This window comes from Saccostrea cucullata, unplaced genomic scaffold (genome assembly GCF_032062105.1).
Source record: "Saccostrea cucullata isolate Sc308-1 unplaced genomic scaffold, CSIRO_AGI_Scuc_v1 ctg43, whole genome shotgun sequence".
Taxonomy (NCBI): Eukaryota; Metazoa; Mollusca; class Bivalvia; order Ostreida; family Ostreidae; genus Saccostrea; species Saccostrea cuccullata.
In genome coordinates, this window is record NW_026934231.1 from 848,977 (window position 1) to 909,924 (window position 60,948).

Below are 60,948 nucleotides of genomic sequence, written 5' to 3' on the forward strand. Positions count from 1 at the left end.
TATTTAGTAAACAGCAATGAACATTTTCTGGCGAAAGATACAGTCTGGAAGAAGAAAAGAAGGCTAGACATCTTAAACAATGAAGACAGAAGGTAAATTTATGTATATACTGAGCATTACAAAAATATCAAGATTAACAAATGCATATTTTCTTAATTTTATTTGCCTTACAATACACAATTGTTTTACCGGTAGTGGTCAGTGGTCCTTATCAAATTAAGCGAGCTATACCTTTTGACAGTTTGACTTTCTGACCAATGAATTAATTATTTTTATTAATAAAAATGAATTTGAAGCATATAAACATCATTTTCTGATACAGCTGAACCCCCCCCCCCCCCCGAAATATAAATGTCTGTATAGAGATTGTATAAAATCTGTGCCATTCAGTAGGTTTACTTTTTATGATGTGCTGAGAGAGACTTTTAAGTGAGCATTATTTATCTTTATAATATAAATTTCCTCTTCTGTCAGTTTTCATTCATTGTTTATCCTATTATTTCAATTCTTTATTGGCATTAGGCACATATTTTACAGAATTGTGTTGTTAAAATATTTAACTACAGCAAGTTTGTTTCTATAAAAAAAAGTGCATCAAACGTTTATAATGTGTGAGCACAAGCATAAAGTAGCTAAGTTTTTTAAATAGTATTCTATATATCAGCAAAATGTGGTCATGGTTCATAAGCAGAAAATAGGAAAACAGCATGTTTGTTTTGATGTCATTGTTTTATTTAATAGCTTCTATCTTTTAAACTTTAAATTTATTAGCTCACCTGAGCTGAAAGCTCAAGTGAGCTTTTCTGATCACATTTTGTCCGGCGTCCGTCTGTCTGTCCGTCTGTCTGTCTGTCTGTAAACTTTTCACATTTTCGACTTCTTCTCAAGAACCGCTGGGCCAATTTCAAGCAAACTTGCCACAAAGTATCGTTGGGTGAAGGGGATTCAAGTTTGTTCAAATGAAGGGCCACGCCCTCATTCAAGGGGAGATAATTGGGAATAAATGAAAATTTGGTGGCATATTTTAAAAATCTTCTTCTCAAGAACCACTGTGCCAGGAAAGATTAAACTTATGGAGAAACATCCTCAGGTAGTGTAGATTCAAGTTTGTTCAAATCATGACCCCCGGGGGTAAGGCGGGGCCAAAATGGCCGACCAAAGTTTTACATAGAAATATATAGGAAAATTCTTTGAAAATCTTCTTCTCAAGAATGACAAAGCCATAATTCATCATATTTATATGGAAGCATGCTCAGGTAGTGTAGATTCAAGTTTGTTCAAATCATGACCCCCCGGGGTAGGGCGGGGCCAAAATGGCCGACCAAAGTTTTACATAGAAATATATAGGAAAATTCTTTAAAAATCTTCTTCTCAAGAATGACAAAGCCATAATTCATCATATATATATGGAAGCATGCTCAGGTAGTGTAGATTCAAGTTTGTTCAAATCATGACCCCGGGGGGTAGGGCGGGGCCAAAATGGCCGACCAAAGTTTTACATAGAAATATATAGGAAAATTCTTTAAAAATCTTCTTCTCAAGAATGACAAAACCATAATTCATCATATTTATATGGAAGCATGCTCAGGTAGTGTAGATTCAAATTTGTTCAAATCACGTCCCCCGGGGCTAGGGCGGGGCCAAAATGGCCGACCAAAGTTTTCAAAGATCATATATAGGAAAATTCTTTAAAAATCATTTTCTAAAAAATAGCAAATCCATGATTGGTCATGGGACTACTTTTGGATTTAAACTTTACAATAAAAAACCATTTTCTACTTTTTCCTACCCTTAGTGCTCAGGTGAGCGATGTGGCCCATGGGCCTCTTGTTATATATCTATCCAAAACTGTACTATATGTATTGACAAAATAGATCTAGGTTAAGAATGCACTGGAAATATTGAGTTATTTTTGTTTATATAGACTCTTATTGGCCTGTGAAGTACCAGTACTGTATAATCTATAGTTCAATTTTGTGTGAATAATAATAATCTTTTCAAATAGCGAACAGTAAAAAATATATATGTACACTTTATATATATGTATTAGTGTTAAAACAAAATTTAACTAGAGGTACTGTTAGCAATGGGCTCACTAAATGATACCCCCTGCCTCCCATATGGTTATAACTGATGACAAATCCATGTTTTACTGTGGCCGGGAAACCCAAAATATGTGTCGAATCAAAAAGTAAAATAGGAGGTGCACAATGGCAATATGTAATAAAGATTCTGTGAAAGGTTCATTAAATTTCACTCATTGCAATGGTATAAGAGGAGTTGCGGATAATAAGAGATGGGTACCCTAAAGCGTAACAGACAGACAGCCGTACAGACAGATGGACGTACAGCTAGACGGACATACCGATTACAGTATACCCTTCCACTTTTCAAGCGGAGGGTATAATAAAACTATATACATGTACATGTAGAATATTCACCTCTGATTTATAATGATATTTGTTTTATACATGTACACACTGACCATGTTTTATAATATTCTAAACAAATTATTTGATACTCAGGCAAATATTCACTACTGGTAAGATGATCACACACATGAACATGTCTGTGTATGAATGAAATGAATTTTCCTTTTGATCATGTTCCTAAGAAAATAATTATTTTCATCATTTTTTCATCAAAGGATTTATCATATAAGATGAATAAAGGAAAAGTAAGACCAGTAAACCAAAACAGGACCAAATAGGCCATGACTGAAGTTCAAGTGCAATCTGCAAGAAAGTAGACAGCCTAGATTTTGTTCTTTTCAAGGTAACCATTCTTAAAATATGAACGTAAATTAAGGACAGATGATACAAACAAAAAATGGATGCCTGGATTGGTATATATTTTTTGGCATAATTTAATTGCAAATTAATGATGCTATTAATAAATTTCTAGAATATTAAGAAATTGTAAACCTTCTGTGATGTTCAAAAGTCTGCCCTCTTGAAACTATCCTTATTAAATTATTTTTTATTCAATTTCCATTTTTATGCAAATATGAATTAAAAATTAAAAAGTACTTGAAGAAAGTTATTAATTTTACTGATTTAAACATGACCCCAGTTGTTACTTTCAAATTCTTTGACAAAAGTTTGTTTGTATCATCTGTCCTTAAATTGTTAAAAAATATTTCAGTTTTATATCTAACTCTAAACCTTGCTTATTTCTTTTTTTTTAGACAAACTTTAATACCTGTCCAGTAACAGAAGAATTATTATACTAGAATAAAGAAAACAACTTTCTAAAGGATTACATACACATTTAATTAGCTTGAAATCAGTGTATATTGCAAAGTGCAGGAATTAAAGTAAGTACCGGGTAAATTATTTATTATAGTGACATGTGTATTGTTACAGTAATGCAATATATTTTACAACAATAAGTTTAGTTTATTAATTAATTAATTAAATTAATTATTTACCATTGCAGGTTGAGAAGGGATGCCATATTTTAGGTTTGAAACCAGGCAAGTGAAAGCTGAATTCCAACCTACTTCAACATACTTGTACCCACTGTCTTCAAGATATCAGTGTTTGAGATGTCAAAGTTCAAATATAATAGGAACATGTTTATCATATTTATGTGATGGCGCTGTATAACAATATGTTTTAGAACTTATCAAGCTTTTTCCTGTACCTTGCCAAAAAAACTCAACTCAGCATAATTCTCATTAACTAATCATCAGTGTTAATTGCGTATGTCAATGTAGGTCATTACTGGTACATGCCTGACCAACAAAAACTCTAAAATTGAAAAATCAGAGACAAGATTTTCAGAGCAGCAGAAACAGTAGAATTTGTCACGTAAATCTAATGATATGTACCGTAGTTGAGAATAAATGTACTCTAAATGTTGCATACATAAAAAATAAAAAAAGCGAAAAGTTCTCTTGTTTTCAGAATTTATATTTACATGTGAAAAAAAGAAAAGGAGATTGATATAGTTGGTGTGATGAAATGTTGGCAGGAACCTAGTAAAATGAAAGGAAGAACTTCCTTAAAATGATACTTGTGAGGGACAGCGTCTCATGGGGGGGGGGGGGGGGGGGGGCATTCTTTCAACTGACTTTACAGAATACAAAAGATCCATTGCAAACCTAATTATTAATTATATGCCAAACACTATGTTTAAAGTTTTCCATTGTTGGATATTTATGTTTAAATCCAAGATAACTTACCCAAGAGGATGTGATTTTTTTTAAACCAATGTAATTTTTCTCAAGTTTAAAGCTGTGTTTAAGTTTTAAAAGAAAGAATCAGAAGGGGGGGGGGTAAATTTTTGACTTCATCCAAAGTATCTGTGGTTTGCAGTTGCCCATCAATTTAATAAATAATTATACAAAGTAACAAGTTGAATTGAGTAAAATATTATGAATGTCCTGCTTGTTTTAGTTTCATTTCAGAATTTTTCAAGTTTGACCAAATCTTGAAAAAGTAAAAGCCACAAGGTTTTGCAATTATTTGACATAGCATTACAAAATGCATTATATTTTTGCAACATCATAAAGATGCAAATTTAAGATGCCAAAAAAAAAAGTTCACATTCACATTTAACTCAGTACACAGGTTTTATAAAAGAGTAAATAAGTGTAGTTTTGGGAATATTGTAACGTTAAACGCAGCCATTTTGGTTAAAAATCTGGTAGTCCTGTCTCCATGATAACAAATCTTGCATTCCTGTTTCCATAGTAATAGAGAATGGATAGGGAAAATTTTATTTCATATTAGTTTCAATCTAAGGGGATAGTTTCAGGAAACTTGAAACATGCCCTGGTTAGTCTACATGTACTTCAAAATTGTCAATTTTACGAAAGGGGGGGGGGGGGGGGGGCATTTTGTGCAGGTGTTCACAGTTCTCCTGTCTAAGAACATATTTACAGGTATTAATGCTCTTGTAAATGGGATGTGAATATTTTTACATGACACTTTTCCTAGATATGGACTAATTTTACTATAAATGACATCAAAAGAGGTAGAAAGGAACATTTCTTTTCTATATGAACTTAATGAAATGTGCATATGTTCCTTGAAATACGGAAATTTTGCAGATTTTGGGTACTTTTTCATCAGCTTTTAAAAAAAAATGTTTAAGTGTCCCATAAATATTTTAATGTGTTTAAACTAACTTATGTACCATCTATACAATGCACTGTTTCCTGAATTTCAAATCAGTGTGCAAAGTATTAAAAAATCGCTTTGAAAAAGGGTCTAAAATGGTAATTTTCTCAATTTGGCAAAATGCCAAAATCCCCAAAGCTAAGCGTTGTTAAGCCATTATGTAGAATTACAGTTTTTAAAAAATTATGTTGTTATATTAGAGAGGAATAATGGTAGTTTTGAAACAAAAAAGTAGATTTTCCCATTCTCTTGTTTCTTTTAAGCTCATTTTTATTCAGTAAAACCTACAAAATCAAGTTTTTTGGTCAAATTTTAGGAAGAATGGGGAAACAATAGGTGCCGTTACCATGGCAACGAGACATTTTTTGAAATAAAAAAAATATAAAACCATTAATGATGTGGCAATGTGAGTACACACAAAAAGTTTCATAGAAATTGAAAATGTAGCGTGGCCAAGCATTATTGATATTGTTTGATAATTGCAGAGAATTGATATTAAAACTTAAAACTTATAATTTAGAAAATTCAGTGTAGAAATGTGAGAAAGCAAAACCAAATCAACTCACCAGTATTGTCAGTCCGTGCTCAGTGATGTTTGCAGACTCAAACAAAATGAAAAACCAGGGAAACATAAACTGTTTTGTAGACAGGGCTCGAGGTCTGTTATTGTTAATTTTTTCCTTTTCATCAGTCTGAGATCGAACTCTGATAATGTTAATGTTTACTTTTTACCAGGTGTGTTCAAATTAATTTGTTCTGTAAGGGCAATCATTGTCGGGTATAAAATCTTTGGTGCATATTAGAATACTCATCTCAGTCTCATATTATATTTTCAATTGCTCATTCAAAACTTTGGAAAAGTTAAGACACTTTATAAGGACATGGATATAAAGTGGAAGTTAAAATTTGCTCAAATTTTCTGTATAATATCAGGGGTCAAGCATCCAAAGTAAGTCTGGTAATTTCCATCCCTAAATCATGCACAGGCGCTTGTTTAATACATTACGCTAGTTTTTTACCATATTATAGTAGAAAACTAGCGTACTGTATGAAACAAGCGCCTGTGCCCTAAATACATCATCAATATGCATGCTTTAAAATAAGGTTCAATTATGACTAAAATTCACTTATCTGGAAAATATAGGTCAGATCTAGCATCCGAAGCAGGTTTGGTACTCATTCCTAAATACATCATCTATTCTTAGGAATGGACCTGCTCCAAAAACTTAAAACTGGTCAATTATCCGGAAAATGGAGGTTGGATCAAGCATTTGAAGCAAGTCTTGTAGTGTCCATCTCTAGATGCACTATCCATGCAAGTTTGGTATAAGTGGGACTTAAAGTTACTTAGTAATAGACCTGCTCCTAAAACTTTAACCTGGACGACAGTGGACGCCGACAGAAATACATTGCTTAAGAGAAACTTGGGCCGTACATGTACTGTGTTTCATCATATTTTGGAAATGGTGCAAATCAGATATGGATTTTCAAAACTCTAATGAACTTTCAGAATATTTAAAATCGCCAAATTTTTCAAAAGTCGGTAACATAAAAACGATTTTTCTAGACTTTATAGAACCATTACATTCGATTAATCAAACAAAGCTTTTTGATATCATAGACAACTGCTTCTTCAATAAAAATGGTTGTGATTGCATGGTCATCAAAATGACTTTTTTAGATATCAATCTGATTCTTCACATATCATTCTGGTTATATACACAGATACTCTTGAGTTGACAGTGAAAGAAAGCTTGAGTTCCTCATTGCCAACATTTATGCAGTGTTCAGAGACAAGGTTTTCCAACTTTTAGAATTCCAATGGACACTAATTATGCTCCTTCATTAGCTGAACTGTTTCTATATTCATATGAAGCAGGATTTGAAAAGAAGAATATACTTACTGCGGTCTTCATTTTGACTTTCAGATACATGTACGAGTACATGTATCGACGATGCACTATTAATTAACAATGGTTATTTTCATGCATATGTCAATTCGATATATCCCAGGGAATTTAAAAGAAAAGATTAAACACAGAGTTTCTCAGGTCCGTTTCATATTACACGCATTCTCAATTTATAGTACCAATTCGATCTTGGGAAAAGTCAAAAAATTTAGTGGACTGAAATTAACACTTTTATACGTCATTTGAAACATGAAAGTGTATAGTTATTAAAAATCGCAATTTGATTTACATACTTCATGCTGTGTTTTGCTGGCCTCCTTCGAAATAAAAGCGGTTGGAGGGCTAATTTTACACCAAGATATTTACGTGATGTTGAAAAGCCATATTTGGAAACGAGAGATTTTTTTTTTAAATACAAAATCAATATAATACACATCAAATTTTGTTAACTATAACATTTATGAAACCGTTTAAGCACATTTGTAAAAGGGGTGTAGAATCTTTGATTCAATTATTAGTAATTGTATCATGGCTGCGGTGTTTTTCCTTTGAAGTCAAGTGTACAATAACTGGAGATACACCGATGGGCGTATCCAGAAAAAAACTGTGCCGTGTATATGGGCGGAGCCAGCAAAAACTGTGCCGTGTAAATAAATTATTGAACACCAAGGCGATTTCATCATTTTAAATTACATGTATATTGAATCTGAATTACAGAATGAATGGGCATTGTAATACACAAATGCAAAATTTCTGCAAGTGAAATAAAAGTCTTTCACATAAATTACAGTACGTATATATCCCAAACTACGAAATGATTTTACGGAGCTCTTCAAATATTCAATCCACAGCAACGAGAGATCAATTTCTTGACATGAATTCCACACAGAAATATATTAAAATATCCCACCTATTGTAATATAGGGCATACTCTGTACTGCATCCACAGATGAAGAGTAATTGACCCTGACACAGCGTTTTCGTGAATACAACAGCTCGAATATGTCAAATGATCAACGGGTATCTTTTTTCTTGATTTTGAATTTACCTTCTTCAACTTTTTTTTCTTCTTTGATATCCAAAGGTTTTCTTGTGAATTTCATTAACAATTCAGGGACGGATCCAGCAATTTTTGAAAGGGGGGGACGCTCCAGGTCTGTGTCCCCAGCACTCATGCACAGAATCACACCTCGGCCACTTTAAGTCCGTAGCTACATTTAAAAGAAAGGGGGCCTCCAAGAACAGTTGACAAGGAAAAAAACCCCTTGCACCACACTCTAAAATCCAGGAGGGGGGTTGGGGGTTGGGAAATAAAACGGATATAATTTTCATTTAAATGACATTATTTTCTTTTTATTTTAACAAGTTTTATCACATCCCATGATAAGCTTAATGATGACAATATTCCCTAAAATACTACATTTGTTGATTCTTTATTAATCTGCTTAGAGAAACGCACATTATTTAGAATATAAGAAGGTTAAATATTTCGCCATTACCTGATTACGAAGTGTTTGTTAAATATCACGTAAATATCGCACATAGATATCATACAAAAATAAAAGTATATTCGAGGAAAACTGATTATATCATTTCAAATTATTGAATTTTATGATTTTCTTATCTATATATACGCTCTTTACAAAGGATTGAATTGAAAATTCAAGTTATGATTTATCTACAGAGGACTCATGTAATTCATATCCCCCCTTCCACCATTTAATCTGTTGACTATTTCAAAGGCAGCCACGTAGCATCGTTTTTAAAGTGGAAGGGGGGGGAGCCAGAAATTTTTTTTTACTTACCTGAAAAGTTGACAAGGTAAAAAAAAAAGGGGGGTGAGAAAACTTGCACAAAGTCGAAAATCCTAGAAGGGGGGGGGGAGGCGAACTTTTTTCAATGCCAACTACTTTCAGTACCAATTATTACACTACATTTTCCGTACATCACTATTAGTGGGGGTGGAGGGGGGGGGGGGCAATTATACTTTCACTGAACATTTACTATAGTTTAATAGTTGAAGTATAAGGTTGGAGAAAAAAGTGGGGGGGCAGGGGGGGGGTGCTCCCCCCCCCCCCCCCCCCCCCCTCTGTTGCTACATGTCTGAAATGTTTGTTTGTGAAAACTTTATCGTCAAATCTCAAAAATTAAACAAAGATCGCCCACCACCCTTAAAAGGTTTGTCAATAGTTAAGTTGCATATTACATGTGCTCTCTAGACCAATATACATTCTATGTTCATATAACGTAAATTGAATAAAGCATAGACGCAAACGTTATATGTCTAAGCAACAATTCAAATGGGAAAATTAGGTGCACAATTTTATACATGTAAATATTAGTATTTCTTGCAAAGCAACAAAAATGGAAATGGATTCAATTTCAACCAGTTTCTTGACACCCAACACCCTTTTTTTTTAACCCGATGTAGAACCCCCCCCCCCCCCCCCCCCCCCCCCCCTTGGTATACAATTCAGGTGTATATAACCATTTGTTTTAATTTGACGATACACTATCATTTCAAACAAAAAGAAAAATACAGACTTGAAGGAAGTTTTGTTTCAGATTTATGTCCGAATGATAACGTGCATTACACTTGAAACTATGCAATATTATCCAATTGCTCAAAATGGAAAGATTCAATCATTAAACCACAATTCTACTTGTGAATAATATTATGTCAGTTCAATTTTCAAATCACACGGATGCACAAGATATTGAGTGAAAAATGTTCACCTTTGCATGTGCACTTCAATTTGCATTTCTGCACTCTTGTTACAGAAAAAAATGACAATTTAAGAAACAATGTATATTTCGTCATGTTCTTAGTATTTACATCTTAAAGATTTTCTCGCAAATCTGTTCAAACAGCTTTCGAAATTAATACTTATTTACTTTAAAACAAGGTAACGTAAATATGGGTAACGTAAATATCGGTAACGTAAATATCTTTCTGAGATTTATCGTAACTTTTAATGCCGTTGTTCAATTATTCCACTGTTAATTAAAGGCATATTCTAGTGCTTGAGTGTAAGGCAATTTGACCCATAGGGAACAGTGTAGTTCTCTTACTTAATTTGTGAATAAATACTAACACGTAAATATCGTTGAATTTTTTAACCAATGGACTTATAAGAAAAGGGGGGGGGGCTGTTTTTTATAAATACAGATAAACGGTGTCTTTTTACCATTCCATGCAATAGAAAAGGTGTTCATGATGTTAAAAAGTTACAACTTAATCCTATTGAGTAAGTTTAGTAATCCTTCAAGTCCTTTTGAATTTCCAAATAGAAAAGTAATAATTTTGCGGTGACATCAAAATTTGATAAATTTATCAAAAATTTTAAAAATTTGTGACAAGCATATGCGTGAAGGGTGTGATATTCAGAAAATATAACTAAAATGTAGACAATCTTACTAAGAAAAAGATATGTAAATGATTTAAAACTTGTTTTTGGTTTAAAATAAAAACTACACGATGATCGGCGACAGTAACGTAAATATCGATTTCTGCTATAAAATGTGATTTTCTCCTAAGACAATCTTTCAAACTACAACAAACAATTGTTGCATTTTAATCAACAACCAACAATGGTTCATATGAGTGGCAGAAAATAAAAATTATTTGAAATATTATATTACTTAAAACGCAGTACATTATTTAAAGCGAATTGAGACTATAAATTGAGAATGCGTGATTAAGAGATATTTTACTGATTACATGTATAGACAATGAGAGCCAACTAACAACTAAATTGTATAACAGACGTGATGACTTCCATCAACAACTTTCCTTATCTATGTAGCAATATCCCGCTATCACCTGCATTGGTGTTTACATCCCTAAACTTATTCGATATTCAAGAGCGATCAATTTTAGATAAGAGGCAGGCTACCAGTAGATAAGCCGTGCAAATTGTTAGGCCTTTTTGTTTATACTGAATTTGACTATGGAATGATAGCTGTCCTTCTACCTGATCAATACACAGGGCTAAAGGCGGATGTTGTCGGTCGAAAGGGGATGTTTACTCTTCCTAGGCACCTGATCCCACCTATGGAATATCCAGGTATCCCAGAGTACCCAAAACTCCGTGTAGTGCAATAGGGCAAATTATTACAAAATATACTAGTAATTTTGGCCGTATTTAATTAACATGATATGTTAAGAGTTAAACCTTTGACAGAGACTTCATAAATATTGCTTACATGTGAAAATGAGCCTGTTGACGCACCTGTCGGAGATATCAGTTGCTTACTGATTTTGCATAAAATTTGATAGACACAATAAATTAGTGTAATAGTAACTTTTTTTGGATTCTTTAACTCGACTGTTATTATGTATCGGAAATCGATTGTAGATTTTCAGCTTGCAAAAATAATCGCATTCCTTAAAGGTGCATGGGCACAGTTTCAGCTTATAATTTTCATTTTTTTTCCCCCATTTTCACAGATATTTAAGAAAGGTCTTTCTAATGATCATCATAATTTGAACTTCAGATACAAGAGAGATTTATAGCTCCAAACAATTTTTATGTAAACAGGGTCCGTTTCATGTTTTTGTTTACATAGGTTAATATAATACTAATATAATCATGTTCATTCACAGCAGATAATTTCAATGAAGAAGTTAATTCTAAACACGATTAAACAGTTTCTCGTGATTCACTGAATTTCATTATGTTATAAATATGATATTTTCAATATGTAAAAAAAAAAACAAGGCACAAGCCTAGTTTACATAATGAAGAACTTTAAGTACTGTATCTCGTATGTTAATCAACAAATGATGTTCAATTTTTTTGTTGATCATTAGATAATACTTCAGTTAGGAATTGTAAACATTAAAATTGGTTTTAAAAAATCAGTTGAAACTGTGTCCATGCCCCTTTAAAACAATACAAATCTGTTAAGAGGGCGTAATTGAAATTTCAGAGGTGGGATCAGGTGCCTAGTATGAGTAAGCATCCCCTGTTGACGTGTCACTCCCGGCGTGGGTCCTACATATTGGTCAGGTAGACGGAACGTTTGTAGTCAAATTCAGTAGCTATATGAACTCTACAGATCATGTGCAAAATACTACCTTTTGTCAAACAGTGACAGCCAATAGGGCCAGGTATTCGTAAATGTAACGCATGTTATCATAAACAGTTAGTAGTACATGTAGCTTTGAGGTAAATTATCACAACATATTTTTCTTGCATTTTTATTAGCACTTAAATTCAGAAATATAAAACATTGTCAAAAAATTTGTAAATATGAACATAATTTTGGGAAAACAATGTCTCAAAAACTCTAGATCCCAATAATTAAGTTAACATTCAAAAAATATCTCAACCACAGACAAAGTCATATAGATATAGAAACGAAAACATAAAAAAAATATCCAGTAGTGAATGAAACTGGTTTGTGAACAGGACCAGCGTACATTTCTATAAATGGTCATCGCAGGTGGTAATCTCGTCAGGGAAAGACGTCATTCGTGTTTCTCACAAATACACTGCAAAAGAAATAGAAGAAATCAAATAATTTCCTATAGGAGCCTGGAAACAGTTGCACATTTTACATTTTAACTTTCTTTTAATTTTTTAAAGAAGATAACCAGTTTAAAAAACTGAACCTTTTTGAATATTCGTAGAATTCAATAACAAGGACTGACTAATTTCAACATGTCAAAAACGTCTCAATTTGCTATCTCAATGCACATTTAAAAAAAAATCTTCTTTTATCAGATCTTCAATCATGTCAAAAATGTAGATTTTACATGTATTCTGAGGATACTGAGCATTGCCTTATATTATCAAATGTCTATTTATTAATTTATATATTGTTGATAGAAAATTATTCAAGAAAAAAAATCATATTTAAGTAATTATTTATATATCTGTACCTTGACCTGTTAAACAAGGAGAGGATGTGCATAGGCTTTGTCTGTTGCCCAATCCTTATTGGATTATTCAACAAAATATGTTTAAAGGTTAAACACCTTCAGTGTGTATTTGATACAGCTATCATGAATTGTTTATTTGAAACTGAGCTAACGCTTATTTATGAAAATGAGGTTAAGGTCAGATAGAAGGTCGAGGTTAAAAAATGTTCTGCGCAGTTAAATAGCTTACTTCAGTATGTATCAGCATGTGTAGCTTGATTACACTAACTCAGTTTTTTTCTGTAAAACTGAGCTAAATATTAATTTAAGAAAAGTGAGGTCAAAGTCAAATGATAGGTCGAGGTCAGTGAATGTTGATGCAGTTGCATAGCGCTTATCGATGTGCATCAACATATGAAATTTGATAAAAAATATCTTGGAACAGTTTCTTGGAAACTGATCTTCGCACTGAACTAAACAGAAACGCCAAAAGCGACGGAAGGACAGACAGAAGAACGGAAGACGGACAGGACAAACTCTATATGCCCCCGCCATATTCATAGCGGGACATTAAAATGGAATTTGTTCAGTATTAAAGCAATAAATACTAGTACATAAATCAATATACTTACCATACAGCACCAAATAAATATCCAGAAGGGGAAGAAAAGAGTTATGAGGAGATTCAACGCAATCTTATCAGCAAATCTGCAAATGAAAAAAAAAATTGTACATCTAAATTTTATTGTGACACGATAGCGGTGTTTTTCTTTGAAGTTTACTGTTCTATACAGAACGGGACTGTGGTGGGCGGAGCTACTTTCCGTTCTGCATTAGCCTTGTTTACAGTATTGCATTTGCCAACTATTCTGTATTTAAAATACAGCACGGTCTAAAAACAAATCTGATTCAATTTAGCAAAGCTAGCACGTACACATAATAAATACTGATGTTTTCCTATTATTAATTTTTAAGAAATACCCGGTATTTTCCTGAGAATGTAGAATGTCAAAATTTCTAAATCACTTTTTAAAAACTTATTCCACACAGAATCTACACGTAATTTCGATCGAAAGTAAAAAGAAAAATCACAATAACGGAAAACATCCTCTGTACCTAATTTTGAACAATCCACACGAAACGGAAAATTCGCTATCACGGAAAAAATCCTTCTCGCTGACGACAGCCACACGTCTCTTTCACTTCGTTTTAATGTCGCAATTCAATTTGAAAATAAAAATCCGTGACATCAAAGTCCATCGAAGAATTTTCTGTAAATCCTGTTTTTGTAAATCTAGTTAAACCGGGATTTTAAGACCCCTGAAATAAATTATGATAAATCTCCATCTACAATTATAACAATAGATCCCAACAATTACGGTTAAATCCTCCAATTTATCCATTAAGACTGACTATCACTCGATTACGTCTACCCCGTTAAATTGTCAAAACAAATCTGACCGAATTTTACGTTTTCCGTGGAAATATATATACTGCGGATGCGTACTCCCCGTCGGGGCCTCATCTACAGAACTCTGGCGGAAGTTTGCAAAGTTATAAAGTGGGCGGAGCTATTTTTGATTGATCGTGTCACAAATCATTTAGAGAACTCGACAGGTTCTGTATCGTAGATACAAATTTGGGGGCGGAGACTCGTGCTTTCGCACTCGTCTGCCCCCAAATTTGTAACTACGATACAGAACCTGTCGAGTTCTCTTAATAATACTTGATGGTACAATGTACTAAGTATGTAAAAGAGCTAATCATTGTTAACTTACTTAATATCATATACATATATGTATGTAGAATAAACTAGCAAACAAATTCGGTAAAAAAAAAATGCTTAAAAAAAACAAAATTTCAAATTTTTAGATCGCGGATGGTTCTTCTTAAATGAAAGTGTACGATATCGGATAGATAAGGTTTTTAATTCCCAGTTTTTATCTATCTAATTTCTTTACATGGACTGAAATTCATTTTATTAGTTTACACTATGTGTAAACCATTTTCAGGTACGCTCTATACGATGGTGTGTTTAGATTTTTAATTAGATGGAAAATTAAAAAGAATTTTTATTTTTATATTTTTAGCCCTATCATGGCGACGTCATTGACAGGCCGTTATTTTGGAAATAATGCGAGAAAAATAATCATTCATTACATACTCGTGTGGGAATAGTGAAATTCCACCTCGGGGCCAAGATTCACGGTCTAGGACTCGGCAAAGCCTCGTCCTAGATCGTGAATCTTGTCCCCTCGGTGGAATTTCACTATCCCACACTCGTAGTAATGAATGATTCTATTAATCCACTGGGTGTGAGTGTGATAGCTCTTTTATCAAACCCGCGACAGGGAATTATTCCCCGAGGGCTTGCCCGAGGGGAATAGTCCCTGTCAAGGGTTTGATAAAAGAGCTATCACACTCACAACTAGTGGATAAGCGTTTTATTATACTGATGTATAATATAATTTCTGAGGTTTTAATTTTTTGGAGTAAGATAATACTGCAAGAATATCCAAGAATATCTGAAATCCTTATGACGTCACAATGCTACTGAAGTCATTATGACTTCATTAGTCAATAGAAATAACCGCTGGAAATCAAAATTGGTGGCAAAAATTGCATGAAAATTATCCGAGGGTGGATAGCAAAAACTATACCCCGGGATATAGCTTTGCTATGCGGGAACTATAAAAGATAGTTATTTTACCTTCTGAACTTTATATAGGAAACATTTTAACAGAAGTATAATAAAAATACATATACATGTTTCGGATATAGCATAGGCATCGAATCCAGGCGAAAGGCAAATGGGAGAGGGTTTAGCTCCCCCCCCCCCCACACTTTTTTGCAAAGATATACATCATATAAACATTGAAGATATGGCTTACCATTAGGGGAGGGAGGGGGGTTATTACTTTACTCCCGTTTAATTTGTAACCATTGCCTATGTATTTGAAAGATAAAAAGTTGGGCTGAGAGACCTTCTACCCGTCTTCTCTTCTCGACAGGGGTAAATCAATTCAAAAATTCAAATACATGTAGTTTTTCGAAAGGTAAATAACAAATCAATGCATTCCACTACTAAAATTAAGTCCAGAATTTTTGCTTTATACATATTTTTTTTTTTCAAAGTGCTTTAAGTGTCTCAATGGTGAAATATGTAAATGTAAACTCTTAACGCACTTAACAGAAAATTCCAAGTGCGTTTAGTTGGTCCAAAATTTAATGCACTTTGAAATTTTTGTTACACATGGTTCCTCTTCATCATTGCCTACATTTTGTATAAATATTTATACCCCGGCTTGAAAAGTGGGAGGGTATACTGTAATCGGTATGTCCGTCCGTCCGAGGCGGGGGGGGGGGGGATATCATTTAGTTAACTCTTTGCTCACAGTACCTCTAGTTTAGATATTGTATTGATTTTACCAAGCTATGTTTCTCATTCAAATCTGGCCGTTATGAATTCGAACAATTCTATCAGGTTGAATTAAAAGCTGAACTTTTTTGTAGAGAAAGGGTCAGTTGAATCACAACTATCTAAACCACCTGAAGAACGACGAATGGGAACATAATTTATTTCCTAAGCACATTTTCACAGTGTATTCATTATTCAAGTGAAAAATTCTCGTGTTAAACAATACACAAACATGTTCAAGTACACCACTTGTTAATTGACAAAAAATGAATTAAAATCCGTTTTCCACTTCTTCTCCCCCCCCCCCCTCCCCCTCTCTCGATGCCTGTTCTTTCATTTAAAAGAAAATTATTTAGCGAAGAAAAAACTCTGTGGACAAACCTTTCTTTTTTCACTTGTTGAATGACCACAGGGGGTGTTGGATTGGCCATGACAACAGTGGTCGTATTCGTGTGATGTGTATTCATGGTTGTTTTCCTTTATTTTTATTCCTGAAATTAGAGAGAAGTATGGAGAATTTGCTTTTCATTATATTTTTTAAAAGTTTCTTTATATTTTATTTTTTAAAGTTTGCTCTAGTTTCGTAATAAGTTTTCTCTGGTATAGATTTACTTATCCTAGGACAAAATTAAACTTTGATATGACTTTCTTTTTAAAACACTTTTTTCAGTTTTACATGTAATTGTCAAAGGATTTTTCCGTTACTTCCCAATCATGACAAAAAGCATGCATACGGTGGGTGTTACCGGTCAGTGGGGGATGCTCACTCCTCCATGGCACTTGATCCCACTTCTTTTTGTTCAAACAAAACTTTGTACTAGACATCGAAAGCCCCCCCCCCCCCCCCCCACTTCTTAGTAAAGTCGTATAAGGGTCATGTTGTATGTTGGAGTACAAAAATCAGGTCCAGCACAATCTCTTGATTTAGCTATATAGCTTTAAATAACTATATAGCTTTATACTAAATCACCCCAGACCTTAATTATATTATAGTGTTTTTATATCTTTTAACTGTGAATATTTAGTGTTTTTCTAAACTTTTTATCTTCACTAATAACTTAATACTGTTCCCTCTTCACCGCATTGAAATTTACTTTTCTCTACTTTTTTATATCTTTTAATCAGCTGCGCACCCTACTCAGAGTACTCAAAATTTGATGGCGAGTAGTATCGAGAGATAGATAAAGCTATTCAAAATAGCTTTATTCTGCTATTTATATACAGTTTTTCACTAAAATGTTTTTTTGCTAGAAACAAACAAAAAGTCGCATGTATTTGACATGTTTTAACTCTTTACATGTATATATGTACTATGGGCTATCAAAACAACAACCAAAATCAAAGATAGTTCTAACAATTGCAGCTTTTGAATACTTTAACAGGTCCAGTCCAAAGACTATTTCTACCTACGTAGGTATTAATAGCTACGTAGGTATTTAAAGCTACCCAAAGTAGCTATTTTTACCTATTTTCTGCTTTACTTGCATTTTGTAGCCAAATGCAGGAACGGCGCAACATGGTGAGCACACAATTTCTTGATACAGTCACACTGATGATGAATATGACAAAAATTTGGCCAAAAAATGAAAACTTCGTATATTATCAATTTTGCATAGAAACTAATGTAAAATTGCCGATTCAGGAAGTAATCATTTTTTGGCAAAATTTTTGTCGTATTCATCATAAGTGTGACCATATCAAAAAATATGGTATTTACCATGTTGCGCCGTTTGGTTTTTTGGTCGCAAAATGCAGAAATTATATAAAGTAGGTAAAAATAGCTACTTTTGGTAGCTTTAAATACCTAGGTAGCTATTAATAGCTACGTAGGTAGAAATAGTCTTTGGACTGGACCTGTTTAAGCAAAAAGAGAATTTATATCATTAGAGTAACTGTCCACTACCCAGAGTGGCAGTGAGTGTGTTGAGGCATGGATAAGTATGATTTTAATTTTGTAACATTGCATTGTTTTTTATCAATCATCGTGGAAGCGATCAAGTGGGAACGGGCGGGAATATAAAAGAAAAAAAAACTAAATATTCTTAAAATAAAGAATTTTATTTGCGATTTTACAGAGAGGAAATCGTATGAAACGATTTTGTTTTGTTTAAAGAATGATCATGAGCAAAAACGGCGTGATCCACGAAAGAACTAGAAGATCAAAAGAATTTTTAACACAATCATCAGATACTACACATTTTAATGTTTGTCAACAAACTTAGTAGAAGATAGCATACTAAGTACTCACCGTTTGCTCTGACTAATTTGGTGGTCCGTTTGTGTTCTTTTCTTCCCAGTCCAGCAAATCGCTTGATTGACTCTGAAAAGAATCCCGTGAATCCTAATGCTGTTTAGATTTTACGATTAACAACTGAAAATCATACGCATACATAAGTTTTCTTACATTTTCACCCGTAAAAGCTGCTGAACATCTCACCTTTTTCAGTTCACAAAACTTCTAGCGTTGGCTTTGCTCTGTATTCTAATTTAATGACACAAGAATCACGTGACTTCTGAGTTTTGTTCACCAGAGAGAAGAAAGTGGCGGATCCTATCAATGATTTACATACGCAGAATTGTTTATCTTATTGTGGATATTTCCATAAATGAGCTGTTTGTATGTATTAAACATTGGTTCTGTTTTCTAATGTAATCAAATGGTGTACATGTAACCTAACGCGGGATCCTTATCTTAAATAAAAACCTAGGATAATTTCGAATTTCCAAAATTTAGAAAAACTACTCTGCATTATTAGTGGTTTTGTCTTCTCTTTCTGACGATATGCTAGCTTTATCAATTTATTAATTTTTCAGTTGAGTCTTGTTGGATACACTGATTTCAATTTCATTGACTTTGAAGTTAATCACTGGTTTCTGCATGCCCGGGGATTTTAGTCGCTTTAACAGTTAAGGTCATATACGCAACGTCTTTGAAATTTTAATTGATGCCAAGACTTTTCATCAAAACAGCCACGTAGCATCGTTTTTAGCCGGGCTTATTGCTCAAAGAGCAATTGCCGGCTTATGTGATCCTGTTCAAGGCAGGATGTTGACCCCATAGTCGCCATTTTAAAGTTACGTGCAAAAATATAGTTCTTACTCTCAACCGCTTTTGAGATAATACAAACGCTAAATAAAGCAACAAAAATAAAACGAAGTTTTATCTATATAAAATAAACATTAGTAGTAATGACTTTGAAAACTTCATAAGTCAAAGAACATAGTTCATTAGCGTACGGATTTTTGATAATCAGTGTTACCGTAGTTCTCTACACATACGAGGTAAAGCAGGAGAGGGAACCAGACTGGCCTGTTTGTTTACATTCAGCCGCGGTACCAGATTAAATTCTGATTTTGACAAAATCGGACCGTGGTATTAGGATTGAAAAATTCACTGTCAGTGTCTTATCATTTATATTGATAGTTTTAAAATAATTTTTAATCAGAATATAAATGTGATTCATGTAAGAAATCCATTCTACTCTGTAAATGAGCCCGGCTCTCTGTACTTCTGAGTAATTTGATTGAAAGTGGGGGCCAGCCAGAGAAAAAAAAATTACTTACCTGAAAAAGTTGACAAGCAAAAAAAAAAAAGGAAATTGCCGAAACTCGAAAATCCTATTTCGTGGGGGGGGGGGGGGGGGGGGAAGAATATTTCTTTCGTATTTTCTCTAATTTAATTAACGTACGTTCGGTCGGTTTTCAAAATTTCTCAGACCTGATTCTGTTAATGAATTATAAAGTGAAATTCGTCAGCGGTTTCATTTGAAATATAGGTAATCTTCGTGTAATTCAATAATATTGCACCAAAAAAAAGTATAGAAAATTATTTTGAATTAGTTAATATGAGCATCGTTGATTTGTGTCGCTTTTCAAAATGGTGGTTTCAAACTCTCTCAAAACTGACTCATTTATCGCCTACATAAAACAATAATTATCATAATTTAGTGAAAAACATTTGAGATAGATAATCTGTGTGTAGTTCAATGATTCTAGACCAAAATAAGTATAGAAAATCATTATTTTGCATTAGTTATGAGCATCAGTGATTTCGGCCGCTCTGCAAAATGGCGGTTTCATATTTTCTCAGAATTGACTTATTCACCGGGTGTATATCATATCCAAAATGTGTTTCAACTACGAAAAAAATTAAATATTGATCTTTGGAACAATAATGGTTTTTCAAATTTGTTTCCCTCGGGCTCGGCTATGTTAATGAAGCCTCCAACATTCAAAATCCTAACTTTTAATTTCTTTACATGCATTCAGATTGCAGGTTTGCACGGAACTCAAGTACAATTTATTTTATACATCTCATAGGCGTCGGAACCGGGGGGGGGGGGGGGTAGGGGAGCCCCCCCATTTTTTGGCAAAAATAGACATAATATAGGCATTGAAAATTGGGGGTTACCTTTTTTGCTGGTTTAGTTGCTTCCGACGACTATGCATCTAAAGTATAGAGCTACTATACTATAAGTATATATTACATAACTAAAGTACTAGCATGAATACCATTTCTTGTAAATACAGCAGTTCATGCAATTCTTACATAAATTTTTTTTACAAGTATTAGCAAATTAGAGCTGACCATTTCTTGTGAGCACCACGACCTCTTGGGAATCCATGGAAGCGATCTCTTTGTTGCGATCACTCTGCAGGACTGGGCAATTGTGTAAGCAATATAGTAGTATTATGTAGTGGAAACAGCTGACGTTAGGACTCTTTCATTGATATTTCGAACATTGGAAGTCCCCAAGAGTATGACAGATGGTGGAATTTACTCTTTATCAGACAAACTGGTTCCTCCTGTTTTACCGTGAATTGTATCTTGCAGTAGATTCCGACAAAGTACCACTTTTTATGTGGATGAGTTCATATTGGACCTCTAAAAGTTTGCATTTTAGTTCTACTATTAAATTTTGTCTGAATTTGCTTGAACAACTCAAGTTGTGGGAGATGGTACGAATTAACTCGTCATACGTGCATCTGATAACATGTTTTTTAAAAAGATTTTAAATGGATCTGATACTGTTCAAACTTCAGGATAAAGTTTACTTTTCCTTGGTGTAAATGCGATTACACCAACATATTCTTCTTGTAATGAATCTGTGTTTGTTGGTTTTTTTTATTTCTTTTTTCCCTTTCTTTCTTCTTTTTTTCTTTTCTTTTCTGTTCTTTTTTTTTTTTGTTTTTTTTTTTTGCATATTTTTTGAAATAGCATCAATAATGGATGAGGTCTGGTTTTCAATACCACTGTACCACTCTAGGGAGTAGTCCTCAGGTGAGGGGAATAGTCTTTTCTCACGGAAATACATAGAAGTACAGTTTTATGGTATCAATTTTGAATATAGTGTATGAAATAACAGTAAAGATATAGGTCCCTATATACAGTATATAAGGTTTAATATTTTCCGGCTAATTTTACTTTTAAAATTATGCACCCTCCCAGTCACAGTAACTGAAAGTAATAATAATCTAACTGTGTCTCAGGACCAAGGGACAATATCTTTTTAACGATTAACATCTGGATTTTCAATCGGAAATAAGCAATTTTGCTTTCATGGGTTATCCTTAGGTTTATTAATTAATGTCATGATATCACGATGATTATAATGCATATATTTTTATTCAATTTAAAATTTATAAATGTCATAAATTGCTTTATATTTTAAACATTCGGAAAAGGACACCTGTATTTAGAAGTTTATATTTATTTTTGAAATTTTATTACTGTGATTAGGTTTTTCATTTTATGCATTATTCATATTTGTACCACCCTGTATCATACATTGATTTTTTTACCTGAATAAATCTACAACTACTGTTGTTGTGGTTTATGCGATATCGGGATCGACATTCAAATTATTTCAATCAAAGATGTCTGCGCCCTTGAGAAAAATCACACGAATTTGGAGAAAATCATGTTTTATGCGAAAATGGATGCGTTCGAATAGAAGTGGAATAGAGTGGCTGCAGATATATTCAAATAATTATCAAATTTTTCCTTTTACAAAATCATATTGCACAAATCCTGGTCCACAACCTGGTGCAAACGAGAAGGTGTACATAACAACACCTATCTTTTATGTTAACGCTGGTATATTACATAGTGTTTACGTTATGAAATATATGCCAAATATAATTTAAATCAGATGATTTTACCTGATTTAATTGATAATGCAATTTCAAACATATGTATATAAACACAGGCCCCTGAATTTCTATCAATAACAGGCTGATCAATCATAATGGCTTATTGATAGAAATTCACGGACCTGTGATATAAACTATACTAAATATGATTTTTTTTCTTGCTTCAGCACCCCACATAGGACACCTTTATACAGCGCTGCTAGCAGATGCAATGGCCAGGTTTCACAGACTTCATGAAAAGGAAGTTATATTTTCAACTGGAACTGATGAACATGGACTGAAGGTTCGACTGTTCAGTTTAAGATATGTCTTATTAGAATTTTATTTATGGGGTATTTATGTTTTTTTTATTTTACATACCTGTTATAAATTTAACATAATATATATTGTATTTTATGATTTCAGATTCAGACTTCTGCAGATAAACACAATAAAACTCCAAGGTTGTATTGTGATGAAATATCTGGCAAATTCAAGGTATAAATTTCAGCAAGCAACAAGTACAAGAACATGCAATCTTTATTTTTTGCATCTTATAGGAGTAACCTTATGAATATTGACAACAGATATGTCTATGGTGATAAGATGCATGTAATATTGAGATTCTAAGTGTGGAAGCTTAAAATAATGTCAGAGTTGTCATATGTAGACTAAAAAATGAAAAAAAAATTATTGAACTCTTCAAATATATAAGTGTACATGTATAGGCTAATTCAGTACATAAACAAGGCAAAATATGCCACCTTGAAAATGTTGATCTGCATATATTTACACTGTACTTTTGGTAAATTGAAAGCAAAGTTGAAGGTAAATAGATTTTAAAAACAGCTGGAAACTTTTTTTATATTGTATTCCAGGCATTGTTTGACAGGGCAGGTGTATCATACAGTCATTTCATAAGAACAACAGATGAAACACACCAAAAAGCTGTTGAAAATTTATGGGTAAGCATCCCATGGTCAAGCAAAATTTTTATGTTGTTAATAAAGTAACTGAAATGACATTAATCATGTTATTATATGAAAGGAGAGAAAAGGTAATAAGCAATTTGGATAAAGTTTTATTTATTTTTTATATTTTTTAGCCTTGTAATTGAAAATTTGGGGCATACAGTTTTTACCCTGTCCTTTTGTCTGTCTGTTTGTCCGCAAAAGCTTTAACAAAGCCCATTACTTTTGAGTGGTTCAAGCTATGGCTCTCAGATTTCATGTGTTTTCCTAGCGACAAGGCCTTTCTATTGATACCAACATATTTCTTTGTGAAATTTTTTCAATTCAGTGCAAAGAAATATATGTATATTTATATCATTTATATATCAGACATATATCTCTCAGTTTTAAAAGATATAATACACACACTGTTTGATATTCTATATACATGTATACTGTATAAAATAGTTTGAAGAGAGAGTGATAAGTTTGAAGCTAGTCATGATTTGCACTTTTGTTTATTTTATGTAAAGGTTCCATTTCCCACCTACATGTTTAGATAATGAAATAAAGCAGAATGAACACTAATACACATGAAGTTACGAAATAAACGTATTCAGTTTAATGCAAGAAACAAGTTTTAATCCTTATATTTTCAAAAAAAATATCAAAGAATCAAAAAGTTTTATTACCAGTTTTACAAAATAGGAGCACTTGCTACTGGATCATTGTAAAATATTTATGTTCACCAAATACTTTGTAAATGAAGATAGAAGAATGGCTATTTTGTAGACAACACTAGTAAAGAAAGGCTTCATCTATAAAGGGAAGTATGAAGGCTGGTACTCGATATCAGACGAGGAATTCCTAAGTGAAGAGGAGGTCTGTGATCAGAAAATGGAGTCCGGGGAAAACCAGAAGGTACAGAAACAAGATTGGCATAAATATGTACATGCATCAGTAAGGATTGGAATATATAGGTAAAATTGAGGATAATTCATTGAATGTGTATATCAAAACACTTATCACAATGCTACATTCAGCTTGGATTCAGATTTCTTGAATTACATGCAGGATTTTTTTTCCCCAAGAATTCTTTACCACTGCCCTGAAATTTTATTGGCATGCAATGCACAGGTTTTGGTGCACAATGTTTTGTACGGATCCATTATTTTTCACTTTTCCCCTTATACTGATTCCTGTTTGAAAGTGTGATATTTGATTGACCCATTTTCACAAAAGATATCATCCATACATTTGAAATCAGTATTTTTTTTGTACTTTTGGGATTTTTGGCTTCTATACAAGTCTATTTTTATATTGTTGGCTTTCAGTTTCCTTTTTACTGTGAGAAAGTTATTCCATTGGAAAATTATTTTTAAGAATCTAATTATTTCTAAATGACAGGTGTCGGTCATCAGTGGGCATCCAGTGGTGTGGATGTCCGAGGAAAACTACATGTTTAGACTGACCGACTTCAAGAAACAGCTGATTGACTGGCTCAACACTGGAGGTACCCACATTAACTTGTGTAATTAGTAAAGAACATAGCCTTGTAGCTCGATGAACTATAATAGTATGAGATAGAATAAATTGAAATACAGTCAAACTTTGACATCTCAAACAATGATATCTCAAATCTCAAGACTATAACAAAGTGAATTGAAGGTGCCACATTTTGTAGGTCACCTGATTCACTCAGTGTTAGGCCTTTTGTTCTTATGTAATTTAATCTTAATATCTTCATTCCTCAGTAAATCTCAAAGTTTTAAACTACGTACCATTGAATTGAATAAATAACAAGGTTTGACTGTATATAATGATAAACATGATTGACATGATCCTTGTGTGCTATGTTTCTCTGTAGTGATATACCCAGAAGAGAAGAGATCCCAGGTAGACTTAGCTCTGAGGAATCTATACGATTTGTCTGTGTCTCGGAGCAGCTCCAGGTTATCCTGGGGAATTCCTGTCCCTGGGGACTCCTCTCAAACCGTAAGTTGTTCTTAGAAATTACAGTTAATGTGCTGGTTGCTCTCCCTAAAGACTTAATTCAGGCAGTAGAAATAATGTCTACCTTGAAATTTCCTTCTGTTAAGGTCTCTGATCATGAAATTGCATGACAAATTGACTTACATTTGTGTATTTTTTTACCAGGAGAATTTTTTTTTATCTTGTTATTCATTTTCTTCCAATATCATTTGCTCTTCTTAGAATTTGGATCTAGATGTTAAACACTGCATGTATTCATCAAGAAATGTGAATTTTATTGCATTTTTCTTTGAAAAGTTAATGCTTGTAAAGTGATTAGAAGAAAAGACATTGTATTGAAGAGTAAAGATTTCACAAGAAGTCATACTTGCACAAGAAATTTACCATTATGCAAATGAAACATACTGAAAATGTGCTCTTTCTAACAATATATATTTCCTGTGGATTGTTTCTGTCAATTCTGGTTTATTTTTAGATTTATGTGTGGTTGGATGCCCTGATGAACTACCTGACAGTAGTGGGATACCCTGGTTCCCTGCAGAGCTGGCCACCAGACTACCAGATAGTGGGCCAGGATATACTCAAGTAGGGATTTCTGTATTGTACTACAGTGTATTCTGTTATGTTTTACTATAGCTAGTGTATTTAGTAGGATTTGATGTGTTCCAGTTTGTTGTGAATTTGTCTTTTATTCTCAAAACACCATACATTTTATGAACAATCATAAATATTTTTATTTCATGAACACAATTGTTGCTCACCTTAAAGAAGTTGGGGAGTTTATGGAATACCCTCAGTGTCAGTGTCCCAGGTTAAAGTTCAGACCTTGGCTTGTTTAAATACAAGATTCACTGAGTTGAGCAATATACCGTATATTAAACTCACCTATAAGTCGGTTGTATTTTTGAAGCTTATATTAGAAAGATTGACCTTCTAAAATACAAATCTTTTTACATCTCGCCTATAAGTTGGACATAGAGTTTTGGACCAAATTTTAACTCCCACTATAAGTCTGACTTATAGGTGAGTTTATACGGTAATCTTTGATTACCTATGATTGTGTACAGTTCATAATGCCATACATATATTTTTTTTGACTTTCAGGTTCCATGCTATTTATTGGCCAGCTTTCTTGTTAGCTGCAGATTTAGAGTTACCCAAACAGATTGTTTGTCATGCCCACTGGACTGTTGATGGGTACAAGGTATATAGAATCATCAGCAGATATTTAAAGAGTAAACAATCAAATCTATCCATATTGGTATTTACAGTTTGAAATTTTTGTAGTATATGTAGATACTTTGAAGAGTAATATATCAAACCCATTCACCCTTTCCAGTTTTTCAGTAAATTAGGATGAAATTCAAAAATTTAAATTGAAAGGCCTAAAAAAGTTTTAAATACATTAGCATTGAGATACATATGTGTGACTTATCTAAAATATATTTCTACATTAAGAGAGATAAGTTCAATATGTTTGTTCCATGATTTCTACTTTCACACTTGTATAGTCTTTTGAAATACATGAATGTATTTTCCATACCATTCCATTGCAAGTCATTGCTATACATGTAATTATTTTAAAAATACACCAAAACAGTATAATGATAATTCATGGTACTCTTATTCAAAACATCTTGTTCAGATGTCAAAAAGCAGGGGCAATGTGGTGGATCCAGAGGAGCGTATGGACAGATTGACTGAGGCAGGATTCCGATACTTCCTGCTCAGAACTGGGACAGTGTTTACTAATTGTAGTAAGTGTAATTAATGTAACATCTTGTGTCAATCAGTTGCAAAATTTTACAATTTTATGACATTGTAATGTTGCAATTATGGAGATGAACAATGTTGATTGTAACATTACCCTTGCAGTCATCAATTCATTACTATTGAACAATGGCACCTGAGTATCTCATGAGTAGATACATTTAGCTCTTTGAAGACGAAAGATTCAGAATCTTAAGGTTATAAATATTTATTACTCTTTTTTATAGGCAATTGATATTAATTTTGTTGTAGACTGTAATGATATTGTTTTTGTTGTAGATTATAATGATGATGTTGCAAAAGACATTATAAATGCTGAGATTGTGAACACATATCTAAATCTCCTGTCCAGAACTTCGTCAACATCTATAAACAAACAGACTATCTTCCCCTCCTTTAATGAAGAGGCTTTCCTGACATACTTCACAGAAGAAGAAAGAAACATGTTTAATAGCTTACCAAATTTAATAGGTATTTAAACTTTGCTTTTTCTTTTTCTTTGCACTTCAGATTTTCAACATTAAAGTATGTTTTAGTTTAATTATATTCAGTGATTTATGAAGAAGGTCCAATATGAGAAAAAAAATTGAAGGGGCATTTTCAAAAGTTCCTTATCTAGATGATAGTGGTTTTTTTCTTGTACTTTGTTTTCATATATGTATGAATTTTTGTTTGTTTCAGAGATTTGTAATTATCATTACAAGGGCTTATTGTGTCACAAAGTATCGGAAGCCATTTTTGAATACCTCCGATGGAGTAATAAACTGTTTAATGACCACGAGCCATGGCGACTGTGTAAGGACCCAGATAGTGAGAGCCATGTACGCTGTGTGCTACATCTGAACATGGAGACAATGCGAGTGTGCTCAATTCTGTTACAACCGCTGATTCCAGATATAGCCAATCAAGTGTTGGACAGATTGGGGATCAGTGAGGGACACAGACTGATCAGACATTGTAAGGAGAGGAGACAAGGTCACAGAGAGAGGGACCACCCTCTTAGTCTACAGAAAACTCATATCATGCAGAGAATTAAATAACAAATAGAGCACCGATTAAACACTGTAAAATCAAATTTGTGTTACTCTTTTATTACACGCATATTGCAAACAGAGTGCTGAAAAGAAAATGTCAGCTTATTTAAAGGGTATGAACACTGAATTGTTATTAATAATTTTGGTTTATTAAGAAGTTCGAATTTAGAGACATTCCAGAATATGCAGAGCAGATTTATCGGTATATTTACAACCTAACAAGCTACTTATATTGATTTTATTTCATTAGCATATAATATGTATAAATCTAACTAAATATGCTGTGAAAAATTTAACTGACAAGGAGATGGGTGAACTTAGCGTGCAAAAAACCCACAAGCTTCAGACATATAAAAAATCATATTCAAATTTTGGATTTAGTATATAAAGTTCTCATCATTGATTTTTATGAAATCACGAGAAACAAAAAGTTCTGAGGAAAATTCTTCGTTAACATTTATTCTTTTATATAAAAAATGCATAATCAACAGACCTTTCCGCAGAACAAATATACATTAATGAATGCAAAACCAACGACCATCTTTGCAGTACAAACGTACATAAAAACACGACAAACGAAAAAAACTTAACCAACGTGCACGCGGTAAATCTAGTCTTCCCGACTCCCGGCTCCCGACGGTCCCGTTTTTTTTCTTGCCGATTTCTTTTTTGTCGGCGCACAGAAAGTCTTCACACTTCTCAGGCAAATTTCTAGGTTTAAAAAAATTCTTTAAAATATAAAAACTTTAACAAATTTGCGTATTTATTACTGAATCAGCAGTATCATCTGCCAAAAGCGGTAAATCTAGTACTCAGCTATAAATGCGAAAACCACTGAAAAAGGGACACAAATATTTTCGTAAAAATCGCGATTAAAAACAACAAACTGAGGTACAGTTTATATTTTTTAATAAATGAAAACCCTCATTTACATGCTAGATAATTTTTATGCATAGAAATTCCCCCACACATTTTTTTTGTATAGAACTCTTTGCCACATTATGTTTATGTTCCCAGGCTATACAACATGGACGTGGTTCTACCTCGGATCCCCCTTAAATTTTATACTTTTTTTGGGGGGGGGGGGTGTTAATTCATCTTAAAAATTTAAAATGAAAGAAAAGAATTTACATAAAATGTAGAAAGATATCTCATTCTCCTGATGGCCGTTTCGTCAATTTTTGTTGTTCTTGTTACATAAGTTGGTTTTCCCCAATTCTTTAAATATTACAAGAATCTATTATGATAACTTTACATTACAGTGGCATATCATATGACAGGTACGTAGCAACAATTCCCAATTTTAAGAGTAAGGTCAAAAAAGGGTTATGTAGTACATGTATATAAGGAAAAAAATTGGCACTGAAAGAAGTTGAACCTAACACCCCCCCTCCCCCCCCCCCCCCACACACACACGCGAGATTTTCGAGTTTGGGCTATATCATTTAAATTTCCTTTTTGTTATTGCTTGTTAAGTTTTAAAAATCTTTTTTTCAGCTAGATTGAATTTTTTTCTTTGGTTACCCCCTCCTTTTAAAAACATGCTACGTCAATGTATAATAATGCAGTACTTTCATTTTGCATTATTTTACCATAAGTACAATGTTAGATTTAGCTATCTTTATGAAGAATTTGATAAAAATCTTTTTTGAAATCAAATCATTTTGATGTTATGAATTTTTATAGAATTTAATCGTTCATTTTTTTATTAACACCACCAATTTTCACTGAAATACTAATTCAATCTTTTTGAGAAGAAATATCTTCTCAGTATCAATATAAAAGATACATGGACACAGATTTGAAGTTAATTTATTTCGTCTTAAAGTTATTGAAACAAGATTGCCACTTTTCCTAAGTATGAAGAATAAAATTAAAATTTGTGAGAGTGCAAGGATGTGTCAATCAAACCCGTCTAAAAATTTGAAGTTTTAATAACTTTTAGATGAAATAAGATTTTTAATATATTTTTTGTGTGAAATGCTATTAAAATATACATGTCGTAATATTATACAGAAAATATTAACTTCAAATCTGTGCCCATGCACCTTTACTATCTACGACACTTACGTCTCTCTGTATCGATGTCCGTTTTTGGTTTTCATAATTAGAACGGAGTACTACATTTACCGCTTTTTGAAGGTGATACTGCTGATTCAGTAATAAATACGCAAATTTGTTTAAGTTTTTACATATTATTGAATTCATTTAAAAAGAAAATGTGCCTGAGAAGTTTGAAGAGTTTCTGTGCACCGACAAAAAAGAAATTTAAAAAAAATCCGATACCGTCGGGAGCCGGGAGTCGGGAAGACTAGATTTACCGCGTGCACGTTGGTTAAGTTTTTTTCGTTTGTCGTGTATAAATGTACGTTTGTACTGCAAAGATGATCGTTGGTTTTGCATTCATGTATGTTTGTTACGTACTTGTTCGTTTGTTATCCTTTAATGTATACTTGTTCTGCGAAAAGGTCTGTTGATTATGCATTGTATATCATTTGTTAAGTTTTTATGATCATTGAAATTAAAATAATTGTTTGTTTTCTCATTATGGTAATTTTTGCCCTTTCCGCTGCCCATACTATGACACAGATTTGAAGTTAATATTTTCTGCATAATATCATGAATTATATATTTTGATAGCATTTCACACAAAAATTAATTAAAAATCTTATTTCATTTAAGTTATTAAACCCGCCAAAAAATTTAAAATTTTAACTTTTAAATGAAGTAAGATTTTTAATTAATTTTTGTGTGAAATGCTATTAAAATAATTATATAAGTCGTAATATTATAGAGAAAAATCTGTGTCCAAGTACCTTTAAGGGACTTCAAGTATCTCTCGAAAAGATACGAAAGTTATGTCATAAACTTATATTTTTAAGGTATAATGGGTCATTGTTCCATAATTTTGGAAACCAAAATATGTATGTTTTTATGCAAAGTTTGAGGATTACCTTTCAAAAAAATGGAGAGGAGACCCACTCATCACGAAAAATAGTGTGATAGTGTGAAAAAATGACTCGTTTTGTCCTCTTTCGTGTGTGTATAATATTTCATAGGCAAATAACTTCAATTTTCATGAGATTTGTGCAAGTTGTAGAGATTTTACATAAAGTATACTTTAATTTTAGATGAACTATTAAGGAAAATTTTGATAAAATTGAGATTTAATTTCTCACCTTCATGCTTGTCGCGCTACGGGCTTATCTCTCGTCATGTTCACCCATCTCCAAATTTAAATGAAAAATCCAAATAATTCAAAAAAGTTAATTATACATTTATATCTCTTCTGTTTTTGAACTGGAATTTTAAAAAAAAAGTTATTTCAGAAGAACTGACCTTAATCAGTGAATAATAACTTTTTTTTTTGATTGGGAAACCATTTGTTGCATAAAAGAAAGAAGCAAAATAAATACTGGAATATTCACTGTGTCATAATTAAGATCATGAAATAATTCATAAATGATTGCTATCACTTGGTGTGAGATTTCAATGCACGATGCATTTTATCTTTAATGACAATACGTTACCGAAATGTAGTATTTTCCCATTGAATTGTTTATTCCGTAGGTGCTAAATATAATCTTTAAAGGAGTGACGATTCGGACTGTTTTGTTGAAATTTGAGACGCGAAGAATGCGGAAGTAGTCGGGTTTATTGTTGTTGTAGACCACAAAGTTCAGTAATTAACATACTAGGTTTGATTTTACGTTAACGCTTATTTTGCGAAATTTTTGAGTAACAAGGCTTAAGGTTTTTTTTTATATTTAGCGAAGTAATGCTCACAATTTGTTTTCATACCGCTTTATCATCCGTAGAAATGGCACATTAACAAACCTGATATGTTTTAAACAGACATAACCTATAACAAAACATGTAATCTCAATAATAAGATTTGGCTTACTACTAGGAACCAGTCTTCCATGAAGCGCCAATTTGGTATTTACTGCCAAAAAGTGATATCACCTATTCAGTTTTTGTTTTGGTGATGTCACTTATTCAAATGAGTGATATCACCTATTCGAATAGGTGATATCACTTTTTGGCAGTTAATACCGAATCAGCGCCTCCAAGTTTTCCATCATTACATGTACGTCATTCTTGTATATCAATTATAAACTTGGACCATTTGGAACGAAAACGTAGTGAATTCCTAAAATAAAATTTGCTAAGAATTTTACAATAAATATTACAAAGTCTTGCCCTAATTCATTTTAAACATGTACAGTTCTATATATGTATAATAGTCATATCTATAGTCTATAGGGAATTCACGATAGATTGTATTGTGGTGTATAATTATCACACATGTCTTTAAAAGTATGTTCACGTAATATACCCCTAGAACCGTGAACAATAAAGCATTTAAAATGCCCACTGCGGAGTTGTTTCTGTAGTTGTAGACTATTAATGAAACGTATTTGTCTCGGATTACAAGATTACAAATTGGATTAATTACTTCCTCTTTAATGTATTTGGATACCTGTCTTTTTATTGATTAATAATCTGGATTCTTTGAATGAATTTTGGAATACCGAATGCAATGTTTGGAAATTGAATTTCATTGATTAGTTTTCTGTATTCTTTGAACGAATTTTGAACTGAATGCGATGTTTTTAAATGCTTTAATATTCAAATGTTGACATAAAATGGGTGATAAATATGCCCTAAGAGAAATCCTTGGGAGTCACTCCTTGGATAATACTTTTGCTGGAAGGAATAACTCGCCAGTGTACCCGCGTGGAACTGAAAGGCCAGCTTACAATAATGAAAGTTATCACTTCCGGGACTTAGATGGACGAGACAGGACTGATATCCGGCGCAACTCGTCTTTCCTGGCCAGGGTTCTAGACGGAACAATAGCATTGGAGGCAAGACGATGGCTGGTAGGATCTTGAGTACTAGTCTGTCTTTCGGAAATAGTTTATCTTGGAATTTTACTTAAAGATCTCATTCATGGCGCAATTTCGAAACATGTTCTGACCTTATTTATTAATGCGTTGAGTTTACCGTCAGTGTATGCAACAGAACTGTAGCAAATAGTTAATTAGCTGTAAGATGAAAGAATAGTGAGAAAAAAATGTCAAGTTTTGAGCATTTCATAAAAATAATTCTTGGAATTTTAAGTTTCAGAGAACAAACTACTCTTCAACCAACATACCCTAAGTAGTGTTAAAGTTTAATGAAAAGCATAACTGTGAAAAAATCTACATTTTGATGGTCTGAATACCAAAAAGACTTAAAAGCTTGGAATTTTTTTAGATCAATACTTCTTTAACTTGTGAAGTATGAAACGCCTACAGCGCGTTCAAAAGCCATGCCAACTTGAAGTTTGTTAAATTTTTGCATAAAGAAGTTAAAATGCAAGGTCAAACTCAAGTATAGTGTTTTAAACGTTTATTTGTGTGCTTTAATATTCAGAAAGTCTGTTCAGCTATTGCTGCCGAACAAATGCTTGACTGGACATCTTAATATTCAAATGAGCCGTTTACGTGATTCCTGCAGATTAAACGCCGCCAAATTCTAGTATACCCATCTCCTTTGAAATATTTATTTGATGAAATTTAAATACCTTATTTTTTTTATGCAGGGACATCAGCTTAGAGCGAAATATCCCGACGGAACATCAAGTAATTCACCTCCCCCGAAACCTAACCATGACCAAAGCCTTCTGAAAAGTAAAGAATGCCATACTCTTGGATTCATCATACTTGGCGTTTTACTGGTTGCTGTCGCTGGCGGGAGTGTGATGGTCTATGTTGGTCTACTATCACCATTTACAGACGGTAAAAGAATGTTCTCTGTTCGCTAGTAAGAACCTAAACTAAAAGCTCAGCTTTAAACACAATAATATACAAGTATCTAGATGCATTACATATCAGGCTTGTTAAAGTTGAATCCTTTCAGGACAGAATGAGGCCAAAAAGGGTGACAAAGTCTTACATAAGAATTAATGGAGGAAATTCATTAATATTAACTGGAAAACAACAGAGCCACATTGATTTGTCCTTTCAACCAACACATTCATCAATCCATCCTTTCTTGATACATACAAAACAAAACCAATAGCAGAAACAAAACAAATATGAGAATAAACAAGAACAATGTCTTCTCAAGCAGGGTCTGTGTGACTTGGATGAATGTTGTGATTCATGGGTCTTTTGTTTGTAGATACAGTACCGAAGGAGTGTAATCAGACTCTTCCACGATTTGGAAATAACTGTGAATTTAGATGTCACTGCGCGAACCTAAGTGAAGTCTGTAATAAACTCACCGGAAGTTGTCAAAGTGGGTGCATTGATGGCTGGCGAGGAAACGATTGTCAAATAAGTAAGTCTCGTGACAAATTGAACACGTGTGTTGTACTAGATATAGTACAAGTGTACAAAAACAATTGGCGGTACACTAGAAATGTAATTCTATGTTTTTTACGTGAATACTTTCAGTTACGTCTGTGTTTGATAAGTCAACCATTCACGCAAATTTGTCCTCCCAAGAGTTGGTTCAATGTACCATTCATAAACTTTGGTACAACTGGAGTAGTGTTTATCTGACTTTCTACAATGGAACTGAGACCACCACACTAATAAAGGTGTCAGAAAACGGAGATAAATGGATATCAGACCACAGACTTAATGCTACATTGAGCAAAGCATCTGGTATTGAGGCAGATAAAGTAACCTTTTTCTTTGACGTTGGGGAGGATGACTGTGATTTGGCGGGAATTTATGAATGTCGAGTTGATATGGTAGATAATTTCACTGCCTCTTATGCAAGCCTGACCATGTCTGTTCAAGGTATCGTAATTTAAAATAAATTTTGTGCTTTGTTTCTTGAAATAATCCATGTGAAAATTTAAGGAAAATAAGAAATATATGTTAATAAAACACTTACCTTAATCAACAAGAATGTTAGTAAATAGCTTCCTTGGATTTTATATTTTGTATTTTACAGGTATCTCCTTTGGTCTTCAGATAGCAACAAATAATGAGTACTATAATGGTTCTACGGATTACATCAACTGCAGCGTACGATTATCAGATCCTTCTTCAAACATTGTGCTTACTTTCATTGATATGGACAATACTACTCTGAATTTTTCTTCAGTACAGGTTCATCAAGTAATGGAAAATTCTTTGCCAAAATGCACTAATATGACAACTTTTGTTTTTGAAATAAACGCCACACATGATATGAACCAATCAAAAGCTAAATGTTCTTTGGTGGATTCAACTGGAAGAATTCTCGAATCGAACGAATCTGCAATTAATATTGTTTCAAATCGTGTTTCTGGTAAGTTTATATGAGAAAAATGCTTTTTAAATACTAGTATGTCTTTTTCGGAATTTGAGATCGGAAACTAAGGGGTTTCTTTGTAATTTTCGTCTTTCTATTCAAGTGTTCATGTCCAATTTTTTTTTTTACCAAGAGTAATATTAACCCCTTTAATTTTTAGCATATTCCATGTTTGAACCCACTTCTAATGTGGTAAGACCTCGGTCATCTTTCGATGTGGTCTGTTACATATATCTTGTGAACTCTGAGTGGGACAGCATTTCCTTAATACGCTATACCAACCAATCTGAAGAGCTCGTCAAAATTTTTCGGAATGGTTCGATGATTTACTTTGATAGAAGAATTAGTGCTGTTTATACAGATGGTAGTTCTAACATTAATGTGACGTTTTCTTTTAACCTCACGAATGGGTCTGATCAGTGTTCATTGACTGCCATTTACGGGTGTGAATTTCAAACGTCTGAACATTCAGAATCAATAACCTTCTCCAATACATCTATCGCTGTTGTAGGTAAGTCCTATTATTATAGTATAGAGATAGTGTCTCTCAAAAAATTGACAGGGCTGAAAGTAAAGAGGTGGAAATAACGAATTTTAACAGTGGTCAATCTCAAAAAAGTATCTTTAAACATTACAAACCTGTGAAAAAGGCTTAAAGCACGGGTCCCTGGAAATTCAAGAGGTGAGATCAGGTGACTAGGAGGAGTAAGCATCCCTTGTTGATCGGTCACACGTACCTGCCGTGAGCTATATGGATGGATCAGGTAGACAGGACATTTAATTAGTATAAAGAGATTGTTTCCCAAAAAATTGATGGTCATTAAAATTTTAAATGAAATCATTTAGAAGTGTAATTAAAAAAAACTTGAGACACCTTACCTTTGAATTCCTTTTGATTGTTTCACATTCAATGGTCTTGAATTAAAAATATTATGGTATTGTACTGATATATACTAAAGGCGGTAAATGTTATAATTTATACAATTTATTAAAACCCAATCACAGCCAATTTTATGATTTATATCTATGCCTATGACTTTTTTGTTATATTTTGCTAGCCCCCTTGTCTTTAGTTGACATCACTCTAGAAACTTTCTACGTCTCTGGGTCCAATTCCACCGTGAACTGTACGGCTGAAGTAGGCAATGTCACAGAAACGAAAGTGACTTTGGAGAAATGTCTAGAAGGCGGAAAATACACGCCAATCAGAGAAGTAGCCAGAGATATTCTGACACCAGATACCGATAAGGAAGTCAACTGCACAAACAAAATAATATATCGATATTACATACCCTTAATGGACAATGAAAATGGATCGTCTGTCAGGTGCCATGGCTGGGATAATCTTTACAGTAAAAATGTGTCGTCCACACCATGCGCATCTATAAATGTTACAAAAGGTACATGCATAATGAATTTGCTTTTATTTAAAATACAAAAGTTTCTTAGATATTTGTGAACAACAGAGCTCTTTCTGAGACATCTTTGACTTACATTTTGTGTTCTTACAGCCCATGCAACATTGGATCCAAAAGTTCTCTATGGAAAATTCAACTCCACAGCAACCTTTCAATGCAGAATTCCTCTGCTCGAGTCTTACTTTTCTGAATTCCAGTTTTTCAACGACTCGTCGCATCCAATCCTGTCAATTAATGCTGACAATAATGTCAGCCTTCCAATCCAAAATGATCGAGTTTCCGCAGTATATACTAGTAGTCAGTTTGATGAGTACAGAGTAGTGAATTTCACCTTTGATCTGAGAGCTGGAGAGGACGTATGCAACATGGCAGGAGTTTATCTTTGTAAAGTAAAAAGTTTTAACGAAAGTCTACTTTCTCCTGAAGACGATGAAAGTCAATTAATTATAGCAGGTAAAGCAAACTCAGCCATCACACAAAGATGGTAAAATTTACTTAAATATTTCGTAAGTTTGCTTTTAATTTCTTCCAAAAGTTTCATTCACTCTTAAAAAAGTTTTACTTAGTAGTCATTTTTTACTTGAAATAACAAAGATAAGTAATAGATAATTACTAACCATTTACTTAAAATTTAAAATCAATTACTGAAATATATATCAATTACTAGATTCAAATGTTTTACTTGATTTTTGTATTTTAAAGAATTGTTTTACTTACACACTAAAAAGTTTTACTTAGTAATTTATATTTACTTAAAATTGTGTATATAAGTAATAACATTACTTGGTCTTTACTTACAGTTTACCACTATTTACTATATAATTAATATTTTAATGCCCCCGTAAACGAAGTTTCGGGCGTATATAGTTTTTGTCGTGTCCGTCTGTCTGTCTAGCTGTCTCTCTGTTTGTCTGTTTATCCGCAGAAACTTTAACCTTGCCCATAACTTTTGATTTAGCGGAGCTATGACTTTCATATTTCACACGTGTATTTCTTGTGACAAAACCTTTCTTTGAGTATCACCAAATTTGACCTTGACCTTGAAGTTTGACTCAATTATACACAAAAAATCCAAATTTATTCTTTATCCAAATCTTTTGAACGGTAAATACCAGGACATGTATACGTCACATATATATTTTTTGTTGAAAGAACTTTCATTGAATACCAACAACTATGAAATTTTGACCTTGACCTTGGAGATTTCCATCCTTGTGAAAAAACTTTAACCTTGGCCATAACGTTTGAACGGTAAGAAATAGTGCTTTCATACTTACATATATGTAATCATTTTGAGAAGACCATTGATAGAATACCAAGAACTTTGAACCTTTGACCTTGACCTGGGAGTTTGACCCACTTTTAAAAAGCAAACCTTGACTGTAACTTTAAAAGGATTAAGGTTAGTGCATTCATACTTTACATAGTTCATCCTTGTGACAAGACCTTTCTTTGGGTACCACCAAATCTGTCCCTTTGTCCTTGACCTTGGCGTTTGACTTACATTTCAAAATTGGTAATCTTGACCATAACTTCTGAACGGTTGAGGCAAGTGTTTCCATATATCACATATGTATTTTTTTGGCAAGACCTTTCATTAGATACCAATAACCTTGACCTTTTGACCTTGGAGATATCAAGAAATCCCAATAATTTAAATTTGCATATAAGAAAAGTTTAACCTTTGCTATGTTGCCATACAGGGGCATAGGTGTTTCACAAACACATCTTGTTTGAATTGTATTAATTAATTTACTTAAAACAAAAATTTATTTACTAAATCAAGGAGAATTCAGAACAGTATTTACTTAAATATGGTAGTCTAATCATTAATTGTCTGTGAGGAGGAGTTATCTTTCTTCTAAATATACCTTCATGTGAAAAAAAAGTCACACTAATAAAAATGCGAAATTAAGTACTTGAAATGTTTAACCATTTTTAAAATGGTCCTTAAAAAGATACAACTTATTCAATTTATAAGGCTTTCGAATTTGGAATCAAATGTTTTATTGTTATATATAATAAAATAATTACAAAGATATTGGCAAAAGAAATAGAAAATATAATTGTTTCCATCATAAGTAGATTTCTTCTATTAAACTATTCAGAGGGCCCAATTAGGGAACTCAAATAAAGAAATCTGTGAGTAGTACTCACATGTCAGAGGGTCGGTACCTTGCAGTGTTTCTAGTAAATAATGTCGATTTTAGTAAATATGATAAGTATTTCATTTACTTAGTATTCTTTTGAGTAATAATATTCTAGATTTTGATTAATTTCAGAATTACATTTACTTAGTAATAATTCATAAAATTTAGTAAATAGAAAGCATATTATCTCTAAATTAAGTAATAATAATTTAACAAAAATGAGTAGTTCATTACTAACTTAAAGTAATACAATTCCTATAATTTAAGTAATTCTATTGATACTTAGTAAATCATTTTATAAGTAAATGAATTCATCCTTATTACTAATCATGTTTACAATTACTAACTATGATAGTCATTTACTTGCTATTCTGACTAAATGGATTACTAATAATTACTAGTTTTTCTTAATCTAATATCTTATTTTAAAAACAAGTAAAACTTTTTTTAGAGTGTTGGATTTAAAAGTTGAGCTGATAATAGCTTGTTTAACTGATCAACTTAAGGTGTATGAATTGTCAATTATGACAATAAAAGGCATATTAAAAATTCCCAAGTTCCAAATGGCGAATAATATGCACGTTTAAATTCAAGGTTTTGTAAAGATAAATCACTTATTTGTATTGGAAGAAAATTATTGGAAAAAATTAATTCAAGATCAAAAAGGTCAACTATTTTGCTATTCTATGTTGAACAAGCCTTTGCCTAATAAAATTTTCAAAAGATGCATTCAAATCAAATTCAAAATGAAATTCTATTGTAGTAGGATATTTTTCTTCTTTATTTACTACAGAAGTGAATTATTTTAGGTCTTAAAGCCTTCTCTTGTTACATTTCAGCTCCTCCTTCGAATATAACCATCGAAATCAAGGACAATTATTCTAAAGGTGGTATTAACGAGACCATCAACTGTACTGCAACTTTAAACCCTAATACCACAGCATTGACACTTGTGAGACTTTTTAATGAAACTTATACGATGGTTCCAAAAAATATTACAAAGACATCAATAGAGACTGCTAGGACTGATGATTGTCGTTATGATGTACAGGTGACAGTAACTACAACATTTGACCGATTTGATGGAGCTCTGGTAGCCTGCTTAGCAAAGGATGTCCTATTTGGTGATTATTTTTCTGTCAATAAAACTATAACTATTGTTTAGAAGGATGATATCTGTATCATCTTTGTGAGACTCACCTGTATAAATACAACGGATAATTAGTCTGTTTTTTTTTTTGTTGAAATAAGGAGACGGCTGTATATATAATTTGTAACATTACTGACTGGCACCATGATTGAAACTATTACCAATCTATTACAAATATCAATAAAATTATTTCTTATATATTGGATTAAAAGGTAAATACAACGTATCTACTAGAAATGGAAAAAAAGTTACATAACCATTAATATGCAGGTTCCTATATACTCCAAAAATTAAAAATCAATAAGAGAAAACGTGGTCAAGTTCAATCAACCCTATCAAGAAGGAATATAAAATCATTGGCGGAGGAATGTTCCCCTATAAAATATTCAGCAACAAATTATCTTGTGCCGAGAATTTTAGCAATTTCTTGGAAATGTCAAGGAACCCTTCCTGCTTACAAAAATAGACCATGGTCATTTGCAATTCCAGTCGTATTGATAATTACGTAGGAAAAAATAAATCTATTAAAATTTAGTGTTCCTGCAAAATATATTTAGAAAATAACATGTTTTTGTCAGGATATTCTGGTAGACCAATTCTCTCACTTTCATTCAGTCTCGGTGAAAATACCAATATATAATATTTTGCAAGTGTGGCCTTCCACCTCCATATTGTGGAACAGGTAATTGTCTCCAATGACTTAACATATGGTTCCCGGAGGGGAACTGTTGTAACGTACTACACAATAACCTCGTACATTTTATCCCTGTGTCATAGTTTGAAGGGCATGTTTCACTAGCTCTGGGTTTTCTGAAATATCAACAGTCACAAAGTTTGTTTATATATACTAATAATTTAAAGAATTTGAGATTGATCCCTATTCGATATCTTCATCCTTTTCATCTGTATGCACAGATACTAGTAATTAAACATATACATGTATCATGTCATTTTCAAATTTTATTGGATTAAAGTTCTCAAATTTCTGCTCTCCAAACCGTTATATTTCATCTGAACGATCCAAATTTGTATGGCAAATACATCTTTTAATTATAACTTTTACTCTTGGTATATATAAAACTATTTGTTCAGTACATTACTACTTTTAGGAATCATGTCCATTCAAATTAAATAAATCTGAACCCTTTTAAGTGATTAACAAATAATTATCGAGCTTTTGAAAGTACTTTGAAACTTTTAAACTTGTACTCACTTGTGAAAAGTTCACTTAACAATTAAATACTTATAATTATGGCATATGTATTCAATGAGTAGAGACTTCAAAGTTCAGAGTCTGTGTATATAAATTCAAAACACCATTTTTTTTTTCAAAAAACGAACTGAGAGAAGAATAAAGTCAATATGAAGAAAGATATGAGTGATTTCCATTCCTGTCAACTCGATATATTGAACCCTAAATAAAAGCCACCAGAAAGTAAAATCTACAAACGAAAATGACCATCCAACAACAAAAATGTGTAATGACAAACGGAATGACTCCAGCCTTTCCTCTGTCTTCTTTATATATATTCCTAAGTCACTTGCATCAGCTGTTATAATCTGCCAGCTGTTTTAATTTTTATATAAATGATCTAATTCACTTGATTTGATATAAAAAAAGCATGTTCTTCGCACGAACAATATCTTTTGATAAAACATGTGGAGATAACGAGCAGTATTCAAGATCAAAAGTCCATAAAACAATATAAAATAGGAGCAGAGCAAACAGGGATCTCCAAAACATACGTGCCATGAAGGAGTGAGTATCCCCTGCCGACCGGTCACACTCGCCGTGTGCTCCTTATCATGATCGGGAAATAACAAAAAAATCCGTCGTCAATTCAGTGTATAAGTAATGGATTAACAATTAGTATAAAAAACGTCAGTCAGCATTTGACTCAATGATAAATTGTATTTGCTGACAAGGTCATAATATCGACCATAGATCTTACGAAATGATGACTTTAAACGAGACTGCTGATATTCTTGTTTCATCAACTTGTTTGTCAATAATTTACCCCGTTTCAGAAAGTGTTCTTACATAGAGTATTCTCTTGCGTATCGAATCAACTGAGATACATAAACTCCATATGCAGGTGATGAAGGTATATTGCTGCATAAGTAAGGGAAGTTGACGATAGATAAATTAAAATCATCACGTATATTATAGAGCTTGGTCGTTAGATTACCATTAAGGTCTTTTTCAAGTAAAATATCCAAATATGAAACAGATGTGTCAGACTCTGTGGTATCTTTTATCTCAAGCTCACCAGTATATATCGTATCGACATAAGAATGGAAATTACAATTGTTAATTGACAATAAATGGACGTCGTCGATATATCTAAATGTCGAGTTGAAGGCCACGTCAAGTGTTTTCTTAAATTCTTTTCACGCATACGATTTTGTACAAATTCTGCTCCATATGAATACAAAAGTAGGTCTGCTTATAACGGGGCACAATTGGTACCCATGGGAAGTCCAATGTATTGTTGGGAGAAAAACACTATCTAAAGCTTCGTTAGAGTCATTTATAAATATTTAGCAAAATCTATAGTCAATTCGATGGCCTTGATAGCATATACAATCAAGTTGATTTTTTTTTTCAATCATACAGTTTGGCTCTTTTTACTCACTGATATTGTCCACATCGATCATGACAAGGAGTACATGGTGCGTGTAACTGGTCGACATGGGGGGTGCTTTTTCTTCCATGGCGCTTGATTTCACCCCTAATGTATTTTTAAGGCCTGTGATTGCCCTGCTACAAAGTTGTATTATTTCAACGAACTTTTGAGCTATCTTGATCACTCTTATCTCCATATTCAATTATCCTTGTTTGATCAATTTGGTGTTCAGCTGCCTGTCTCGGTTTAGAAATTGTTCGTATAAAAATGAAGGCATTACTTTTATCATTAACGTTAATTGTCGATTTGTCATCAATTCCTTCCTCTAATGAAACAACAAATTATGAAACATTTGTGCCGTACTCTGTGATGTGATTTTATGTTTTTGGGATGTATGAAATAAAAAAAAATGTATATTGCTAATTGATTCAACGTCTTCAATATATTGTGCTGTCGTATGGAAAGTTAAAACCTTTCAGGTAAGAGTTTTAAATAAATTCTACTATACTAAAGTATGCAATTTTTTAAAAATAATAACTGAGCACAAACCGTAAGTTCCCACTGGAAATCTAGCATATTTTTTGTTGAACGACCTGGTCTCCAAATATGTAAAATCTTAAAAATACCATTTAATTATGTGATTTTAAAACTACAAAATAAACTTGATATTAGTTAAATCATACCTGTGTTTGCTTTGTGCTACCGTAACGATATTTTGACTTCCTTCTGATCAAAGGCAAGATCCTGTGGTTTGATACTTGATTTGCAATTGATTTCAAATTAAAAATTCAAACATTGCCAGACCTTGCAAAAGTCGAACTTGGACCCTTTTTTACAGAAATATTTAATACAACAGATAATTCCTTATATTATACTTTCATGTCAATTAGTTGAATCTGATTGGTCGAGAAACATTTGTTAAAAAACACTATTACCCTCTGAATAATGAAGCCACGCCCTCCAGCGTAGCAACAGTCAACAGTGCTTGACGACGGGTGATATTCCAAAAAATAGCGACTGCGCAGAATTTATGCGCACAAGGTTCACTGTTACATGTATATGTATTTGTATAAAACATTCAGTACAATATAATAAATATTTCATGTAGTTGAGTGTAGCATTGAAAATTTTCACCCCTCGAAAACCATTGTCAACCTCGGCTGCACCTCGAATGACAATGGTTTTCTTTGGGTGAAAATTTTCAATGTTACACTCAACTGCATGCAGTATTTATATAATATACAACAATGTATTAATTTGACCTATATCCCCTTTTAAAATGGGTATTTTTATATCGTGATGTAACATTTTTCTTAAATAAAGATAAGAAACCTTTAAATCGCATTTTTTATGAATTATTTTGCGTAGATTAGTATATTCCTATTTTGCTTGTTTGACCGATATATACACATCTACCCGTATGAGAAGTCAGGCATCAAGTGTAAACAAACAGATAGAGTTACAGTGTTAAAACGTCCAGCTTTCAGAATTACGCCATTCAGTTTGGGGTTTTAAATATTTTTGTATGTGTTTTGTTATTTCCATTCTTTGGTGTATATGGAATTTAAATTTCTTTTTGGAATGCTCTATTTCGTATATTTTGACAACCAAAATTTTTATGTGTAATTAACCAGTTTTTTGGACCTATTTTTACTTCCGTTTTTAAAATACACAGACACGTGCTTTTTTAAATATATACCAGTTTTTTCATAAGCAGGAAAAGATTCTAAAAGGCAAGCAACATCGCCTAGCCAAGTGACTTTTTAAAATGCAAGAAATGGATATTTAATCATTGAGAGAATATGGGAGAGGACTACCGTTATATCCAACCGTTTGAAAATCAGTTCTCGGAGAACCATTTCCATTTAGGACCGGGTTCGGAGTACTACCACGATAATGAGGCAGCAACTGAGGATTCTTACTCATTACAGGATGTCTATCAAGAAGGCAAGCCTGAGGAAACTATCCGCCCTAACTCATCCTTCCTGTTCAGGATTTATAAAGAACCAATAGGAGAGGAGACAGACTGGTGGCTAGTATGTCTTTGTACAATATATAATATTGCGCGAGCAGTTGGGACATTTGAATAATTTTTGTTTCTAGTAAAATTTGATCAAATTTTTTTTGTAGCTTTTTTGCCCTTAGATCTTATTTTCCTTACTCGGATAATTGAAGACTATCACATTTTTGTTATCGCTGCGATATTAAGTTAAAAAGGAGTATATCCAACATTTTCCGAGATGAGAATCATAATGGGATCCATGACTAAAGAATACAGAAAGGATAAGGGGTATTAAAAGTGTTCTCGTTAGTTCACAAAAATCATAATTTGAATTAAGGTGTATTAGGACATCGACATTACTTTCATACTTATGGATACGTTTTTGTTAGGGAGGATAGTAGGATAGAGATACTTAGGGTATTTCAGATTATAAATCTGATTTATTTTCGTATAATTTTATCCATACCAATTGAAAATAATCCAATGGGGACACCTGATATTTTTTACAACTATATCCTAAGATATCATTATATTAAATGAAAGTCGTTTGAAAGTCGTTGACAGGGAAGACGAATTAATGGTATAGTTTACGATTCGCAGAATAATAAGCATCTCAAAATGGCCTAATTTGGTTCTCAAGCACAGAACACATCTAGGTTAACAATTTTGCCGACTCGGTGAATTTCAATAAGGTAAAATCTGAGATTTTATATGATAAAATATTTTCCAATTGTATTTTTGGGTTATGCAATAATGAGCAAGCGATGTGAAAACTTCGTCGTGCGCTTTAGAGATTTTAAGACGGTTTCGTCGTCCACCCATATTTTTAGTATATTATTAAATAGTAATTGAATGAAAAAATCTCTCTCTCTCTTCTCTCTCTCTCTCTCTCTCTCATATCCATATACCTGTGGAAAGATATCCCATTTTAAGATTCCAAAGAAAAACAAGTAAAAGTTTTTCTAAAAATATATTTCGTACATGTATTGATATTCTCTTGAAGAAATATTGTTCTCGATCTCCTTAGAGAAGGCACAACTTGCAAATAATTAAATTTAAGCGCTGAGAACCTTATAAATAATGAATTTGATCATTGCCATTTTGAAATCATTAAACAACTGGTTTCGATATTGCATACAAGATTTTTGAAAGCAGCTAGATTAAGAAGTTGCTATTTTTAAACCTAACAAATTTCAATTTCTAAAATTAATTTGATAAATAATTGTTTTTTTGAAGAATGGAATTGTTTTAGCCATTAAAGATATTTTTGAAAAATTAATGCATGCAAAACAATTTCCCACACTTTTTTTTTCTTTTCAATAAATAATAAGATTTTTTTTTGCCTTTTAAAAATATGGAGATAACGAATAGTTTTGAAGCTCACAATTCAATTCAAACAGTGCAAATAAGGAGCAGAAAAACGGACCTCTGAAACGTCAGAGATGGGATCAGGTGCCATGGAGAAGTGAGCTTCCCCTGCCGACCTGTCACACTTGTCGTGTACTCCTTGACATGATCGGGTAATAACGGAAAAACATCGGCAGTTCAGTACATGTGATTTTATGGTCGTTGTACATGTAGTGATTTCGCTTACAAATACATCCTACTGTTGAGTTGTATATTTGACAGACTTGTTCCATTCTAATATTTTTAGGTAATTGTTTTAATACTTAATTTGAATGATTTTAATTTAACTTTTTGATATTACTCTGTGTACCATCCGATGATCAATGCCTATAAAAGAACTAACTGCCGGTGTGACCGAACGACGTGGAATGTTCATTTCTATTTTAGAAACCTAACTCCACATTTTGTGTATCTAGCTAGGGTCCATGTTTGATTCGTATCATTTACGAGATTATTGAGGTTAATCACTATTCGTTGTCATTACTATTTACTTTAAAGTCATTCATTATCTCTGTAGAAACAAAACCAGAAGTTGAAGAAGAGCTTTTATTTTCACAGTGACAATGATACACAGTAAATAAAAAAACATGGCCTTACTTTCTGCTGGAGGAGCCCGACGAAATTTTTTCCATTGATCACCACCCTCAAAAAAAAAAGCCACATTTCACGCAAAAAAAAAAAAAAAAAGGAAGACTAGACCCGTAAAAAACCTCATTCGTGTGTGTGTGTGTGTGTGTTTGACGAGGAGGAGGAGGAAGAGGAGCTTTTAACCAAAGACTTTTATGACATTTCACACATGTTCATGTTGACCAGAAGAGCACGTCATACGATTGGTCTTATCTTTCTGGGAGTTTTACTTGTGGCAGTGGCAGGTGGAGGCATCATGGTGTACATCGCTTTTCTGTCACCGTTAAGAGATGGTAAGACTTTTGATTAATGCTACTAGCACATATTAGTAAATTTAGTTTTAATCTGATAATGAATATGATAACGAAGGGGGAAAAGATTATAATGAAAGATTTCAAGATTTAAATCGTACACAACACCGGCATTGCTTTACAGGGTAACATATTGTGTCAAAAAGTTTCGAACTAATTGAATAACTTCCATAAAAGAAACAATATTTTTTTATGTAATTATATCTTTAAATGTTTTCTTTTTAAATTGCCTTTTGTACACATGCACAGATTATATTTTATCAAGCTCATATAACATGACCATTTTGCTGGTTTTATATTTCTTTGCTGTGCATTTTTATATCAAGAACATTTTGGGGAAAGGTATCGGCAACAGAATGGGGGAAAAGACATTTTTCCAAATTTTAAGCTCGACCATTAAAAGACAAAGGCTCTCGGGAGAGCTATTCAAGGTGGAACACAATTTGTCCGTTATCATATCTAATATACTTGAAATCTAAAGTCAATGATATCTGAGGTATTTGATATTTATATCATTTTTCAAATATTCAATTATTTTTCAAATTGTAAATTGGAGGTCTTTGATAGCAAATTAAAAACACATATCTTTTCAAACTTGCTTTGACTGGGCAACATAAAAAGTATTATTTTTAGCCATCTGCCTTCCTTCACTTAAACGATCAATCTATTCCTTGATTGAATAAATATAAAGTCATTTGTCTTGAAAAACTGTGTACAAATTATTATATGCTACTGCAGAGGGATTTTAGAGATATACAATAAATTGTACATTCGTTATGTTCAACGAGTACGACTGAGAAAACCATTTTTCGTCACAAGTGACCTACATAGTGACGTCATTTTCACATTGTGACGTCACACACAAGGAGCAAAGCTTTATTCAGCATATGCTATTTATAGAACTTGTGTATGGCTATGTGTGTACCAAATTTTATTCTAATCTGAATTGTGGTTTTGTAGATATAGAGATAGTTCGCGAACTTTTTGATCACCCCTTGTATATGGAGAAAACGAACAATATTCAAGTTCAAGTCCTTTCGTATATTTGACTGTCTTGTTCCATTCCAATTTTTAGGTAAATATTTTTCTACTAAATTTAAAATTTAACACTTTAGTTTTCCTCTGTCTATCTTCCAATAATCAATGCATAAAGAACTAACTGCTGCTGTGACTGATCGACTGGGAATGGTCACTTCTACTACAGAAACCTAACCCACTTTTCGTGTATCTAGAGGTCCATGTTTCATTCGTATTCTTTACTAGATTATTAAGGTTAATCACTGTTCGTTGTCATTACTATTTACTTTAAAGTCATTCATTATCTCTGTAGCACCACCAGAAAAGTTTTACAGTACAAATAAATAGGAAAAATCTTTAAAAATCTTCACCCTCACAGAGCCACATTTCACGAGGAAGACGTAGACCCGACCTCATTCCACGTCACTCCTCAATTTGACGACGAGGAGGGTAGTGTAGATATGACGAAGGCTGTTTGTTCAGAATCATGACATCTTTCTGGGGTTTTACTTGTGGCAGTGGCAGGTGGAGGCATCATGGTGTACATCAAAATTTTTCATTAATATATAGGAAGATTTCTGATTAATTTCTACTGAACGCAAATCAGAAAATTTATGTGAAAATTTAGTTTAAATCTGATAATGAATGTGATAATGAAAAGGGAAAAGATTTAATGCAAACAGAACACCGGCATTGGTTTACAGGTTAACATATTGTGTACAGTTTCATTTATACTTCCTAATGTTTATGTAATACATATCTTTATGTTTTCTTTTTAAATTGTCTGTTGTACACATGCACAGACTGTATTTATCAAGATCATATAACATGACCAAGCTGACTTTGCTGTGCAAACTGTAATAACATGTTGGGGATAGGTGTGAGAAGGGAAAAGACATTTTTATTAATTTTTTGGTAATGAAACGTAGTACCTTAAGAATATAATACATATTCTAATAACATCGTATATTGGGGTATTTGTGTTCATTTTCTTAATTGATATCATTGATTTATCATTTTCTTTAAAAAGCACACGCAACAGCATTGTGAAATTTAATAAAATAAAAAAAAGAGTAACATAAATCTGTTTTAATATATCAACTGCTTGAAATAAATGTTGACCTTTTTCAATGATTGTTTGCATATTATTGATCCATTAATTATTAATAAATAATAAATTCTTGGGGTTTTTAAAAATCATTTTGGTTGTAGGTAAAAATGTTATTTTTATTATTTACTAATCATTTAATAAAAGCTAGTATTTTTAGCAAATTTTTAATTCATTTGTTTTACGGGAATAGAGGTACAATAATCATGGTTTTCTGTATGCTGACTGTAAATAATTCTCTCACAATGATAAGAAGGTAATCAAATTATAAATACAGTAGTTTTACATTTTCAATAGTGCATGTAGCATAAAATCAATGTAATCATAAGAACACGTAGAATAACAATCACAAAATTAGCATTTTTGTACATAAGATTCCCCCTTTATTTTAAAGTGATGTATGGATTTTACTCAATATCAAATTCTATTTATAAAATATTATTTTTCTTCATTAAGAACTTTGCTTCTTTTGATGTACTACTAGTATTTGTTAACACCACAGTAGCGAATATTGATATACGTTATATATTCCATAGCCATATCAATTCCAGATTTTTAAGGTGCTTATCAAATTAAACATTTAAGAACCCTCTCTACATTGCACACTAAAGAGTTCTGATTTTTCTTCTTTTTTTTTTTTCAGTTAGAGTGATCTGCTGATAGATCTTAATTCCAATAAATAGAAATTTACAGTATAATATTACTCAATTTGTGATCAATTCAATTAGTTTTCTTAACTTTTGATAGGACCAAAACAAATAAGTTATACTCATAATTGACATATATTTTCTCAATGAAAGTATACAATAATGATATCTGATCACTGACTCTCTTCTGCGTTTAAACATTTTTCATTGGGGAAATTGCCATGTACCATATATTGCAAATTAAATATACAAGCTTAATATTTACACCTTTATTCAATATATTTTTCTCAATGTTTAAAAAAACATTTTGTACTGGTTTAGAGAGTGCCCATTAGAATATTCCGATATACATATACCTGTTACCATTGTTTTTTTTTTCACTTTCAGATAAAACCTCTAATTCTTGCGAGACGCCTCCACCAAAATTCGGTGAAAACTGCGAATTTCGATGTCATTGTTCAAATCTAAGTGAGATTTGCGACAGACACACAGGAAATTGTTTTAGTGGATGTATAGATGGATGGGAAGGAAAGAATTGCCATACAAGTAAGTTATCAAATAGATATATAAATGTTAGTGTTAAGAATGAAAGCATACAATATTCACGTGTATCTGAAAGTGTCCCTACACGATTATATACATTAGAGGACATCAAACGTACTCTACATATTTTGTTAATGAAAAATGTATTGCATTTGAGTAAAATATTTGAAATACTTTAAAATTTAATAAAAAGTTCTAAAATCTTTTAATATATCAGGGTTATTCTTGGCTTACTGAAAATGGTGTATTGAACATACATTAAGGTCACCGACAGTGTTTGTGTTTTTAAATATGAGCATCTTTACATTGCAGTTAAGTCTATATTTGATAAGTCAGCTATAAACGCCAAACCCAACTCTTCAGAGTCCGTTCAATGCTTCATTCAAAAACTTTGGTACAGCTGGAGCAATGTCTACCTCACTTTTCACAATGACACCAGGTTGTTAACTTTAATCAATGTGTCACAAAGTGGAAATATTATGAGCTTTGATAATAGAGTAAACGCTTCATTAAAAAGAACAACTGAAATGGAGGCAGACATTGTGACATTTTTGTTCAATTTCGGAGAGAATGATTGTGCTTTGACAGGAATGTATGAATGTCGCTTTGATATGGTAGACAACTTCACTCTCTTGTATGGAAACTTATCCATGAAAGTACAAGGTAATATCTTAATAGGTTTATCAACATCATCAAAGTAAATACAACTTTATAATTCAAAAAATCTGAACGCTGATGTTTTTTAAAATTTTGTGACAGTTTTTGCATTATAATATGTACATTTTTTTCAATGGAAAAGGGATGTCTAAAAATCTTCATCTATCAACGAAAAAGGCCTACCTGATAGATTCAAATGATAAAATAAGCTGCAACTTACAGTTAGCAGAACCAGATACTGAAGTTTTTCTTACCTTTACTGATATCAAAAACAATACCCTGAATTCAACTGATGTTAAGGTTTCTAAGCAGCTACTGAAGACCTCCACTGCAGAATGTACCAATCTGACAACTTTCATGTACGAATTTAATGTTACCACAGAACTTAACCAATCTACTGTTCAATGTATTATGAGAAACGAATCAGGTGAAATATATCTGAAATCCAACAGTGCAGTCATCAATGTCGTCTCTGTCCTCACGTCTGGTAAGAAATCCATGTATAACAAAGTTGATGAAATAAGAGATAAGTCATTATTATTCAAAAGCATCAAAATTTAATTTAAAATCAAGAATTACATTACATTGGTGGCTGGTCAATTTCTGATTTAAATTGCACTTCATCACGTAAATGCAATGCATGGCCTATCAAAAATAATGCCAGTAATTATCCTCATTTCATGATAAAACGTTAAAAGAATGGTTTATTATGGTGAAGAAGAACTTTTCTGATTATGTAAAAAAAAATCCCCTTTTTAATGCATCTCAACAAATTCAAGATTAGCTTTCGCAGCGACGGTGTTAGTGTTGGCGTCCCGGTTAAAGTTTTAGTAGCAAGTCCATATCTAAGTAACTTTAAGTCCTGGACCAAACTTGCATGAATTATGTAGGGAAGGGCACTACTACACCTGCTTCGGATGCACTTGCTAAATATTCCAGGATGATGGTCTAATTTTTTAAAACATATGGAGATAATGAACGATATTCAAGGTCAAATTTTACCAGATGAATCCAAAACATATGTGCAAATCCCGCCAACCGTTTTTGTAGAAGGGCCATTTCCAGATTTGTTTGAGTCCTACCTGGATCAATCTCACATGGATGTTGAATATAGAAATAGGCACTAAAACATTTGCTTTGGATGCTTGATCCAAGCAAGATTTTCCAAATGGATGACCAGGTTCAAGTCAAATATCATTGGTTTTTGTCTAGAACAACATTAAATTGAAATTAATTAAAACTGAAAACATAACATTAAAATTTAAAAAAAATTAAAGAAAAGTCAATATTATTATTTTTTCTGCTGTCAGTTGCTTTATATTTAAACTAAATACTCGAACATATTACAATCGCTATAATTAAAAAAAAAAAGATAATTATATGTTCTTGCGTATGACTTTTATGATAAAAATCAAAACAACTGGTGTAAAAATAGCCAAAAAACTCTCATGTACATGTAAGCATTGTTGTCAACAACAATTTTGTTATGCTTAATTTCATGATGACAATTTATTGCGAAGCTTTATCCTCAATGTTAAGCTTTACAGAAATATTTTAGCAGTATTTTATTTTTCAGTGAATGGTGTCATGGATCCTCCAAGCCATGACATTATGATACAAAACAAAACGGAATTGTCTTGTTATTTCAATGTGAGCAGTTTTGAGTGGGATGCAGTTCGATTAGACTTTCAAAACGACTCTTTAGCCTCTAAAACAATTGTTCGCCTCACAAATAGTAGCAGAGCTTGGCATGCAGGTCAAATAAATGCCACTTTGAAAGTAGATTCGAGTTTTGTGAACGTTACCTTTGTCTTGGATTTTGCAACACCAAAGGATGCTTGCTCTCTTTCCGGGATCTACACATGTTCCATAGAAATGGTAGACAAACACATTGCAACTGAGAGCGACAGCACTTCGTTGAACTTTTCAGGTAAATTAGGCCCACTTGTTTGGATATGCATACCTTGGCAATATGAAATATGTAATACTTCTGTCCTATTTTCTTTTCCATTTTTAGTTCCCGTTTCTGATTTGTCTCTCCACCTCCTTCCTCGATATCAATATGGAACATATGATTTCATCAACTGTAGTGCAGACACAATGGAACCAGCAACAACTACTCTCTCCCTGGAAGTTTGTGATTCAGATTCGACCTTTGTTCCTTTCGAAATGTATAACATATCATTCGTTGTTTTCAATGAGACCGGTCTGAAGAATGAAAACTGTTCCCAGCAAATTCTGCTGAGTTACCAGGTTCTTTTCAATTCTCAAATGAATGTCTCTTTGCGATGTAGTGTTCACGATTCCTATAGAAACACAGCCCTACCTACATCATGCAGTATGCCCGAGATTTCAACTGCATTAGGTAATGTTTTTGATTCTATTTTGTCTTTTGAACTATGGATATACACATAAGCCATTTGATGTCTCGCATCTTCAGTGAAAAGTATATGAAGGATTCTGACCCAAAACGGATAAAATTTGAAAAATTTGAGACTGATGGATAATTTCACATTTGAATGAAACGTTCAGAGAGTTTAACAATCACAGTCTTGTGGCTGAGGAAATAGGAAAAATGATATCTTGTTGATTATGTGTCTTGTTCAAAAAAATTTCATTTTGAAAAGAAATTGTTAAATATCTGTTTGGAAACATTTAGTGCAAGGTTTCTTCATGACCAATACTGTAACCTGTAAATATTGAAGAAAACAATTGTTTTAATTCAATTTTCAATTTCAAAAAAATCCATGGTTTTGTTTGTAAAAATTTTGTGCAAGGTTTCTTCATGACGTGGAAAAAATACTGTAACCTATAAATTACTGTTGGTTATTTCCACATATCTCATCTATTACATTTAACTGTGTATTTTTAAGCGCTTTTCGCGTAAAAAAAATTCCGCCAATTCCAATAGAACGCCAAATGTCTTGCACATATATTCATTAATAAGGATATCAAGAAAAGCTACATGTAAATCAAATACGCATTAGCTTTTCCAAATTGTAATTTAAGTCAAATATCTAAATATATATGGCAATCTATTTATAGTCAAAATGCAGTTGAGGACATTGTTTTAGCTAAAATTCATTCATTTTTCAGTGGTTGGTGTCATGGATCCTCCAAGCCATGACATTATGATACAAAACAAAACGGAATTGTCTTGTTATTTCATTGTGAGTAGTTTTGAGTGGGATGCGGTTCGATTAGACTTTAAAAACGAATCTTCACTCTCTCAAACAATTGTTCGCCTCACAAACAGAAGCAGAGCTGGGATGAAGGTCAAATAAATGCGACTTTGAAGTAGATTCGAGTTTTGTGAACGTTACCTTTGTCTTGGATTTTGCATCAGCGAAGGATGCTTGCTCTCTTTCCGGCATCTACACATGTTCCATAGAAATGGTAGACAAACACATTGCAACTGAGAGCGACAGCACTTCGTTGAACTTTTCAGGTATATTAGGCCCACTTGTTTGGATGTGCATACTTTGGTTATATGAAATGTGTAATACTTCTGTCCTATTCTCTTTTCCATTTTCAGTTCCCGTTTCTGATTTGTCTCTCCACCTCCTTCCTCGATATCAATATGGAACATATGATTTCGTCAACTGTAGTGCAAACACAATGAAACCAGCAACAACTACTCTCTCCCTGGAAGTTTGTGATGCAGACTCGACCTTTATTCCTTTCGAAATGTACAACACATCATTCGTTGTTTACAATGAGACTGGTCTGAAGAATGAAAACTGTTCCCAGCAAATACTGCTGAATTACCAGGTTCTTTTCAATTCTCAAATGAATGTCTCTTTGCGATGTAGTTTTCACGATTCCTTCAAAAACACAACCCTACCTACATCATGCAGGATACCCGAGATTTCAACTGCATTAGGTACTCTTTTTGATTCTATTTTGTCTTTTGATCAATGCATAAACACATAAACCATTTGATGTCTGGCGTTCTCACTGAAAAATATATGTAGGATTCTGATCCAAAACGTATAAAATTTAAAACATTTGAGACTGATGGATAATTTCACATTTGAACGAAATGTTCAGAGACTTTCACAATCACAATCGTGTACCTGAGGAAATAGGGAAAATGATATCTTCTTGATTTTTCTCCGTTAATCCTATCGTAGGACTATTGAAGAAAACAATGTCAATTTTCAATTTTTAATATCTGTTTGGAAACATTTAGTGCAAGGTTTCTTCATGACCAATACTGTAACCTGTAAATACTGTTGGCTAACTCCATATATTTCACCTATTACATTTAACTGTGTATTTTCGAAGCGCTTTTGGCGTAAAGAAATTCCGCTAACTCATTTAGAACGCCAAATGTCTCGCACATATATTTATTAATAAGGATATCAAAAAATCTTCATGTTAATCAAATACGCACTAGCTTTTCCAAATTCTAATTTAAGCCAAATATCGTACACTCTTATATATATAAGCAATTTATTTACAGCAAAACAGTTGAGGAAATTGTTTGAGCTATATTTCATTTATATTTATTTTTCAGTGGTTGGTGTCATGGATCCTCCAAGCCATGACATTATGATAGAAAACAAAACGGAATTGTTTTGTTATTTCAATGTGAGTAGTTTTGAGTGGGATGCGGTTCTATTAGACTTTCAAAACGAGTCTTCAATCTCTCGAAGAATTGTTCGACTCACAAACGGTAGCAGAGATTGGCATGAAGGTCAAATAAATGCGACTTTGAGAGAAGATTCGAGTTTTGTGAACGTTACCGTTGTCTTGGATTTTGCAACACCGAAGGATGCTTGCTCTCTTTCCGGGATCTACACATGTTCCATAGAAATGGTAGACAAACACATTGCAACTGAGAGCGACAGTACTTCGTTGAACTTTTCAGGTATATTAGGCCCACTTGTTTGGATGTGCATATCTTGGTTATCTGAAATGTGTAATACTTCTGTCCTATTCTCTTTTCCATTTTCAGTTCCCGTTTCTGATTTGTCTCTCCACCTCCTTCCTCGATATCAATATGGAACATATGATTTCGTCAACTGTAGTGCAAACACCATGGAACCATCAACAACTACTCTCTCACTGGATATTTGCAATTCTGATTCCACATTTACTCCAATTCAGAAATTTGTAGATACGACCAGTTTGAATGAGACTAGTCTGAAAAACGAAAATTGCACTTACAAATTGATGCTTAGTCATCTTATTTACTTTAATAATCAGACTGGCGTATCATTCAGATGTAGTGTTAAAAATTCCAATTTAAATGCAACGATGGAATCCAACTGCACAACTATAACTGTCGTTCCACAGCTTGGTATTTATTTTACAATATTTTATTTCAAATAACAATCGATTTTTTTTAAATAACGCATTACTATACTATTCCATAAAAGAAGAAATCTTGTGAAAAAAGAATTGCTGGGAACATTGTTTTAATTAGGAGAGAGAATGAAAGACAGATTGGATGAGGAAAAAGAGATTGGGTGAGAAAGAACAGAGAGAGAAAGAACATAGAGGAGAAAAAAGAGTATTCGAAGGGGAGAGAGAAGAAGAAAGAAAGAGTGAGAAAGGGGCATAGAGAAAGAGATTGAGAGAAGATAAAGAAGGATAAGAGAGGGGAGATAAAGATAGAAATAAAGAGAGAGAAAAAAGAGGTTGGCGAGAAATTCAGAGAGAGGAGACAAAAAGAAAAAGGGAAACGAAAGACAGGAGTGAAAGGAAAAGAGAGGGGAGAGGGGGAAAGGGTAGGGTGAGGAAGAATTTTTTTTTCTTCCTGAAGATTACAAGGATTGTTCCTGAAAATTTCAGTTACATAAAGGATGGATGTTGCAGAGTTTTATTAATTAAAGGCCAGTTTGATATTTCCTATATATTTTCCAGCTTGATCAACTTTAAATTCATCGGAACTTGCAAACTAATTTATACATTATTATAATTTGAATTTATCTAACCACAGTTACATGGCATTTTCTGTGCATAATTGATATAAATTTCTACATTGATATATATATTGCAGTGACTGCGGAGATGTCCCCTACAGTATTTGCTAAACTAGGCACTGTTACAGAAATGATATGCTCCATTCAAACCAAAGGTTTGGCATGGACATCCGCTTCTATAAGACGACATAACAAAACGGCATCCACTGTGATTTTAACTATACATAATGACAGCAGGGTAGAATCACGGGACTCTAAAATTAACGGCACAGGCAATATTGGTGTTGGATTTGTAAATATTACAGTGCTGATCGATACAAGTTCAGATTCAGAAATATGTGAATTGAATAAAAACTACTCTTGTGACATTGATATCATAGACTCATCAATTCAAACTATAGCTGCCAATAGTTCTTTTATGATACAAGGTAAGTCCAAGTTCATAAAAATGTATTAACTGCTTATCAGGTGAAGATTGAAATTCATATATATTATTCATATAATATATTATATATAGGTATACTTATATACCTACACGTACATTATAGACATGTGACATATTATCCTAATTATAATGTCTATTTCATTTTGACCTCTCCAGCTCAATTGTCTGCAATCAATATTTCTACCGAATCTTCCTATCTGAGTGGATCCAACTCCACTATAGACTGCACTGTTGACCATGGTGACATTAGGGACACAAATGTTTTCTTGGAAGTCTGTCAAAATGGAAGTTTTGAAAATTTGGAGGCAACAGAACTGGTGACTAGAGATGTATTGAAATTGGATAACGACACTGACGTATCGTGCTCGAATAAAACATTATTCCGCTTTCATATACTTATGATGGATTCCAGAAATGGGTCGTCTTTCCGCTGTCACGGTAAAGATGATCTCTACAACATATCTTTGCCAACCCGTTGCGTGTCAATCAGTGTTACGCAAGGTAGATTTTTTTTAGTAAATTAACAAAAAATGTTGTATAGATCCAAAAAGAATTATAAATGAGTTTATTATCGTGAATATTTAATTTTGATATCACTATTTGCTTGTAATAATAAATTTAAATTACTTGTATTAGAAAAGCAAAGTTTATGTAATTAAACAAGATGATTGGAACTTATTTTTGATAAGAAAGCTATCATGTTTGATTTAATATTGTCATTTTAATTGTAGTCAAAGCTATCGTGGAACCAGCCAAAATATATGGAGAGCTGAACTCTACAGTTTCCTTTCAATGCAGAATCCCTCTATCCAGATCTTATTTCTCTGCATTCCAGTTGCTCAATAAGTCTTCTCATCCAATTTTGGCAATTAATTTTGACAACTACACCATCCAACCTCAGAATGATCGAGTTTTCGCAGTTTATACTAGCGATCAGTTTGATGAGTACAGAGCAGTGAATTTCACCTTTGATCTGAGATCTGGAGATGACGTTTGCAACATTGCTGGAGTTTATATTTGTAGGGTTACAAGTTTCAACGAAAGTCTCCTGCTTCCTGGAGAAAATGAAAGTCAATTGGCCATAGCAGGTTAACACAAATGACAAATTAATTTTCATATGAATTTTCAATACCCTTTAACATGAAATATTTACCAAGACGAGATGTGTACATTTTAAATATCATTTAGTCTGTCTTTAGTTCTTAAGGATGTTAAAGAACAAAATGTGTCATTTTCTACATACCCTTAAAACTTGTACAAAAACAGCTAATTTTAAAGCTATTTTTCGATATTTCATATAGAGCGAGCGCAACCTCTGATCTAACTATCAAATGATAGAACTGTTTTTGAGGATTTCAAAAACATGTTTTGTATTTTAGATCAAGGAGTGTACTCAAATGTACCTGTTTTCCCTAAAATTCAAGAACACTGCCATATCACAAATCCTGTATTCCAATAACCTAGCTTTCTGGAGAATTTTTATAGGAATTTAAAGCACGAGATCTTTATATAACAGTGTTTGAAATGTAATATTAAGCGTTAGTTAATAATTTTGAATAGCTGTAGGGCCATTCTATGCATAAAGTGAACCCAGCTCTCTGTTGATACCGGTATCGAAATAAGCCTACCCACCAGATTAGTTTTAGGCCATCTCTCTTTTTTGCTTAAAATGTTGATATGAATAATCATACCGGTACTTTAATGTGATGCCAAACTCATGAGGAAAAATCCGAGAAAATTTTATTTTATGTGCAAGCGATAATATTGATAATAAAGTTTGATCGCAAATATAATTTATTAACCAAGTATGAGGTTATATTACTGTATTAAATGAAAGCTTTGATGTGAGGCATTCTTGATTCAACTAGAAGTTCATCTTTTGTTTTCTTTCTTCTATTTTAGCTTCCCCTTCTGAAATAACCCTCGAGATTAAGGATAGTTATCCTGAGAAGGAAATTAATCAGACCATCAACTGCACCGCATTATTAAACCCTGATACAACTACATTAGCACTTGTGAGACTATCTAATGAAAGTTATACTATTGTTCCAAAAAACATCACAAAAACTTCCATACAGCCTACAAGAACTGATGACTGTCGCCATTTGGTGAAGTTGATAGTATCGACAACATTTGACCGGTTTAATCAATCTACAGTAGCTTGCTTAGCGAAGGACGTCGTATTTGGTGATTTTTTCTCTGTCAATAAAACTATATTTATTGTTAAGAATGATAATCCTTGAATTTTCCTGCTAAATCTACTGATAGATCCTCGCCAATAGATTTCTTTTATCCAACTAAAAGCGAACATATCACTTCATGTACATGTGTCTTTGTAATATAGTGCGTGGCTGTCAAAATAAAAAAGAATAGCCATCCATTATATTGTGTGAATTTATATTTGAAATAAATGAAAATTATACAAATAATTAAATTAATTACATTGTACTTCGAATTACTGAGTAATAACATTTATGATAACGCATTGAATTAAGAATTTAGACGCAGTATCAAGCACCAAATACTGTGTATAGGGATTTATTTTTCTGCTTCTGTAGTTGTTTTCATAATTCAGTCTATAACCATGATAACCAATAAAAATGAGAATCCAAACATTGTGCAAACCCGCTTCAGTCCTGTTGCTTCCAGTACCAAGAATCTGTCATATTCTTCACCATCTTTTAAGGATTGCACAGTAGAATGATTCTTTTAGGAGTATCGCGATTGCGACCAGTTTATCTAGGATGTCCTACAGAACTACATGATAGACCAAAGATGACTCTCCTTAAGTTGGATTATGTACATGTACCTACCTACCTAATCCTTGTTATGCCCGCGGGCACATAGGGCAAGGACTAGACTTCTCCACTTTTTCTATCTTGAGCATTTCTCTCCAGTTTTTCCCAAGTTAGTTTGTGGTCTCTCATTTCCTTTTCAACAGTTCTTCGCCAGGTGTTCTTTGGCCGACCAGGTTTCCTCTTCCCTTCCGGTGTCCATCTAAGAGCTACTTTGCTTTGGTGATGTTGTTTGATGGTTTCCTCAACACATGCCCTATCCATCGCCATCTCCGTTTTGTCAATAAAGTTCTCATATCAAGTGTGTTTGCTTTCTCATGGAGTTCCATATTGGTAATTTTATTTGGCCAGATAATCCTCATGATCTTTCTGAGGTACCCATTGTGAAAACTAGAGAGTTTGCATATGTCTCCTTCTGTCATTCTCCAGCATTCTGCCCCAAAGAGTAGGACAGACAGGACGCAGCCACTATGATGATTCTTATTTTTGTCCTTCTACTTATGTCATTTTTTTCCCAAATGTTCTTGAGGCTGATGAATGCACCCCTAGCTTTACTTAGTCTGGCTTTTATATCTTTGTCCGCACCCCATCTGATGTTACTCTGCTGCCAAGATAGGTAA

General features: G+C 32.9%; 4 protein-coding genes and 1 long non-coding RNA gene across 7 annotated transcripts; 4 read left to right on the top strand and 1 right to left on the bottom strand.

Moving 5' to 3' along the window:
- Nucleotides 1-12,223: 12,223 nt before the first annotated feature.
- Nucleotides 12,224-16,808, bottom strand: LOC134240322 (uncharacterized). Its single transcript, XR_009986405.1, has 3 exons — nucleotides 16,702-16,808; nucleotides 13,535-13,610; nucleotides 12,224-12,533 (listed from the first exon to the last, which is right to left on the bottom strand). It is a non-coding gene; the product is annotated as an uncharacterized LOC134240322 (long non-coding RNA).
- A 5,390-nt stretch (nucleotides 16,809-22,198) lies between these two features.
- On the top strand, nucleotides 22,199-28,239 carry LOC134240323 (methionine--tRNA ligase, mitochondrial-like). 2 transcript variants are annotated; one of them, XM_062722426.1, is made up of 12 exons: nucleotides 22,199-22,417; nucleotides 22,641-22,756; nucleotides 22,879-22,950; nucleotides 23,331-23,417; nucleotides 24,195-24,323; nucleotides 24,810-24,915; nucleotides 25,270-25,397; nucleotides 25,870-25,979; nucleotides 26,499-26,598; nucleotides 27,040-27,151; nucleotides 27,444-27,635; nucleotides 27,846-28,239. In XM_062722426.1, exons 1-12 carry the CDS (start codon nucleotides 22,249-22,251, stop codon nucleotides 28,202-28,204), a joined length of 1,680 nt encoding a protein of 559 aa, XP_062578410.1. In that variant the 5' UTR covers nucleotides 22,199-22,248; the 3' UTR covers nucleotides 28,205-28,239. The 2 variants fall into 2 exon arrangements, with proteins under 2 accessions (XP_062578410.1, XP_062578411.1); XM_062722427.1 differs by having other exon boundaries at nucleotides 22,199-22,380.
- Nucleotides 28,240-33,855: 5,616 nt separating this feature from the next.
- Nucleotides 33,856-40,369, top strand: LOC134240324 (uncharacterized). 2 transcript variants are annotated; one of them, XM_062722428.1, is made up of 8 exons: nucleotides 33,856-33,984; nucleotides 34,370-34,528; nucleotides 34,645-34,995; nucleotides 35,153-35,491; nucleotides 35,655-36,005; nucleotides 36,553-36,894; nucleotides 37,006-37,365; nucleotides 39,902-40,369. In XM_062722428.1, the coding sequence occupies exons 1-8, from the start codon at nucleotides 33,948-33,950 to the stop codon at nucleotides 40,225-40,227; spliced, it is 2,265 nt and encodes a 754-aa protein (XP_062578412.1). In that variant the 5' UTR covers nucleotides 33,856-33,947; the 3' UTR covers nucleotides 40,228-40,369. The 2 variants fall into 2 exon arrangements, with proteins under 2 accessions (XP_062578412.1, XP_062578414.1); XM_062722430.1 differs by having other exon boundaries at nucleotides 36,679-36,894.
- Nucleotides 40,370-47,065: 6,696 nt separating this feature from the next.
- Nucleotides 47,066-54,530, top strand: LOC134240295 (uncharacterized). Its single transcript, XM_062722399.1, has 7 exons — nucleotides 47,066-47,168; nucleotides 50,346-50,504; nucleotides 50,814-51,164; nucleotides 51,301-51,645; nucleotides 52,735-53,088; nucleotides 53,176-53,523; nucleotides 54,255-54,530. Exons 1-7 carry the CDS (start codon nucleotides 47,132-47,134, stop codon nucleotides 54,440-54,442), a joined length of 1,782 nt encoding a protein of 593 aa, XP_062578383.1. The 5' UTR covers nucleotides 47,066-47,131; the 3' UTR covers nucleotides 54,443-54,530.
- Nucleotides 54,461-59,878, top strand: LOC134240292 (uncharacterized). Its single transcript, XM_062722397.1, has 8 exons — nucleotides 54,461-54,606; nucleotides 54,694-55,041; nucleotides 55,678-56,031; nucleotides 56,119-56,463; nucleotides 57,166-57,516; nucleotides 57,690-58,034; nucleotides 58,265-58,621; nucleotides 59,436-59,878. Exons 1-8 carry the CDS (start codon nucleotides 54,552-54,554, stop codon nucleotides 59,774-59,776), a joined length of 2,496 nt encoding a protein of 831 aa, XP_062578381.1. The 5' UTR covers nucleotides 54,461-54,551; the 3' UTR covers nucleotides 59,777-59,878.
- Nucleotides 59,879-60,948: the final 1,070 nt, after the last annotated feature.

Coding starts and splice junctions, on each gene's coding strand:
- LOC134240323 (XM_062722426.1), top strand. CDS start 22,249: ATGCGAAAATGGATGCGTTCGAATAGAAGTGGAATAGAGTGGCTGCAG. Junction 22,418..22,640: donor TATCTTTTATGTTAACGCTG/GTATATTACATA, acceptor TTCTTGCTTCAG/CACCCCACATAGGACACCTT. Junction 24,916..25,269: donor TGACTGGCTCAACACTGGAG/GTACCCACATTA, acceptor GTTTCTCTGTAG/TGATATACCCAGAAGAGAAG.
- LOC134240292 (XM_062722397.1), top strand. CDS start 54,552: ATGGTAGACAAACACATTGCAACTGAGAGCGACAGCACTTCGTTGAAC. Junction 55,042..55,677: donor CGAGATTTCAACTGCATTAG/GTACTCTTTTTG, acceptor TTTATTTTTCAG/TGGTTGGTGTCATGGATCCT. Junction 56,032..56,118: donor TACTTCGTTGAACTTTTCAG/GTATATTAGGCC, acceptor TTCCATTTTCAG/TTCCCGTTTCTGATTTGTCT.
- LOC134240324 (XM_062722428.1), top strand. CDS start 33,948: ATGGTCTATGTTGGTCTACTATCACCATTTACAGACG. Junction 34,529..34,644: donor AGGAAACGATTGTCAAATAA/GTAAGTCTCGTG, acceptor GAATACTTTCAG/TTACGTCTGTGTTTGATAAG. Junction 35,492..35,654: donor TGTTTCAAATCGTGTTTCTG/GTAAGTTTATAT, acceptor TTTAATTTTTAG/CATATTCCATGTTTGAACCC.
- LOC134240295 (XM_062722399.1), top strand. CDS start 47,132: ATGGTGTACATCGCTTTTCTGTCACCGTTAAGAGATG. Junction 50,505..50,813: donor AGGAAAGAATTGCCATACAA/GTAAGTTATCAA, acceptor TTTACATTGCAG/TTAAGTCTATATTTGATAAG. Junction 51,646..52,734: donor CGTCTCTGTCCTCACGTCTG/GTAAGAAATCCA, acceptor TTTATTTTTCAG/TGAATGGTGTCATGGATCCT.